The sequence below is a fragment of the Calonectris borealis genome, chromosome 15 (genome assembly GCF_964195595.1).
Source record: "Calonectris borealis chromosome 15, bCalBor7.hap1.2, whole genome shotgun sequence".
In the NCBI taxonomy this organism is placed as follows: Eukaryota; Metazoa; Chordata; class Aves; order Procellariiformes; family Procellariidae; genus Calonectris; species Calonectris borealis.
This window is the reverse complement of record NC_134326.1, coordinates 17,281,922-17,338,879: the sequence shown is the minus strand read 5'-3', so window position 1 is coordinate 17,338,879 and position 56,958 is coordinate 17,281,922. Positions and strand designations below refer to the sequence as shown.

Below are 56,958 nucleotides of genomic sequence, written 5' to 3'. Positions count from 1 at the left end.
CACGCAGCCCTCCACCCCGACAGCAGCAAGCAATGACTCAAGTTACCTTCCCATAACGGCCCATCATTAGAGATCCCCACCTAATCTTTTGCTAACAGTCAATTATGAAACAGATACCTTACTGGCGTGTGCTTCGTTACTCTGTTAGGGTAGGGATTTGTTCTCTGTGCCCATCCCCAGCTGTGCACTTTGGGCTTGTCTTTCCTTTTGAAGGAAAAAATGAAGAGTATGTTTAGTACAAAATGCATCAACAGAGTAACTGCTGTCTGGGTTTTAAACATCTCCTGATACCTACTTGTATCAAGTACACACAACAGGAGTTAAAATCTCTCTTCTTTCAGGTTCCAAGATTTCAGTAAATTTCCAGTATTAAATGCATTTTCATTGAGTGGGACTTAAACTAAGCTTTCTGCCTACATCCTGCCAAGGCTCTCTCTTTTAATTCAGAACCAGAGCTTTCAACGCTTAATATTCTCAATAGATTGGTTTATTATGTTTATTAAAAGTTTGCACATGAAATACCAGGACGACAGTTTAGAAGGCTGTATACTAATAATACACAATATAGACCGTCCAACCAACCGAACAGTCTTCATGTGCTGAAAGCGGTTTCTGTCGTGACAGATGTTGCTTTGCAGGTTCCTTGGGCTGCTTGGAATACACGTAGAAGATGTGTATTCCGCCAAGAGAACATGCATGAACATGCCTGGATAAACATACAGATACACCCTTTTCATTTCCAAAACACTATTATAATGTTCATGGCCGTCTCCCATCCTATCTCAAACAGGAGGATCTCACATTATATGAAAACCTTGATTTGCATGAATCAAACTCGGCTCTTACTGTATTTACTTGAGAAGCTTGATCCACCCCTTTCTCTTGTAAGTCCTGTGTGAATCAGGCCTCAGTATTACTGCTTTTTCAAAGCTCCACCAGCGGTCTTAATTTGACACAAATCGTACTTTGTAAGATACCGTAATTGGAGTTCATTTTCTTTTGATTAAGGGAACAATCAAACAGGAAACAAAGTTCAAAGCAGCAATGAGACAACACAGCGCGAGCACCACTGCCACGATCTGCACTTGTGAGACGAGCAAAGCGACCTCCCGTCCTTACAGTTACTTACAGGTGCTGTCAAAACACAACAAATCTACCCTGGCCCTGTAATTTTCACGTTAGAACAATCCCATCCTCTGCAGTACTATCAGCTGGATTTGCTGTTTATGCGAACAGCTCGTGGCTGCCAGCACAGGGGCTGCAGTCAGGGTGAAATTCAGCCTTTTGCAGAGGCGCAAAGTCCTACAGCCGCACGTTCCGCGTGTGAACCCAAGGTCGGCAGACACAGGCTGCTATTCAGGCTTGCTGAGGGATTCCTCACTCAGAAATGTATGCACTTGTTTTTATGTCCCTGTACAGATAAATCTTGCAAAGAAAAGATTTCTGAACAGCCTTTCTGCATTTCTTAGCTGTTCTGAACAACAGGCCAACCTTTCCACGTTAAATATCCCAAAAGGGACTTTCCAGGCGGTGTTTTATGAGGCTGTCCCCAAAGCCGTACCTGCTCCCTCCAGCCGAGGAGCGTTACGGCATGCTGGGGGCAGGCGGCACGGCTGCAAGGGAGAGCTGGGGAGCGGCGGGTGAAGGATGGAGGGGCTGTAAGGAACGTGATGCCTCCTGCTACAGCCCTGCCAGCACAGCAGCATTCACGCTGCTCTCATGTGTCAGCATGGGTTTGTTTCCCATAGCTAGCACAAGTCTTGCTAAAAATACAACAATAATCATTTTGCATACAACAGTGAAATCATTAAGTTTCATGATCTAGATCATCACTGCACTACGTTTTACTTCAGACTCTTTTCCACTGGATTTTAATGACATCTGTCTTTCAAGCATGGGGCCTCTCTTCACCCTCCTCCCCATGTCAGGAAATATGAAGTAATTGCTGGAAGTGTGCTGGAGGCTTTGGAGAACAAAGAGAGACAGTCCTTGCCCTAAGGAGCATAACATGTTGGTTTAGATCTATTGCAACAAAGTAGGGTATGTACAAAGTAGGACAGAAAGAAAAGCTGTAGTGAACTGGACTGTAACGCTTTGAAGGCAAGTTTCCGCCTGCAAGTTTTGCTGGAAAATGTTTTGTTGTGTTTTGCTTCCTTAGAGCAAGCACTACAATCCTCCTTCTCACGAAAGCAATGAATCGGGATGGGGAAGAGCATTATGGGTTCAGCTGCAGCGATGCCCAAACGCTTCAGTCCTGCCCCACTGCTCACATTATTCTGAGCACACAAAGTCAGATCTGTGGGTGACTACTGGAGAAGAGACAAAAAAAGGGGCCTGAGCCAGCATTGGGGGCCACAAAGAAGGGCTAGAGGTCATGGATAAGAGGGCAGGTCAGATATGAAGGAAGCAAAGGAGCAAGGGAGAAGTTTGAAAGCAAGGACACAAGCATTAAACTTGCTTCAGTGTGGGAGTAGCAAGCAGAAAGGTTCAGATCAGCAGGTCAAGAAGATAATTTTAGCTGATAATTTAAAGGAGTTGGAGCGGTCTCTGTGTGTGCCGAAGAAGCCAGCACGTAAAAGCAGGAGAGAAAAGATTCTGCATGGAGTCGCAAACGGAGCTGCTAACCTAAGGAAAAGGTTACATTTTGGATATGTGCTAGGAAAAGCTCACCAGCATTTAGACACCTCTTAGATGCATGAAGAGAAAGAAGGGAAAGAATTAGTTACTAGTTGCAAGACTTAATGGCGGGGAAGATAGTGGCTTTACCATGGTAAATGTGGTGGCGCATATGAGGAACTATCAGACATGCCACATTAACCATAACTGACTGTTAGCAAAAGAATGAAACTTTCCTCTTTTTGCTGCTGTTCTGGGTTTCCCTGCAGCAGGGGACAACCTGTCCCTTGCGAGAGAGGAGCGCAGTCGGAGCACCCCCCAGCACAGGCAGGGCGTGCACCAGCCGTCTCTCCTGGGGTGAGTTACTGAACCCCCAAAGGACCGGAGCCTGCACCACACCGGGCTCCCGGCTCACCGGGGCCGGCGTGCTGCCACTGCCACAATACTGCATCACCCCTTCCATAAGCTAATTTGGCAGTCGGGAACATCCAGATGTTTTGGCGCTTGCTGCTTTATCTGAAAGACCGTTAACAGATGCTAGTTCATTGCATGATTAGAAATATTCTAGTTTCCAGCCTAAATCTATTCGCAGGCAATTGGTACTCATTTGTACTTGCACCAATACTGTCATTTAGTTTAATACCTCTTCTCTCTTGATATTTTTTACCTCCTGGTGTACTTAGAGAGAGCAATCTCAGTCTTCAGCCTGCTGGATTTAGCAAGCCCGTTAGCTAATGGCTCAGGCATTGACACAAGTCACTGTGAAAGCAGAAAAACAAACGTAAGGAGTGTCAGAGTCAGAGCCCCAGCACAGGAACAGGGGGTTTGTCCAAGCCAGAGCCGGTTTTTGACTCTTTGGAAGTTATTCACGTGTTTGCTCTTCAGTCCGATTTTCAGGCTCCCTTCCACCACTTCCCATTTTCCTCCGAGCTGCAGAATCGCCATCAGGAGGTTTCAGATGTGTTTCTGTGCCCTGGGAACTGGTCAGCCCTCCTCTGCGGGGCAGTCAGTGCCGTCCCTGCCTCGCAGGGACCCGCTCCTCTCCCGCCGCCCCGGCCCCGCCGGAGGCGCAGCAGTGGTGCTGGATGTGCTGCTCGCCACAGCCACGCTGCCCACGGGGAGCCCGGGCAGGCTCGTGCCGCTGCCGGCGGGAGGGTTGTTCACAGCACGGTGCCAGCAAACCGGGGACGTTTCCCCATGTGCTACGTGACAATCAAAGAGAGCAGAGCCTGGGATTCCCAAAAGGCAGCACCGCTCCACCTGGCCTGACAGCCTGTGCTTGGATTTCATCATTCATTACAAAATGAGGGTTTTCCATATATTGTTGAACAGACTGAGTGCAGCCTCCTGATAATAGCATCTGCTCTATAGGACTCACTCCCTTTAACCTGCCAGAGAAGTTGCCACCCAACAGGCAGAATGGCCACAATAGCTCCTTGTCATGCAACCAGACTTGCCAGAAGCCGATCTTGACCTCCTTTTGTCCCAGGGAGGAGGGGGGATGTCAAAAAAATCTTTATATTTCTGATCTCATAAAATAAAGAAGAGGAAAAAGTAACTTCCCTTTTAAGCAGGCTTGCTGCCAGCACAAACTGATGTTCATACACCAGCCGCACTCCCTCGCTGGTGGGGCCAGCCTGCGGAGGACCAGATGTGACAGGATGGGTGACCAGGCTGACAGCAGCTGGACCAGACACAGGGAGAGGTGACCTGATCTGGACATGGGACAAGACATTTTACCCACTGATGTAAGACTGCCTAGGGAGTTATGCTGGTTATAGGAATCTTGTACCATATATAGTGCCACAGCAGATGCTTGATGAAGGGAATGATTGAGACCAGGCTACTTCACCCACCAGCCTGAGGAAGGCATGGATGAGGCTGTTGCCTGAATGCAGCACTTGTTTCTTTATCTGCAGAGAAGCCCCCCAGTACAGTGTGTGGGATTAGACTGGGACCTGGAACAAGCACATACTGCATTCGTCTGGTGCATGGTCTCAAAGCTCTCAAGCTAGGGGCCTTCACTGTTGCTGGCTCCCCTTATTTCACTTGAGTTTGTCAAACCTTTTGTATTTTTAGCTGAAGAAGTAGTGAAACACGAGCCTGCTCCAGCAAGGCTTCCATTCCAGTAAATGGGACCATGCCATTTTAAAGAATCATATTTCATCACTCCTCTTTCCGATAAGTACTCCTATGACACATGTATTTGTATTGAAGAAAGTTACAGTAATAACAAAGTACAGCAATGCTGAGGAAAGGCAGTAAAAAGGACAGGACCAGACCAGTCCTTTTATATGTGGCAGAAAAAAGAATTCTCCCTTTTGGCATACCTTAGATGTGTTTCAGAAATAAAGTCCTATGTTCCCATGTAACAGAAATAACGCAATGCTCTGCCTGTTGAGGAGATCTTTTCAAGTGCTAAACTTCTTTCCAGTGCTCGGGCTGGATTGCCACCTTGATCAGACAAGGTCTGCACTTGAAACAGTTGCCCAAAGCATTCCTTAGAGCCAGGTTTTTGCCTCCAGCTGATAGAAGACTCACCATCACTGCAAACAGCAGCACAGCGCACCAGGCTGCATCGCTTCATCCTCACGTGGTCCCCAGGCAGCAGAGTGTGGCGGTTCAGTGCGGCCACCTCTGTACTGGGGAAATGACAGTGACATGGTGCAAATACTGCAGAAGAATGCAGGTAAGATGTGGGCCATGGACATGAGGTCTGCAAGACCCCATAGCCTTATGCCTCTGCTTACCCACAGTATCAGAAGATACTGGTATCTGCAGCTAGAAGTATACCTTAGTAAACAAAAGTATTCTGCAAATTACTGCTCTGTATTTTCCTATTCTGCAGCATCAAGGAAGTCTTAGCTGAGATTGTTTTATACTGGGAGCCTTACAAACCAGTCTACATAAGAAGAGACAGGCAAAGGTCTGCTTCTAGCTGTCTCCCATTTATCTCTGCAAGCAGCTCATAACATTTGTAATCTTTTATCTGACATTAAACATCACATCATTTTTTAAAATGAACAATTTTAAAAGTCTGAAGAATTTTCTAAATATGAGTTGCCCCAGCCAGATCTGGCTGAACATGCAGATCGCATGGTGCTCAGTGCTAGCTATAAAATGTTCATTATTTGATTTAAGAACACCACATAATCCAGGGTGGAAGTGACCTCAAGAGGTATCTAATCCAAGCTCCTGCTCAAAGCAATCTCTTCAATATTCTTTGTTCCTACAGATATTCATAGCAGTGCATTTGTTTAATACCATTAGCAGAAAACAGGCACAAAAGAGCAACACACATGAACTGAATTGGGTGGTACCAGTGCAAGCAGCCCTGAAACTAATTACCTTAACAGCACAATTTCAAAATCATGGAAAACACTGCAAGATTTGCTCAGCTTTGGATGTAAGTATAAGCTCTAATGTTCAGATCAGGAGGCACTAAGCTTTGTCTCCATTTGGTGATGGTAAGCCATCTGACCTGCACCGAGCATTGCTGAAGTCCATGGCCATCTTCATCCTCTGCCAGAGATTTACATAAAAATCCTTGAAGCATTGGGCAGGCAACTTGTTCCTGCTGTGAAATACAGAGGCAAGCACGGATCCTGCTGAAATTCAAAGGAGCTGAATCAGGCATTCCCCTCCCAGCCAGAGCACAGCCCCAGCTCCCGCAGCCAAGAGACCCATGCTGCTCCTGCGCAGGGTTGGTGGGTGCAGCCCCAGCACTCCCGCTCTCCTCTGGGCTGAGGTTGCTCAGTGCTAGCTGCCAAGGAGAGCTAGTCTGCTCCCCCCAAGGTGTCCATTCACTCGCTAACGAGCATGTGCATCAATTGGCAATCAGATGCTGATCATTCACCACCAGCCCTTGGTGAGCACCCCCCACCATGGGGTTTCTTCAGCATCTCATCCTGCATCCAAACTTCTTGTTACAAAGAGGGCTGAAATCTGTTGTCAATGCATCCCATATAGGCTAAGGGACTGGGACACAGCAGAAATTAAGTCATTGGTATCATGATAAAAACTAGTCGGTTTATGCATATAACAGCTAAAGAAAGCCTGATTTCATGTGGATTTAGCTCATGGTTGGATTCTCTGATGTCTGTTACGATGCAAATATCCTCACTTGTCTGGAGCACATTTAACATCTCTCTCCTGTGGGGAGTCATGAGCATCTAATTAGATTTGAAATAAGGTGTGAAGTCATGTTGCATTGTCTCCCTTCATGAAGGGGCTAACAGGGTTTCCCTCTTTTGTGCTCAGCCACCTGTTTTCACAAAAGCCACAGGATATTTAAAATTCTGGATTCTTTTACTCTCCACTGAACTGGATTCACAAGTTATGAAGGTGCACAGACAGACACAGAGCTACACATACACACCCTCACATACACTGTGAGTTCATCAAACTCCATTTTTCTAGGAAACCAAACTAAGATATCTCCTTTTGCCGTCTCGCCTCACACGCAAGGCAGGGCCCGCCATGCATTCCTGGAGGCTGAAGTCAGTGGGAGTGGAGGACGCCCAGCACCTCCAGGAGCGGTGTGCAGGCTCCCTGATGAAAGCCAGCTTACTTAGCACCCACCTTAGCCCTAGAGACTCTTACATGGGCAGGTAAGAGTCCTAAGTAAGCATAAAAATCTTGAAGTCACAAAGAAACAAAAACCAGGAAAAAGCGCTTCAAAGAGGGAAATTCCCAAGGGTTGAGTTTTACCTACGGAGGCAAACCTCCCTCGGCTCCTCCTGAGAGCAGCAGCGCAGCCTGAAACTGGAGTTCCGAAGAACATGCGTGCACTGGGTAGAGAACCGAACAGCAACAGCAGCCACAGCACAGAGGTGGCACTGCCCAGCCAGAGCCTCCAGAAACACACGGTGGCTGCAGCTGGGGAGAGGAGCCGTGGAAGGGAAAGGGACAGTTCTTGGATAAACACCACCTCGCATCAGAGGCGAGCGCATAAGGAACACTGGTCTATACCATGGCTGAGATACAGCTCCCACATGCCGGCAGCGGTGGAAACTAGTCTGCCAGCATGGAGTGACTCCACCATGACGACTCCCACCCCACTGTGCCTTTCCACTACGCTCTTCTTCGCTGGGCTCATGAGCAGCCTGGATTCCACGCTCCAGACCTCCTTCCACAAGGAGCACTGCTCTGCAAGCAGGAGCTGCCAGAAAAGCAACTCAAACTGCCAGCCCCCAAACCACTACATGATCAAACAAAGTAGCAGCAAATAGCTGAACCAATTGCTCCTTAATGCCATAAAGCAGAGGTACATTTGCAGCAGCCTGTTAAAGACTTACCCCCTCCATGCTCCCCCTCCTGTACCACAACTGTCCCCTCCACACCTGCAGCTAGAGCTCTCAAAGCAGCAGTTTTTATAACCTTGGTTTGCTTCTCCAGCTGAGCTACGGGCCCTGCTCCGGGCTGCGGCACTCGTTGTTGACCAGAAGCACCTGGGAACACTAAAAGGTGATGTATCGTTGCAAGCAGTGTTGTTATTTGCATCTGTGTTTAATTAGGTAACTGAAGCCTGACATTTTCTGTGGTTAGACCTGTGTGAAGAACAGCTGAGAAGCGCTCAAAGCAACTTTCAAAGGCCTGTTAGGCTGGTGCTCAGGTCTATTGCTACTTGGACACCCTTATTTCTTCTTGTCTTAAAAAATGAAAATTGCATCCCTGCAGATTCAGCCCTTATCGGGCAAATCCCAGTAAAGCGGGATTTAGTGCTTGGTGTTCTGTGGTTCTTCACTGCACTGTAGGGAAAAAAGGTTGAATGTACCAGAAAGCAGAGAGAGACAAAGCCATGGCAGGAGCGTGGAGCAGAGGCTGGCAGCAGCGACCTCTTCAGCCCAGCCCGGCTTTGGTGCCGGGGCACCCGGGGCACTGTCTGCTGGGGGGGCCACGCTCCCACAGGCACCTTAACGTCCCAACTGCGGTTTCTTGAGCAGGAGCTGCCCACTGCCCTTCCCTCCCCAGGAGGAAACTCCAACACCAGGCCATGCAGCAACCTGCCGAATGGCTCTTGTCTCCTCCTGTTGAAGCCCCATCACCCATGCAGACGGCGTTCAGGGCATCTGTCCTCGGGAGGGGTGGCAGTGTCACCCCGTCGCCTGCCAGCTGCACCCACACGGGACCCGGCGCCCGAGCTCAGACCTCGCAGCTGCTAACTTGGCGGTGCCAAAGCCTGTTCTGGGTCTGGCCCAAAATCTCACAAGCCTGGTGTCAGCTTTAATCACCTCCATTCGCCTCTTGGGCTGCCACCGCAGCCCTTGGTGCAGAGACCAGGCGGCAGCAGGAGGAGGAGGAGGAGGAGGAGGTCCGGGTGACCTCCCCGGGCGCAGGGAGGGTGGTACCTGTCTGCTCGCTGCTGCTCAGTCCGGCTCCCCCACCGGCTACTTCTAATGACACATCAACAAACACATAACAATCTGTCTTAAGGAAAATCAGTGAATAAATTTCATTTAAAAATACTTCTCTATTTCTGGATAGGCACCACTCTGCTCCAGCTACTTCAGAATCGGCTGAAGCCTTCACGTTACCCAACAGCAAGACAGTACAAGGCTGTTATGGGCAAAATACAGCATTTGACTCTCCGTAAGATTAATAAACAGCTCTCTAAACCACTCTTCTTACATAAGTGTAGACGGCGTCTCAGTGTTTGGCTTTTATCCGCCAGCTGATGCATACCTGACAAAAGGGAAAAAGGTGAAAGCAAGCCTTAATATCCAGGTGCCGGTGGGTTTGTCCCTGCTGTGTGCCCCTCCGGAGGGTGAGGAGCGGGGTGGTGGGAGCAGGGAGCAGCAGCCGCTGCCTGCCTGCCTGACCGGGACATAGCGGAGGGGACCATCGGTTGGTTTCAGAGATGGAAAATTTTAGGGAGGCTTTTGCTCTGCTGGCTGCAGGTCCCCGTGCTGTGCACATCTCTGCAGATTCACGCTGGCCTAATTATGTCTTCAAGCAAACGCAATATATTTACAAAATGTGCAGGCTTCTCTAAATTAGCATTAGACCATGTGTACAAAACCCACCGCTGCAGCTGTGCACGGCCGATGGCGTGCTGTCCGCAGGGGAGCTGAGCGGCAGAGGAGGTGACCCCGAGCTGTGGGGGGGCACCGCTCCCCCTCCTGGCCCTTGGGGTCCGGAGGCACAGGCAGGACCTGCCGTTTGCCCTCCTTCAGCGGCAACACCGGGCGCTGTGTTTGTGGGTGGGTAGGAGGACAAGCTGTTAGCTTCAGATCTATAATTTGTAGCAGCTTGTAAGTGGCACCCCCTCTCCCTGCCCTCCAGGAGCTAAAAACAGCCTGACAGGTCCCTCTTCCCCAGAGGAGGAGGCGTGTGGCATCCACTCGCAAGATGCAGAGTAGCAGAGGCGTTTTATAGCCCCCCAGGAAGCGCTGCCGTGCCCGTGCCCTCTCCTAGCACACACACTGTCCATGACAGTGCTGTAGGATTCGTTTAACCACAGCCCGGGGCCCCTGCAGCGCTGGCGGGGGGCACGGGGTCCCTGATGTCCACAGGGTCGGCTGCCTGGGCACTGGGTTGCGTGGTGGGATGAAGGACGGGGCGAGGAGGATGTCTCCAGAGCACACAAGGCGAGGGGTAATGGAGAGAAGCTCCTCTCGCTTGCTCACGCTATTCCCTGTTGTTATTTCAAGTGGAGAACCCAGAGGGACCCAGAAACAAGAACCACCCCACCACCGCTGCCAAAAGGCACTTCTCAGGAGCCCATCGCCAGACCCGCGCGGGATGTCGGTCCTGCTGGAGAGCCATCTCGCACAGCCTGCGCGAGGGCAGCCAGCCTGCAGGACACGGCGTCCTGGAGGTGCAATAGTCCCACCGGAGTGACTCCCTAGAAAAAGTGGAGACACAGGTGCTCTAACGTCTCCATAGTTTCAGCCGGGAGACTGAAGGTTGCAGAGCTCCGTGAGAGTCATCCTTCTGGTGGGCCAAAGAAAACTTGTTTGGTTTGACAGAGCAGACGCTTAAAAATTACTTTGGCTGTGTGGACCGAGTGTTTGTTTGCTTTGCAACAGCAGGGTTTTCATGAGCAGTTTGCCCATGTTTCATTGCCCTTCAATATAGAAACTGTATGATATGTGTGAAATGAGTTTTCCATTTCTTGTAACAATGCCCTATCTTCTGGTAACTCTGCTCAGGCAGCCATAGGAAGAGCGAGGAAATTAGTTTTCGTATTGTAAGGGTGCATCCCAGTATGTCAGGCCATGAGTGAGGCGGAGCTGATCGCAGAGATTATTTGATGTAGGCTCCCTTCCCCACTCTGCCACTGATTGCTTTTATAACCTTGAAGAGTCACCCCACCTCTGTTTTTCCCCCTCTTTAAATGGGAGTAATTATATCCAACTTCATGGAGTTCTTTCTGATCTAAATGTATTAAATGCAAAGCTTGTTTATATGTTAGTGTCTCACACCAGAACTGGCAATAGCCAACAATGTTAAAATACGTGAAATTCAAAGCTAGTAAAAGGCAATACTTTTTTCACCAGTGTCTTTATGTGTTGGAAACTCACAGCCATGAGCTGGTGGTCAAAGCGGGAGGAAGAGCTGCACACACTCAGGTAAACACAGAAATTTGTCCAATTTTCTCCCAGAGACACCAAGCAGAGAAAGGTTTGGAGCGAGGTGGTGGGAGAGACTGAGGCTGTCACAAGGCACTTGCCATGACAGCCTGGAGAAAACAAACCTCACGCTTCTCACCATGGCACATCTTGCCAAGCCTCGAGAGCTGGCAGCAAGAAACCCTCCGTGCTCTCAGGAGTGACAGGGTTCGTTTCCAATCATCATTGTGTGCCGATAACAGCAAGCCTTCTCCTTGGAGGAGCGTGTGGACGAGTTCCTGGGCGTTCCTGGACGTGCAAGGCTGGGCACGCTCAGCCTGTCCCTGACATTGATGTTTTCCGGGTGCACAGAAGCACTCGCTGGACAGCACAGCTCCTGCGGGATGACGGGGACAAAGTGTATTTGCTGTTTGGTTTGGGATCTATTTGAGCTCTTTTCTGCGTCGACTTTGGAGGGGGGGAAGCCAAAGGACGCAGCTCCCCAGGGAGACACGTGTGCGCAGCCGCTCGGCACTGAAGCGAGGACGGGCACACCGGAGCAGAACAACTATTTCTGCTCTCAATATTGTTTCCCAATTTCCAGCTTCATGATAGAAGACTGTGATTAAAAGACTCTAGCAATACATATTTCAGTGGTTCCATCCCTTCGGTACAAGGCATCCTTCCACTGGTAAGCCAAACAGGGCTCCTGCAGACAAGCGGGACTGGGACGGCAGCAGGCGAGGCACGGCTGTGCCTGGGCAGGAGCCTTCTGCAGCGATGCTGCCTGCTGCCGAGGAGCAGCATCCTCCAGACCAGGCACCCCGCTGCATCCAGCCTGGAGTTAATTACAACATCGGCATCAAACAGAGACTTTTTAAATGAAAGGGAAGGACTAGCAACTTTCTAGCTCTGTCTTTATTTTTTAACCCCAATTACGAGACGCATTGCAAGGGAGAGGCAGTAGCAGATAATAAAGTTCTGAGTGGGATGGTCTGAGTGTTAAGTGGAGAACCAGGAAAACCTCACATCCTGATCCCAAATTGGACATTGATATGCTGTGTGGCCTCGTCTCCTGGTTTTCTCCATGTAAAGTGGGGGTGATGCATAGCCTGAGGGGCGTTCCACAGATGAATTAGCATTTGGAAAGTGCTTTGAAGATTTAAAGTGTTATATAAATGCTAAGTGTTAGCATCATCAGCTTTTATATTGCAGCAGAACCCAGAGACTGCAATCAAGATCAGAGCCTCGCTTTGCCGTACCAGGCAATTTAGAAACTCCTGGTTGGAAAAAGCCCCTGTCCCTGCCTCGGCAATCCGCAGCCTGCGTGCCCCGGGCAGGCAGGAGAGGGGCTGGAATCGCTTCAGGGGGAAAGGTTGCCCAGAGCTTTAGCACCTGGTGGCATTCTCAGGGGATGAACAGCACAGCATGCTTCCCACAGCCACGTTTCACTGAAGGAAGGATAAGACCCAGCCTCTCAGGGAGCCCAGAGAGTAACTGCTGCCTTGGACCAGCCACCTTACAAGCGCAGTGCTCTCCGGACTGCCCTGGATCCCCCCGGATCCCCCGAGTGCGCTCAGCACCACTTGATCCCCCAGCCTGGGCCCTCCCGAGGTGCCCCACAAGGCGGCCGGGCGCTCCGGCAGCAGCTGCTGATTTCCCTTGGGAATTTGCCGGGAACTGTGCGCTGCAAAACGCACGCACTTCTCCCCGGCAGAGTTTCAGTCCCGCCCGTTGTTTTGATAGTACAACTAAAGCAGACTGGCCTTAAAGTGTAGGAAAAATTGAAGAAGTACTCACAAAACAGATTTGATTGGAGATTACATTAACTGGCGTGCACAAAACCAGCCGGTTAACTTCATTTCCACCACTTGCCCACTGCAAGATATTTATTAATTCTGTTTCCTTTCTAATCAGATGAAAATACGACATGAGTGTTAATCACAGAGCACAAATAAGGAAGAATATGTAAAAAAGGAAAACAACCTTCAAAACCTTTGTTTTCAATATAGTTTATATGTCATGCATTGCATTTAAAAACACCAGTAGATGAGATGATGTTATTTGCAACATCATTCATTAAGAAGTGTGCACTCAGTCAGCCAAGCACAAATCAACATATGACAGACTACAAAGAAATACCAAAGTAAAAGGAAACTTGAGATGAAACAGAGTGAGGTCATTGGTTTCTTGCATTATCCTGAAGATGTTTGTCAACATTTTAATTTAGCCAAATAGCCACCATTTAAAAAAAAAAAGAAAGAAAAAGAAAAAACTTTGTTTTGACAAAATCATGATCTGGGGGTAAGGACTTTTGAATAAACACGTTAACCATTTCCACTCCGTACTTCTGAACTAGTCCTCTGAGAAAAGGAAAGGGGCTTATGTGGAGTCTGATGGCATTATCTGCGAGAGGACCAAGTAGAAATCATTCCTTCAGATTTACAGTCTTCTCTAGTCTTTGTACTACTTGTAGGTTGTAAACACACGACTGAGATATGGCAGGGGTTGTAAGGAAAAAATCTTGGATCTTTGCTACATCTACTGCTCTTGTTAGGCAACACATCAGTATGTGTGAGCAAGGCAGACCTCGAGATAGGAATTCAGCTGATAAAGTGAATGCAAATTACAGACACCATGAAATGCCCCCTGGCCTTCCAGTGCCACGTCCAGTGCCTCACTGGGGTGAGAAGGTGCCTGTGTCAAACCACACACTGCTGTTGTTGGGCGTGGGTTGCGCTGCAGCACATGGGCACGCTTCCCATGGGGAGCAGGGGTGGGAGCTGGATGCGCTCGGCACCCAGTTGTGGCCGTCTCACCCCAGCACAGAACCCACTGCCGCACCAGTCCTGCTAACAAACACACGCTTTTCAGTTTTTCCCTCTTGTCCCACGGAGCGGTTGCTGTTGAGTTGAGCATCTGTAGGAATGAGCGGCTGGAGCAGTCGCTCCCCGTTTTGAGCGCCGGGTGCAGAAAGCCGAGGCCGGGTCGGGTCTGGCACACACTGCCCGACCCAGCAGCCGCCGCACCATCTCCCCGCGCGAAGGCTCGCCTTCGGCCCCTCCGGCACGCGGCGAGCGCAGGGCGTCCCGTCTGCGCTGCGGGGCCGCGCGGCTGCCGCAAGTCCGGACTTGAATCCCGACGTGGTGTGCGCTTCAGTCTCAACCAGCGTGCAGCGCCGGGGGAGCTGAACAGGTTGAGTGACTTCAGGCTGTGGGAGGAATAATCATCTTGGGTTGCTTCAGAGAGCTGAGGCAGCCAAACCGGGCGAGGATGGCACTGTGAAGCGCCTCGCGTCTCTGCCAGGTACCTCCGGAGAGTGTTTGTGTTTGAAGCACTTTTTATAGAACTGCTGTCAAAACGGGTAGAGAGCGAGCTTAATTGAGACCGATCTGAAAAACGAGGCGGCGTGTAGGTGTGCGAGGGATGTGTGCAGCGAGCGGCTGCTTTCAGCCGGAGCCGAACATAAACAGGTCCAGTCTGATGTTTATCAGGGACTCTTATCTCCTGAGCTGGTAAATTTTTTACTGTTGTGTCAGTTATGATCCGCAGACGGGGGAGCATTAAAGACAACTTTGCGTACAGCGTGAGTAAGGCTGCGCACGCCTGTCCTGCTGCAGCCAGCGCTGCCCCGGCCGGCAGCGGGGAGTCAGCTTGTCCCGTTCGAGCTACGGGATCTGTCTGCCCAGCGAGCAGGACCTGGGGCTCCTGCCTCTGGCGTCAGCCGGAACGCCGTCCCCTTGCTCGTACTGAGTCACAAGTGACTCACTTCAAACTTGGATGTGAGCGCAAAGTATACATTTGCAAATTGGCTGGTGAGGCACTGCTTTGCAATGTAGGTGGGATGTATTACATACTCCAGCAGTCAAGTTCTGCTCTTTTTCCCTCCTCCCTCTCCCTCCGTGCAGGATAGCTGTCTGAGCCCAGGATTTTGGTGCGGTTCTCGCGGGCGCAGGAAGGCGTCTCAGCCCGCTCCGGTGGATGCGGCATGTGGATGGCTCCAGCTCTGCTTGTGACGGACCTTTGCACTGAAGATGGATGATTTAGCTCTCCTTGACCTGTTGGAGTGTCCTGTGTGCTTTGAAAAGCTCGACGCCACAGCGAAGGTGCTACCTTGCCAGCACACTTTCTGCAAGCCTTGTCTGCAGAGGATCCTGAAATCCCAGAAGGAGCTCAGGTGCCCCGAGTGCAGGACCCTCGTCCTCTGCAGCATCGAGCAGCTGCCCTCCAACCTGCTCCTCATTCGCCTCCTCGATGGAGTCAAGTGTGGACCCAACGTTACCAGGTTTGGCTCGATCCAGAGGTCAGGGGTCTTGTCCTCCCCTGCCTCCATCAGGAGAGTCCCCAGGGGGTTGCAACTTCATCAGCACCGGCTGGCGACAAATCCCAGGATCCACATGGAAGGGGTAAGCAGGGTCCACGTTCTTTACTCTGTCTGTCAGCATAGAAAGCTTTATTCTTGTGTGCCAAGAGCTATGAAACTTTCCTGTTAGCAGTATTGCAGAAACGTCTGAAGTAAGAGAGATTGTTTTGTTTGCAAATCTGGCTGCTATTTCCTTGTGATATTTGACTATTTTGAGTTCATCACAACAGTAACTGCATTGACTCTCAGGCTGAGACAAAACCAGCTTGCCCTTCTCCTTACAAAAACTTCACAGCAGCTGTTTTCCCCAGGAGTTTTCAGGTGCTTCCTGACTTTTTGGGGGGGCATTTCAGGCACTTCAACTTTTGGGCAATATACTGATTTTTGACTGATAGCAATTAAAACAGTAATTGCAAAGCTGTAAGTGTTAGAGGTGGAGAGAGGTATTTCCCATCGCTGCACCTCAGTTTCCCCAGCCATTGAAAAGGAGGGAGTGTGCGTAATGATGTTTGTGTCCCTGGCAAAATACTTTGAGGTTAACTAATGAAAAATATTAAACTCGACTTACTTACTAACTTTATCTAGGGATGATTTACTAGGCTAATTTTAAAATTCTAAGTTGTTTCTTTAACAGTACAAAAGCTTTTCTTAAATAATAAGGACATGATATTAGACCTGTTAAAGGAGCTTGGCTCAGACTGAATTTGGGGTAGAGACTGACGTGTGGCTTCACTTTTCCTCCATTATATTCCTGGATTTCCATTTCTCCCATCTGAACAATTCTTCTTTAACAATGTCTCTACAAACCTTTTCACAACATTCAAAAGCTTGACTCAAATGGCTGTTAAATCTCAGAGCATTTTTCAGAATTGCAGAGCTATAAACTTCCGGGCGGACATAGGACAGGTTTTCTCGCCTGCGTGCTATAGAGGTACATATGTGCCGGTATTGCTGTGGAGCTGTAGAGGACCCCCTATGTTCTGTGGGTACAAGCTTGTGTGCATATCCCAGGGAATCTCTGTGGCGTCGATAAGTCATCTTGGATGGATCACACATAAAACCAGATCTCTCTCGGGAGCTCCTCACTCAGGTTTTCCCACTGGAAAGTGTGGCAGTGTGGCCCTGGGAGTGAGCCCCTTTCCTGGGAGCCCTGCCTGGCCCACAGCTTATCAGGCAGGCAGTGCCTGGGCCAGGTGGGCGATGCGAGAACCATCCACTTCTGCGTGCATCTCTGCAGCCAGAAATTATGCTTTAGCTTAGATGAAACGTAGCTCAGTCCCCAAAGGCGCTGAGCGATGCTGTACCAGGGTGCTGGGAGGGTGGGCGATGCAGGACAGTCCGGGAGCGGTCTCCCATCTGCAGCACCCATTAGGTGAGCGGTGGCCAGGTGGGACAGCAGAGTGGGGCAGGCGCGAGCGCGGTGACCCTGCTCCGCAGCAGGGCTGCCAGCTCCTGCGAGCAGCAGAGCCGCGGCCAGCGAGGCCCCTCGCTGTGAACCAGCTCTCCAGGGGAGCTGCGGGGAGTCGCTGATGCTGTTCATGCGAGGTACGAACCATCAGACAGCGACAGTTTTCAGCCACTGTCACTATGGGCGGCATTTCAGCTGAAAATGAGAAGGTTTGTAGTTTCTCCAACTGGCCTCCCTCAGCCCCAGATAAAAGAACATAAATACGCTCGTCTGTTTTTCTTCTCTCTCACCCGTTCCACATTTCTTTTACTACTTCTCAGGACAGGTGGGAACTTGTTGATATTATATAATGGCAACATCCATCAGTTTGCAGCTCCCAAAAGCGTTTTAAGAGCGAACTCCTGGGAATCGGCAGAAGTAGTGAGCGAGAGGGCTGTGGCTGCGGACCGGCTCCCCGCAGCACTGGGGCGCAGCACTGAGATAGCCCTCTGACTTCCTATGCCTCTCTGGTGAAGGGATATAAAACATGTTACACTGAAATGCTCTTAGACTTAATTAGTTAATTAATTATAAAACACTTTGGAATCCTCGGCTGCAAGGTGAAGAATGCAACGTATTAGTCACGTTTTGGTTTTGGTGGTTTTAAATACATGCAGACGGGACCACACGTTACTTTAGCTGCTCTAGTGGGATATTAATGTATATGGACCCTCCCGTGAACTGGCACCCAGCAACAGCAGCTCTTCACTTGGCAGTAGCAAGGACTCTTTCGGAAGTGCCTGTGCGGTGCAGAGAAACAAGGCAGCAATAAGGATGACTTGTTTTCTCCCTATACCATGGAGTGCTTGAGTTTCAGGGTATTCATCTGAAGTAATCTGGGTGAACAGAGGCCTCCAAATGATTTGAACCAAATGATTGAGCGGATGCTTTTTGTCAAGAATCACAATGAGAACAGCTATCGTGCAATCCTGCTCCACCACAGTTAATCCCACCGCAGTCGCCTTCCTGAGTACTTTTAAATGCAGTATTCATTTGCAATTGCAGTGGAAGGTCGTGTGCTTTCCAAAGAAAGACTGCCCCAGTCTGCACAGACTGCTAATTACCGCTAATACTCTACACCTCTTCATGCTACAAAGCAAGTAAAATTAACATGCACGATGCTGCACTGCAGCCAGATATGCCATCAAAAGCAGGGTACAGGACGTGGTTTGTTTTTATCAAAAAAGCTGTTCTATAAATAAACTTCCTTTACTCCATGGAGCTGAGAAAATCACAAGTTTGATCAAAGTTTCTCTTCTAGCAGAGATGTTTCCTTGCCAGCTTTTTGCTCTTCATCCTCATGAGCATCCATGAAGCCAAAAAAGTAAAATAAATCCCCTCATCAGCAAGCAAGCCAAGAACTCCTCTCATTCCGAGAGGGAAGTGCAAGCAGGCCCCAGCAGAGCTGCTGAATTAGCAGTAATACAATACTCAGTTTGCAGTCAGGCATTTCACAGAGCCAGTCCTTAAAAAACAGGGAATATTCTAGTTACAGCCCATCCCAAACTATTTCTTATTTGCTAGCATTTAAATCACTTTTGAATCCACTTCCTACGTGTTAACATGGGGTGGGTGCATTCTGGGTTTGTGCACATGGGCACGTACGTGTGCATCCGTACCCAGGCTGTGCCTGTGCAGGGACCAGACGGGCCCTGAGCAGCCGCCGTGGGAGCAGCCGCTCGGGCAGCGCTGCACGGAGGCCACTGGCACTGCCCGGTAGCTGCAACCGGGACGTCTGGCCAGGTTTTAAGATCTTTAACATCTATGCAGAGAGAACAAGACTTTGGATTTTCAGGATCTCCACATAATAAACTGTCTGGAATTTAAGAATAAAAGGATTTGCTAGGAGGTGAATGCGTAAATAATCTACGCTGAAGCCTTTGAACTCTTAGGAACCGCCCCTGGCATGTGCCAGATGTGGTTACGTCTTACGCTGAAGCATCCTTCTTATCTGGCTTCAGCCCCAAGTAAGCTAAACATGGCTTTGCCGCTGGTGAGAGAACAGAAAGATCGTGTGTGCTGAGGTATACACAAAACTCCCGTACTTCTCTGATGAGTAGCAGACCTAAACTGTACCCTACACACAGCAAAAATCCAACCAGACCACTAAACAGCTACTTGGATGATGAACTTTGTCATGCAACAAATACAGGGCAGTGAGCCAGAGGAGAAAAATTCCGAGTATGACAGCTTGCCTTTGGAAAACACAGACCACACAAATTTAACTGTGACTTTGGCTATTTTCTCTTTGCGTGAACTGAGTGCTGTAACACCCCCCTCCACCATTTCATGGGAGATAGACAGATAACACCTCTATTGGGATAAAAATACACTGCACTCCAACGTCGCCACCTGCACAGGGACGTCTACATATAGTGCCTGTGGCTTGGTATTTTCTTCTCCTCCAGAAACATCTCCAACTCCTTTCTGAATTTGACAGACAGGACTTGGATTGCTGGATCTTTTTGAAACCTTATTCAAAGCAACCTTCATGTTTACACGCAGCGGAGACAAACGTGTTTTCTGACCCACTCACTGTGCAAACCACTCTCCCCGTCCCCCCCAAAAAACCCCAACAGTTCCTGTGCAGTCACAGTAATGACCTCATAACGCGAGTCATATCAGCCTTGGGCTGGACTAGCGCTGAACAGACGTTACAAACCCGAGGGACTCTGCACAGGCACATTGGCTCTGCCTTAGAAGGTGGGACCGGCTCCTTTTCCACCGGAGAGGGGGAGCATCCTCTTGCCCAACAGCTGCCTTGGGTAGTGGCCACTTGTGCTCCAGGGTCCCTCAGATGGAAATGGAGCTGCTTTATTTGGCTAAAAATTCTGTGTGGCCTCATGACCTTCTGGGAGAAAGGGCTTGCCCCAATTCTCCTCCACAGCCACATCCCATCAGGGTTTGTCTCATTCTAAAAAACCACTGAGTGTGACCCAAGGAACTGGTTCTGCAGTGCTGGCTTGCACCTTGTACAGGATACCGTCATATGCCTTTTTTCTCCTTTGCATGTAGTTTTAGCACTTTTATCTACTGCAAAGAGAGAGTGAAGTCACCTCAATACAGATTGCCTGACAATACACACCCCAAAAGCTGTGTGTGCAATCACAACAGATTCAAGAGCACAGAAGTAGGAAGCTTTGCAGTAGCTGTAAGCATTTCTGCAGCCATGGGGAAGAGTTGGTGTTACACACACCAGGAGACTGAGCCATTCATTCATTTCTGCTGGAGAGGGGTGTAAGGCCGAACCACAGCCTCGGAGTCAGGGGATGAGGGTTATGTCAGGTTCCCTACGGAAAGCTTAAAATGAAAATACCATTTTGATGGGATGAAAGATGAAACAGCCAGTTGCACTGTAAATGCGAGGCGGCACTGTCGTACTCAAGCCAGGGCAGGATGGCGTGACGGGCAGCTTTGCAGAGAGCTGGAGTGGGTGCGTCATTGTCTTAGGACTGTTCAAGTCCGTTTCAATTACCAGCGAACTCCCCTCTGCGCTTTCGAAGGATGAGCAGGGCAAACGGCAACAGGCATGGCAATTCCCGACACTTACCGTTCTTTTGCCGCAGAGGGGCTCCCAGCTGTCTCCCTGCGGGTCGCACCAATGCTGGCTCCTATCGCCAGCGACTCCCCCAGCCACGCGCCGCTGCCCCATGCAAACCACGCTGCCGAGCGCGGGCAGCTCTGCCACAGCTTGAGACAGGGCACGGGGCCGCTCCTGGGCGATACTGCAGGGCAGGGAAAGCCAAAGGACCTCCATGGCCAACATCAGGAGCCAGTTTCCCTGGTTTTACAAAATAAGGTACCAAGCTGCAAACACATAAAAGTGTTTTAATTTGTTACCAAGGCAATGAGTCAGGCTCAGATGGCAAGTCAGGAATAGAACAGCAGCGTTTCTCAGTGTGCGTGTTCACCTGCTAAGTATCGTGGTCAGCGAGGAGGCTGAAAGTCTGAAAGTCCTCCTTTTCTTGCAGAGTTTCCCCGCTGGTGGCTGGCCACCGTCCCCGGGTCCACAAAGTTGGTCATTGGCATGAGTTTGTAATTTTCCCCTCCGGAGGGAAGGGAGAGGAGGAGGCACGTTCATGTGCAGCTCTGCCAGTGCACCAGGGCTGGAGCTAAAAAGCATCCTGAGAGAGGTGAGGCTGGATCTTGGCAGGGAGAAGACCCATTTACTGCTGCCGTCTAAACCTTGCCTTGCTGTCCTTTGCTTCTCTGCCCTTCTCACAAGGAAAACTGTGGTGCTTGCTCTTAAATGCTGGACTTTGTTCTGCTGTATTAATTTTCAGGTGTTCAAACTCCATTTAGCATCAGGACTCTACTATGCAAGGCACTGTGCAAATGAATAAAGAACCATCACCTTTTTTTTTAAGAAAAACTTTTCCTTATGAGTTTGTAAGTGGATATTTGAGTTTATCCTGATGTGGGGAACCTCCATTTTTTGCCAGGGCAGGAGACACAATTTAGGAGGCAGTTTTTAAGAGACAAACGTGTCCTTTGGCAATCTGACCCCTTTAAGAAGGTTTCCTTTGGGCCCTGAACAACTGATGGGCCCAGAATTTCTCACTGGCTTTGCAGGGAGGAAAGAGCAAGCCTCGCCTGTTGGGAAACTGCATCAGCCTGCATCTTGTGTAACTGGGCCGAAGAGTCCGTCGATCTCCCCCAGGAAATGGAAATACAGAAAGGGGAGAGCGGCTCCTTTCTCCAGCCCCAGGAGTGGGCAAGATGAGGACGCCCAAGGCCAACACAGCGGCCTTCCCCGGCCTTGGCCTACAGCTGAGGCATGGCCCAGCTGGTGGCCATCACTTCAAGACAGTCATTAATTTACCATCAAAATGGCTGCTAAGCGGAGGTGGCAAGACGTACCGTTGCTAATTAAGCACTTCCCCGAAATAATGTGGAAACTAAACCCTGGGTTGTTGGGCAATCAGAAGGCGCAGGGCCCTGGCAGCTTTGAACGGTGGCAGGGGCACAGCACAGGCACCCGCCTTCTGCAGGCCTGCAGGGGTGGCCAGCGTCGTCCCCCGCCTCCCTCCTGCCGCCAGCGCCGTCCCGGCTTGCAGAGCAGCCGGCCCCCCGTGCCTACAGGCAGCGGCGGCTGTGCTGCCCAGGCCGGGCAGCGCTGGGTGACGGGCGGCATCAGCGCGCTCCCTTTCCCAGCACGGGGAGGGCACTCAATCAGCAGGGAGAGGGCTCGGGAGCAGCAGGAGGAGGGAGCGGGACGCAGGTTTCCTCCCTGCACAGTAAACAGCCACTTCTGAGAACTGCGGTGCTGAGGCAGAGCATCATGACCGGGCACGCCGAGGGCTGACACAGATTGTTTTCCGTGCGGCTTAAAACCATGACACACAACTTAACCACTGCCCGAGATTGCTGACTGCAGCAGAGACAAAAACATCTGATAGCAGGAACCATGAGTGGAAGAGGCGTGAAAAGGTTTCGTGCAGACACCGCAGCTCGCACACGCTGGTCCCTGGTCCCCAGCATCACCCTGCTGTGCCCCGCACCAGCCGCTGCCAGCCTCCATCACCCTGCTGTGCCCCGCACCAGCCGCTGCCAGCCTCCATCACCCTGCTGTGCCCCGCACCAGCCGCTGCCAGCCTCCATCACCCTGCTGTGCCCCGCACCAGCCGCTGCCAGCCTCCATCACCCTGCTGTGCCCCGCACCAGCCGCTGCCACCTTCCCCTCTTTCCTCTCACAGAATGGCTTTTCAGGCTTGTCGCTGCTCTGCCTGCACCCATGCAACTCTGCCTGCACCACCTCTACGAAGCAAGGCCATGCTCAGGTCCAACTCGTGCCTTGCATGTGCCTTGGCTTTCCTCCTGCCCACCTAAATCTCTCTTGTGGTTTCACATAGGCAAAGTCAAGTCTGATCCGGCACTGTCCTCCTCCGGAGCTGCGGGGACGTTACAGACACGCAGCGGGCACTCCCCTCGGGGCTGGGTGCCTGCAGCGGTCCAGCCTGCCTCTCCGTGATAAAAGCTGCTCTGTATTTTCTTTAATCATTTTCCCATTTTCCATTTCATCTCTGCATTACAATGCCAGAGTGACAATAGGCAAAGTTCAGAAGTGACGTAAGGCTCGATGCGGTGGCATATCAAAGGGGTGTTAGCAGATGTGTAAGTGCTCCCGTTCACCGCTGCATCGCCCCGCCAGCAGCCACGGATGCGCAGACGTAGCAGCATAGAAACCATCCCCAGCAGTCTCAGCGACAGGCTCTAACACCTGCTTCTGCAGACTCCTTCGGTTGCTTTTCATCTCTTCGGTCTGTAAATCACACCCACTTACACCTGTAACTTAAGACGATGTTTTCCATACCAGCTAAATCCATACAATTAACATCTCCAGCTTCCCCCGTGAAGGCCTGCTGGCACGCGGTGCAGGGCGGCCGCCAGCTTTAGCCACAACCAGTGCTGGCCTTGCGTCCCAGCAAACCCAAGAGGGAATTGCGCAGATCTGGTGAGCTCCAGCACCAACATGAGCAGGAGGGAACTGACTTTGTTCTCCCTGGTGCACACAGTCTGCTTGTGCTTGGAAGATGGGAGCAATCCTCCTCAGGGGAGAAATAATGCAGAAACCACCCAACTGTCTGAATCCTCAGAATATAATTATACGAAGAGATTGAAATGACAAGTTCACTTTTGATGGTTTTGTTCTCGGTGACAAGGATGAAGTTATCTCCGCTGCTGAAAAGCAGAAAAACAGAATTGTAATGGCAATTAATTTACATTCAAATAGCTCTTTTCATCCAACTGGATCCTACAGAGCCCTGAAACTGCGCTAGCTGAGCACACAAAGGAGACAATGTGGGGCTCATTCATCCCATCGAAATGCGGGCAGTCGGTGGCAGGATGCTGAAGGCACCTTGCAGAAAGTTAGTAATCAAAATGGACGGCAGTAGTTATTGATTATCTCTATGAAAAGCCAGCATGTCCTTTGGTGTCAGTATGTAGATAACAACCAGCTCTCCATTCACAGTGCGTAAATCACTGCTCATCAGGAGCGTGGCCTGGGTTGTGCTCTCAGATCTGTCCCAGAGTCACTGTCTGCCTCTGGGCGAGTCATTCACACTTTCCATGGTACTGTCCCCACAGGTAAAGCAGGGATAGTATTTCCAGCATCACCTCGCCCTTCATCTGCACGGTCTCTTTAGATCGCCCGCTCTCCAGGGCAGGTATCACTGCTGCCTGGCACAGCAGCAGCCTCTGGTAACACGTACCATCCCTGAGAGCGGGGACCATCTCACCCTTGCCACCCTCCCCGCCTGCCCGGTGGGGTCAGGACGCAAGCTTTCCATTTCCTACAGACATCAGATAGTCTCGATATTTCCAAGTGTGCTGTGGAACAGCCTGTCCCTGCGCTGTGGGGGTCCCTGCAGGCATCTCTGAGCAGAGATGGACGGGTCACCCTGGGCCACAGTCAAGAGCAAAGATACTCTAACATTTCTTCAGCCACTCTGGTACTCCTCTAGTTCTCACGTGTGGCTCTTGGGCAATGAAATGTGCCTTCACCATTGCATACCACCTCTTCACACCATGCGGTTCTTTAAAGAAAAGGAGATAGGGTTGGTAGGAAGAGCTTCCTCCATCCTTTGGTATTGACCCTTCCTTGCTCCGCAGTGGCAGCTTTCTGGGTGGGAGGTTCTTTCAAGCACCTCAGTATAGTTTAATATTTAGGCTATACTTGGACTCCTGCTACCCAGGTGTAGAGCTGGCCCAATGGAGTTAGAGGCTTGCAGGATCCTATCTGACACGTTTCCCTGAAGAGCAAGTCCTGGCGAATCCTGGCTCTGGCACCCCCGATGCCACCCCGTGCAGCACACCCGTGTGCCAGTCCCCACCGACTGACACCAGTCCTGCTCCAAACGGCTCCAAAATAAAAAATAATCAAAAAACAATTGCAAACTGAACCCACAGTACCTAGTGGGAGAAAAATCAAACTGGAAGGCATCCAGGACTGGATTTCTCTTCTTCCTGGCACTATCCTAGAAATAAATTGTTCCTCTCAAGGAGGCTGGTATGTGTTACAGAAATCGTGTATCTACAGGAATATCGCTGCCTCTGCACAGCATGGATATTTAGCTCTTCTGCACAAATAATGCATTGCTAGGGGGTGGGAGAGAAAGGCAGAGCTTGTGCGGAGCAGGGGGCTGCGCTGCCTCCCACGTGGGCCCTGCACCCCACCGGACCATGCACCACGTCTCCCCTCAGCACCATCTCTGTCCCCTCTGACTTTCCAGGTGACACAGCTGGGGCTGGCCTGGCTTGTCACAGCTCATTTGCAGTGTCCTGGGTCTCTTTCTGGTCAGCCGGCTTCTTCCAGGGTGGGACAGCCCTGGCACTGCCACTGCCACTCCAGCTCGGGGGGCCGGGGCTCCCCAGACATCCCACGCCTGAGCCGGTTCTCCTGCACAAGGTCCTGGGGAGTAACTGCCTCCCTGCACGTGGGGCGACACCCATGAAACCCAGATCAGGATCAGGCCCTTGGTATTTACTGCAAAGACATTCAGCCGGCACGGGAGGAGACCGCATGCTTGGGGTGGCTGTCTGCCTTCGAGGGACGAGGCGCAGCGAAGAGCAACTCCAGGGCATTCCCTGTGCAGAGTTATGAAAATCAGAGCTGGGAAACCACCCAGGTGCAGGTCCAAACCCGTCTGAGGCCATCCCGATCCATCCTCAGCCCCACAGCTCTGCCTCCGCCATTGGAGTCAGCAGGGCCCGTTGAGGTTTCGGGGGGCCGGGTCCAATGCTGCTGTCGGGCAGCGGTGCAGGGACAGGGATGTCCGCACCAGGCAGCACTCCTGTGGCTCGCTCCTGCCGAAACAGCTCCTGCTGTCCTCCCTTTGGCATGCAGTAAATCAGAAGGAAGCACTCCTGGACATCAACAGCAATAAGCTATTCCAAGGATTGATTTGTCACTCATCCCATGTGTTCATCTATGCAGTCCTGGACGTTGGTGAAGTCAGAGCATCTGGGAAACAGGAGGACCCCATCTGACATCGTTCGCTGTGTCTCGCTGAAGTCGTTTGCAGTGAGCCTTGCTTGGAAATGGGTGAAGGAGTAAATGAGTCCCAAGTGCAGAGACATTTACGGCCTCATCCTCACGCTCAGCCCGCGGTATCGCAGGCAGCGGTTCGGTCTGCCCCTGCAGAGACGGTGACACCGTGGGACCCTGCTGCTCCTCAGGGTGGTTTTAAGTGGAGTCGCCTGGGACAAGGTTTACAGGTGTTCACAGCCTCCATCAGAAACCTCTCCTCTTCGCTGCGCTCCCTGGCTTGGCTTTCCTTTCTTGACAATTTTTAATGTCTCCCCCTGGTGACCCCCCACCCCAGCCAGCCTCAGACACTTTTTCTTTTTCTTGTCTTTTTTTTTTTTAAATACCAGTGCTATGAGTGTGTGGTCTTACATTAATCCACTGCCAATAACGAGGAAGTTATAACTAGCTCATTTAAGATAATTATAGTGCGCATTTCTCCCAGCTATGAAGAGATGCTTTGAATTGCTTCCTCACACACACATGTACATATTTTTAATTTGCTTCTTTGTTTTGTACGGAGGGAGACTCAGATGTATTGGATGGCTGCCCTAGCACAGCTGATGCCAAATGCCAAAAATAGTTTAAAAAAAAAAAAAAAATTCTTTTCTCCGCTATTGGCCTCATATCCACTAAGAATGGGGACAAGGTGTTGAGGGGCATCTGCCACGACCATCTCTGCTGGCAGAGTGGCCAAGGAAAGAAAAATATCTTGCCTAGAGACCATGCAGTATATTGCACTGATGCAAGAGGGAGTTTCTGTTCCCACACCCCGCAGTTTACCCGCTGCGTTCTCTCACCTGGGCTCTCCCAACAGCTCTGCAGGGCACACGCCAGCCCCGCGGCAAGGGGGGGAGACCTTGGGTCTCGAGCCGCTCCGAGAGCCTGAAATACCTCCAGGAGGACACGGTGATAGGAGCGTCATGTCTCACTCAGGCATGACGGAGAAAAAAACAGAGGCGAGAAAAAAATCAGAAAAAATGAGGCAGCGTTGAAAAAAGTTACAACCACCCAGAAGACAGAGAAGGAAAGGCTTCTCTGGGAGAGGCAGCACACTCTGCAGCAGTCTGAGGCACTGCAGGCAGAAAAAAAAGCATTTGCTCAGCACCGAAACCCACACGGGTTTGGGTTCATGAGCTCTGACTGCACTTGGCCCAAAGGTCTTGGCAAAACATCCCATTTGTCTCTGTCTGCTTGATAGCGTGAAAAGTGTCAGCGGGCAATTCAACATACTACGGCATTCCCTTCTTCTACTCAGCTTCCCACTAACTTCAGAGGCTTTCACACAGGAGAACATGAAAGACTCACCTCTCTCTCTTTTATTTATTTAATTTAGCACTACTTTAGCTGCAGTATTGCACGGCATCGCAGGAAAAAAGCCTTTTCCATTCACCAGTGTTTCTTCTTTGTAGTTGCTGCCTCTCTGCTGCTGGGCAGCAAATATTCTACACCAATTTACAACAACCTTTAGTTGAGTTTTTCACAGAGCTTCTCAGTGTTTTTCCAACTTAATTTAAAGACAGACACTGAACCCTGCTGCATGCCGATATTTGCAATATTTGGCTGAATATTTTGCTGCCACTACCACCCCACTAAAATAAAATGCTTCCTTGGATTAACAAAAAGCAACTGGACATGCTAACGGGAGAAAAATCCATCAAAACAAACCAGATCCCTCCTCACCCCACGCCTGGGATCGCGTCTTCGCCCGGGAAAGCCTCTCCCTCTGCCCTCAGCGAGCTACCTCCAGGCACACCTTGTCTTTATCTCCAGGTTTAATTAGCACCCCAGTTTCTGCCATTGCAATTAACCTACTTTAAATAAAGCCAAACAGATGCCTTGCAGAGGATCTTATACATCCAAGAGTGGACAGAAACCAGCCAAAGCCTGAGAAAGAAATCAGATTTGAGATACACCCGCAGCTGCCTGTGTTTTAGCACCAGGAGGAACGATAAGCAATGAGATCAGCTGCCCATAGAGGGTTTCTGCTGGCTTCCCCCAGCCTCAGCAGGGTGGTTTGCTGCAGGGTGCTTTAGTTGCTTTTCTTTGTCTTTCCTACGTCTTACGAACACGTTAAAAAATGGTGATGCTGATGTACATCTTTCTGAAAACTTCAGCTTGAAGATTTATTTTGTGAAAGGCCTGCAAAGCAGGAAAGCGCCCTGTACAGTAAAAACCACATTGGTTGCTCCGTGTGGGTAGATAAAGGCTTGGTTTATGTCCTAAATAAAGTTGGGAAATCAATGGGATATTTTTGTCTCAGTATCTGAACAGACAAAGAAAATTTTTTAAAAAAGCAACAAAGACAGACTTTGGAAAAAACTGACTTGGGCCTTAAAAAATTACTTGGGTTGAATTATTTTTTTGATGAAGTGAAGATCTTGAAAAACTTAATTTCAAGTTCATTTCAGTTCGTTCCAAAACAAAATGCTTTGGCTATTGCTATGGCTTTTTTTAATCCTTTTCCTCTTTGTTTAAATTACATCAATTTTTGCTGTTAACAGAGTATTAAAATATTAGAAAAAAAATATTTTGGCAGTTACAAAGAACATACGATTTTTGAAAACATCAGTCATCAAGTGCTGAAACAGTCCAGCATGATTACAGTTTTTTCCTGGTTATACAGCCAGAAACACGCATCCAGTCCAACATCTCTTTGTAACACCACCCTTCCCTTTGAAGCACTTAATTCTGAGGTGGTTTATAATTGAGGCTTGTGGAAAACAAGGACCGCTCTCCTTGCCCTCGTCCCTTCCCGGGGCAGGCGGGAGGCATGGGGGTCCTGTGCCCCGTGCTGACCCCGAGCCTGCACCCAGGCTGGAGGCTCCCGGCTTCCCCCATTCCCCACCCCAAGTACAGAGAGCCACAGAGCCCTTCCCTGGAGTACAGGGAGCTTTAGGGGGTGCAGATCAAAAGACCACCAACATTATAATAATTCCTTGACAAAACATCCGTGAAGGAATACACCACTGTTACCTTGTGAGTGTTCAAAATTACTAGCAAGCCCCAAAAGACCAAAATTCTGAATATTTTTTGGATGCTAAAGAAGCATGTAAGCGTTAATATTAACTGTTATTCACTTAGATCCACAAAAGTTTTGCAACAAATTTCAACGAGTGAATACAAGTGCTGTGCTCTATAAAGTGAGGGGTGAGATTATGTCAATGGTCACTGCAAGCTCCAGGAAATAGCAATGGGAAAGAAAACCAGGCTTAGAGGGAAACTTGAAAACAGAATGGGCTGTAAGATTGGAGAGGGCATGGAAGTGGGAGGAAAGGGTTAAAGAAGCGGTGAAGAAATGAAGGTTATGACCATAGTTAGAGGAAGAAACAGCCAATCCATCCAAACGCAGAGGGGTGAGTTTCAGCCAGCCCTCATGTCACAAACACACTTATCCTACCTAGTTTTCAGTTATTTATTCCGGCCTGCCTTCCTGTCTCATCCTTTTTCTTGCTGAGGAAAGAATATTCCAGACTCTCAGCACCCCATTGCTTGTTCACTATTCCCAGTTAGTAACAGGCATGCATTTCATTTCAAAGTTTCTCTTATTTTTAATATATTTCCATAACCCGTTCTTGATGCCTTTTATGTTTTGCTTTATTTTGCTGTGCAACCATTCTCTCATCATCCCCATAGTTTATGCTCCTCCTTTACAAGCCCTGGTTTCGCAGTTCGCATGAGTCCTGTTTGTTTTCTGGTCGCTCCTGAGGCAACCAAAGGTCTCTTTTCTCTGCTCCTTGTCCTTGTTTAACACCAGAGAGTCTCTCAGTGAGTCTTTCTGAAGAACTGGCCCTCCCGTAATTCTCTGTTCCCACAGTCTGTTTTTCTGCAGGAGAAAGCACGTACATCCAGGCATGCATTTGCAGTGAGAGTTTCTGTGGTCCTGGCACTGACACGGTCCCTATTTCCCGTACGAGCTCGGGGGACTGATGGAGAGCAGAGCTGGCCTGAGCCTCACTTTTGTCATTTTCTTTTTTTCCAGCAATGTACTTTCAGTGTCACTAAGCCAAGTGCATGTGTTTACTATTAGCACAAATTAACAGACAAAAATGAGTTAATTAGAACTAAACATTAAACTAATTGCTTCCTGTTTCAAATGCTTTGAAGGAAACGCAGTACATCATAAAATTTTTCTCTTCTCTTGGTTCCTTTTTCCTACCAAGCATCAGTGTTTGGGAGTGCTGGAGGATGTTCTTTTCCCAAAACCTAAATCGTTTTCCATCATTTCCAAAACTTTGATCTTTTCCACACTTCAGGAAACTAATGTCGAGTTTCTCTCTTCCACCTTCCTGACCTCCCAAAAGCGGCTGCTGGGGGGTGAACTCTGCAGAAATCCTACCTGAGCCCTAGGCACTGACACGAGTGGATCTGGGGAAATGGGTTTATCTCCTTCCACAGAAAAAGGCAGGAAAAGCCTGAATGGGTCACTGGTACAAAAGTGCCATCTCCCACGAGGTTGGCAGGAGTTTGGTGACTATGGCTTGGAAAAACTGCAGTGCAGGGTCCTACTCACAAAGCCACAGCATTTGGCAGCCGACAGACAAAAATACATTTTTTGTCCACGGGAGACGCAGAGCCAGCAGCCCTAAATCCCATTGCCCCATCAGCACGCTTCCCTTTGCACCTGCACAGCTGAGCTCTCAGGGGATGGGACCCTGCTCCCCGTGGTGGTCTACGCATCTTGACTGGTGGACCAGAGCTGAAGACATGCTGGGTTTGAAGCACTTGGTCTTGGATGGAGCTCCTCTGCCTGCCGTGGGTGGAGTTCCTCTGCCAGCCGCAAAGGTTTTTCCTGCAGTTCCCACATCTGACATTACAAATCCTAAAAAGTGGAGAAGGACAACCTAGATCTGCAGAGACTGGCACAGAAGCAGCTGAAAAGCCTCTTGTTCCTGGCTGTCCCGGGCACCAGCACCTCTGCTTAAAACTGATCAAGATTCTAGAGCTGCGGACAATCTTGGCTTCTCCTTTTCTCAGCCTGTATCTCATGCAGCTGTGCTACCAGCTAGGAGGCTAGAAATGGAGCTCAGCATTTGGTTTTTTCCCCTTAAAATTTAGGGCTGCATGGTGTCTGGGAGACATCCCTACGGTGAGGACAGGCAGCCCCACGGCAGAACACAGACTCCCACGCTGCAGAGATGTGGCTGCCATCATTGGAGGTGCCCAGGAGTCACTCATTGGGGTTTTTATCTCATCTACCAGCACAGGAGGGGCAGGCAGGACCCTTTAACTACTTTCTCATCCCAAATTCAAAGATTACCCTCTTGGTCCAAGGAATCCTTTCAAGGAGACACTGCCATGTCTTGGAAAGCAGACAGAAACCAGAAAATGGATCTGTTCCTTATTTCCAGATTCCTACTGATTGCAGTGAAGCTCCCACAGCCAGAAACAGCAGAACAGTTAATCAAAAGGGATTAAAGAAAATGAACCACAATGCAAGATATTATTGAAGCCGAGAATCTGGTACGATTCAAGGAAAGAGCAATATCTGCAGCTCTAACAGTTCAGATAATAATTTGGAATATATACGGCTGACTTACTTCACGCCAAAAACAATCGCTGTTTGCCTCAAGCAAAGAAGAAATCTCTCCCAGGGGCACCCTGTTGCAGCAGAGCCGAGCACTTTGTGTTGGTTGCTGTTTCCAGTTGGATGTGAGACTGGATGGACCACTCACCTGGTACGGGATGGAAATGCTGTGTATTGATAAAAGCCTGGGCTAGAACGGCATCATTAAGTGATCAAAGCTTCACAAACACACATGAGGATATTTGTTCTTACGAATAGAATAGAATAGAATAGAATAGAATAGAATATTTCAGTTGGAAGGGACCTACAATGATCATCTGGTTCAATTGCCTGACCATTTCAGGGCTGACCAGAAGTTAAAGAAGCAGCATTCATTTCCAGCCAAAGGGCCAGCAGAAGGACAGAGCTTAACACTCAGTGTTTTGCATTTCATGTACAACTGTGATGTTGCAAATGGCAATAAACATAAACAAACACAGGTTGCTTATTCGTTCTAGGATGCACTTGTACAGGACACAGTACTCTAGTCCAACAAATGTGCTGAAGGTATCTCCATCTTGTCTTTACCACAAGTATGTAAAGATCAAGCCTTGATTTCCAATGTATGGGACTTCCCAAATGCATATCTAGAACAGCTACATAGAGTGGAGAAAACTTCGGTGTATCTGCACTTCTTCCAAGAAAAACACCCCTCAGGCTGCCCTCAAGTTGTACCGCGTGGGTTCACAGCACCGAGGCCGAGGACGGCTCTGGGTTTATTCAGCTGTCTAAATGATCTGTTGCATCGTGTATTAAATTGAGTTTTCTACTATAGATAAGGGTCAGTAAAGCAGTTATTTTAAATGAACTTTGTAGTTTCATTTTGATGAGAGTCAAGATGGTAAAGTTCTCTCATCTTTTCTGGTTTTGGAATATCTCTACTTTCTCATATTATACTGCAACAACAATAACATCAAGAAGCCTCTCTTCCTGTAACCCAGATTAAGGACTGAAATAAAATCACAGTCATATGGTGTTAAAGCAGGGAGATCACCACAGGAGAGCAGTAACCTGCACTCACCGTGCTCTTGTTGCCTTCTCCTAGACATGCACAGTTGGCCACTGCAGGTGACAGCCACCGGGTCAGCTGGATGACAGCTGCGACCTCCGGTCATTCTGAAATAGAAATACCTGGATTCATTAAAATAGACGTTGTATTAGAGGAGACCTTATAGCAGGCAGTAAGATCCCATGGGAAGACTAGTTTAAGGCATTAATTGTTTCTTAATATTCTTAAACAAGTTCAGCCTGCTTTTCATCTTGGTACAAATTTAGCATAAGTATTTTGGAGCTTGTCTTCATTAGAAAAAGACATCAAGAAAGGATGTGGGTAGTTAATCCAGTAAATGCATGCTTAAGCCTTAGACCTCTAAATTTTTCCCAGTAATTACGAATGCTTTTGGGGAATTCTGTCTATGTTAAGCATCGCTGTCACAGACAAACTGCAAGGGCTGTTTCTCATCCCACAGGTCCCACGAGCCAAGGCCCTGTACACCTACCGAGGGCACAACCCTGGGGAGCTGAGGTTCAATAAGGGGGACATCATCGTGCTCCTGCGACAGCTGGATGAGAACTGGTATTTGGGGGAGGTCAACGGGATCAGCGGCGTTTTCCCAGCCAGCTCCGTGCAAGTCATCAAGCAGCTGCCCCTGCCACCGCCCCTCGGCAGAGCCCTCTACAGCTTTGACCTGAGGAGCAGGGATAAGACCGAAAACAAGGACTGCCTGACGTTTCACAAGGTAACACCACCCCGCACGGGCTGGGCTGTTTTCTTCTTTAGACTGTATGGTGTTCTGCTACTCCCCAAATCCATAGGAGCTCCCTTTTGGAAATCAGTAAGGTTCCCAAGCCCCTCAGACACTGTCGCCAGCGGTTAAACCCCCACGACTGCCCTGCGGGCACGCAGGGGTACGTGCAGGACGAGGGGCATCCAGAGAGGGATGCAAGTGGCTGCCCCGAGCAGCAATTGCAGTCCCTCGGCTCAGCTTCTCGCTCATGCTGCTGTCACTGGTGAGGAGTGGCCATGGTAATCTGTGCTCAGGACCAAAACGCTCCAAGGAGATCTCTAAAAGACTCCTACTGACATAGTAAAGAAAATTGCTTCCAGGTCTGGGGGTACATCATTTGTGCAGGTTGAACATACCCAGCCTACTGGAGGCAGGCATTTGCTGCGCAATACCTGAACTTTTACTGTGTTTTCCTTTATTCCCCAAAGGCTACAGAGCTTGTGTTTACTCTGTTAGAGGACACGCTCTTCTGAGTAACTGCACCTCCCAGCAAAGTCAACTGTCCCTGTAGTGTCAAAATGAGGTGCGGCACGGCAGAGCAGAACAGCAAGCGCTGCCCAGAGGTATCAGTGTCCTCGCAGAGAAGTCACCTCTTTCTTCGTCCAGCTGGCAGCACAGATGCGGTGCTCTCTTCACTCTCGCGGGTGGGAAGAGGAGGCAGGAGGAGGCAGCTGTGGTCCAGGCCAGGTGTCCCCAAGGAGTCAGAGCTGGATGTGGGGTGGCTAGCAGGGGACAAGAGAAATCAAACATCCAAGAGCCAGCTGTGGTTTCTGACTAAGGGGAGAAACTAAAAGAGAAAAATCAGTTCAGAGCAGCATCACACATCACCAGCAGCTCTATAAAATGTGGACTTTCAGCTTGCTAGTGCAGATGCAGAGAGGCTGGGCAGCCAGCAATCCTCCCTTTGTCATTAGGTTCCACTTATTAGCAGGAGGCGCCTTCCTCGGCTTTCTGCCGTCTGCGTTTGTTTTTTCTCTTTCACTCTATTTGCCTTTGTTTCACAGCTTACTCATTCTGTTTATTTGCGTTAGGAGGCTGCGCTCATGTCCACTCCCACAGCAAAGTTCACACATGGGGAGTTAGCGCACATCTAAAACAAACAGATGCTTCTGCAAAGAGGTGAGAGCATCCTCCTGTCCCCCAGCCTTGTGACAGCAGTCGGTTGTTACCGTACGAAATGACAAAGATTGGAGCAGTCACTTCAGTAACTCCCTTCTGCAGTGACCTCGAGGCAGTGCCGGTGCCAGTGCCCTGTCCTCCTCCAGCTGGGCATGGCACGGGGCGACTGGCCAGCCGAGGCGGGTAACTGGAGAGTGCCATTTCTCTGCAAACCACTGCAAAGAGATGATTTATTCCTCCAGGAGCCCTTGCAGGCAGCGGAATCTCAACACAGGGATGCTGGAGCCTCGGGAGGATGACACAGGAGTTGCATTTGTCCAGCACAGCCTAGCTTTAGACCAAAGCTCTGCTGCAGGCAGCTTGATCTAGTTTTTTCAAAAATATGAGCTGACTGTAAAAAAAAAACCCAACAAAACAGACAAACGAAAAACCCCACAGCTGCCCACTCTCGCAGGAAGCTGCATGCTGCAGCTGGCTTCACAAGCAGCTTCTCTCCCTCACCAGCTCTCACATCTGGAGGGGATACCCCGACCTTTCTGCTTTGCATTCGGCTTCGCCCCACTTCCACATACCCCTGCCCTCCCTCGGGAGAAGGTGACGGTAATTTGGCAACAAGCCCACCTGGAAATCTGTGCAGAGATTCAAGTGCAATACCACATAGGAATCTCTTTTTATTCTTCAAGGCAGTAGCTGGCAGATAATGTTCAGACACACAAATGAAAGCTAAAAGTCACTTACTGCAAGATTGATACAAAATTTCCACCAATTCAGATGGAAACTTTATGCATGTATCTGCACGGTGTAAATGTTTTGGCCCCTTCAACCTTGGAGTCATTAAAATTTTAGCCCTAAACTTTGTGCATTAGTTCAGAAGAGAGAAAAACGTAAATTTGTTTCTGTAAAATTCTCCTTACTTTTCCCCACACACGTGGCAGATACCCTTACAAAGATGAAATCAAAACATCATAAAAGTTAACAAGATTTAATTCTTCCGGGTTGCTCAGAAATGTAGGTCTTTCCAAAGAGATGTAACGATCAGTCAATACAAACTAGCTTTTTTCCTCCAGAGTACTTCAAATACCTGCACTCCAGCAATGTCAGGTTATTTCAGCTCCTGCAATAGCAATCTGGGCTTCTCAGCAGCGTGACACCAATTACCTCTACACTTACATAGGGGGTTTTCACTCGGTTCGTAGCTAAAATGCCATTTTCATTATTAGTTGCGTGCGTGGCCATTACAGAGGCATTTCCACGCGATGGAAACCATCCAGAAAGTCAAAGGCTTTTCATGTCTTTGCCGTCAGACTCATGTCCACGGTCCCGATTCAACCACGCTCGCACCTTTAAATTAAAAACGAGTTTGAGCGTTGTGCTGAGTAAGGCCAGACAAGCTGGCGTTTCAGAATACATACATACCAGAAGCTGTCCCAGAGGACTCGACGGGGCTGCACCACCGAAGCTGTTTAACGAGGCTGCTCTCTGAAACGGCAGGGCGAGCCCATCCTCACCCCTGCGACCCACCTCTCCCGCAAGAGGTGACACCGTGCTCCTGCCCTTCAGGGTGACAGCATCACCGTCCTCGGCCGAGCTGATGAGAACAGAGGGCAAGTTAGGTGACAAAGCGGGGACCTTCCCCACGTGGCGTGTGGAGTGGGGTACAACCCGTTCTCCGCCGTGCCCACCCAACGCCACGCCGGGCAGCGGCACGTGCCAGCACCCGGGGGCAGAGCCCTCCTCCCGGTCCGGCACCGGCTCACCGCTGCCTCAGCCCTGCAGACAGCGAGCAAACAGCTTTCCCTCTCCCTTGCTCGAATGAAGCCTCCGCAACAAGGAAAAAAACTGGGGGCAAAAATGCAAAATTCAAGCAAAATATCAAAATTGCATTTTTAACGGATTCTGTTGTAATTGGCTCTTGTGTAGCTCTGTTTGCTGGGGGATCTGCCCCGTGAGCCCCCCAGCTGCTTTCCTGGGGCTGCAGGGGGGCTGGCTGGTCATGGTGGCCCCCAGCCGCCCCCAGCCTCTGCCAGCGCCAGCTCAGCGCGTCGCAGGCAGCGTTCCCGGCGCTCCGGCTCCGGAGACCTTTAAGCCGCCCGCTCCCTGACAGTATTTTGTTAGCACTGGTCTAGACATTAATTGTATTCCTGCAGTTTAGCTTGAGATGCAGGGTGTAAATGGCACCAACAAGAATTCCTAGAAATAAAATTAATACTTGTAATCATCATAATTACAGCAAGCACCTCTTTGTGGCTATTTTATAAAAGGACACTAGTAAAACATCTTATTTGAAGGTCTAGTATATTTTGTAAAATGTCTTTTCATTTAATGAAATCATTTTAGCTTCAGTAATTACTTATTTAAGTCTGGCGTTAACAGAAATAAGTTAGTTAGGGCCACATAAAGCCACCAAGGAATTAGAAATTAATTATGGAGAAGGCAAAGGAAGGTCTGCTTTGGGAGACGCAAGGCTTTTCTTGGCTTTGACGCTTAGGTTTGTGCCCCATTTTATCGCATCCCCCAGTGTTTAGAGAAGGCAGAAAAATGTTTCCTGTTTAGGCTAAAGTTTAATTACATAGAGAAATGACAATATTGCCATCTTATATGTGCACATATGCACACACTATGGTTTTTAAACCTTGCTTTAAGGAGCGAGGAGGAGGGAAATGTGAAAACAATCCCTGCTTTAAAATGATAATGCTTGAGAGACACCTGTACCTCTCCTGCGTTAGAGTCATCCTCGTTCATCCCAGGAGCCAGGCACATTGCCTCACATGAGTGGGTGAGAATCTCAAAGTTTTGCAATTCATTAATGTCAGCAGTAAATCATGATTAATTCCTCTGGCAGTCATCGTGGTAAAAAACATTGTCACCACATGCCCTTTGCTATTAATACTGTGTGATCAGCAGTTTCCAAGAAATACTGTTTGAACATTCCCCGTATGCAAACTCAGGGCCTGGCTCTTCCCTCATTAAACCCAATGGTTAAAAAGCCGGGCTTTTTTCAATGGAAGCAGGATCAAGCCATGAATGTTTTGGCCTACAGAGAGGTAACTGGGTGGATCTAATTCTGCTTGGAAAGCCACCGTCAGTGAGGGCTTCTCTGAGCTCATGCCTTAAAGTCGGCTGCAGGGATTTGATGTCCTGCTGCCCAAACATCCTTTCTAATTTAAAGTTAAATTTATTATAACGCTGCTAGAGAGCCAGCCAGCTCTCCTTACACCTCTGCAAGCCAAAGGCCTTAACAAGAAACAAAACTTTCTGTAAAGTATTGGGGAGGAGCACTCAGCTTCAGACGTGTTGTCTAAGCAACAAGTTTGTCAAACCAATTTTAATTTTGCTGTCAGCTTTGCAGCAGTCATTTTGCATCCAGGATTTGTCACTGAAAACATATCAGGGAAGTGACTGAGCCACAAGTTTTTAAAGATCGCCTGTAACATCATCTGAAATCTGCCTGCAGCTCTGCTGCCAGATAGGAAAAGAGAGGAAAAAGAGAAAACTAAGCAGCCGCTGGGCTGTGCCAGGCATAACTTCTGAAACGTGCCATCGCGTCTCCCTTTGTCTGTTCCAGCCAAACACCACTGCAAGGCAACTCCTGCAGACCAGCAAAAGCCACTGGTCCCCTCAGTTTAAGTGCGCGTCCCTACGAACGGCACCCAAAGCAAAGGGCGCGGATTCGCAGGCTTTCCCCAAGGTGCCCGACTCCAGGCGGAAGAGCCTGCGGCAGTTCTCCATCACCACCGCCCTGAACACCCTCAACCGGATGGTCCACGCGCCCGCCGAGCGGCAGGCGCTGGAGATCAGCTCCCCCGTGCTCATCAGCTCCAGCAACCCCACCGTGGCCACCCAGAGCAGCGAGAAAGCGGAGTTTCCCTATGGCACCCCTCTCCAGGTAAGGAAGCGGCGGTGTGGATGCTGGAGGAGCAGTATGGGTCCAAAATGCAAATCCTGGATAGAAACACTTGATGTTCAGGCAGCAATTCGAAACGCTAAAGCACAAACATGCAAAGACGAAGCACCCATGCTAATAGCGTCAGTAAGATATGTCATCCGCATCAGGCTGCCTGGGATTTTTTCCCCTCCTTTTGAACTGGAAAGGCCTGTCTTCAGAGTTCAGGGGCCCAAGGGAATTCATAAAAAGAGAAATTCGCAGAGTAACTAAACGTGGATAAAGCACATTCCCATCCTGATTTCTGCCCTACTGCAGTGAGCTCCAGGTGTAGAACAGAAAACAGAGAGCTTAACTTGCAAAATAAAATATTTTTCATTTTAGAAAGTAGTATGGAACATGAATTCCCAAGGGAGCTAACTGAGCCTCAGCTCATTCACAGACATGTACGTGTGTTTGTGCCTGAATTCACACTGCAAGCAAACATCTGGTTTGCCATACAGCGATGTAGATCAAAAGCAGGCAGTTCTCAACATTTGCAAAATTAAAGCTAAAACCAGCCATTGGCCACTCTCACCTGCGTTACTTTGACGATGAGGTTTTCTAAGCTCCCCTCACAGAATTAAGTTGCATGGGCACAGCAGGACCTTGCAGAATCAGGCCCTGAATTATGAGCAAATAAAAGCCCAGTGAGAGGAGTGCAGAAGCTGCATTGTGCTGAGCAGGTCTGTACTGCCAGTGATTGCTTTCACGGCTTTTTCTTCTAACCCCCATGCTTAAGAGGAAAGTAGAAACCTGCTCTTTTTATTAATTGGTATCGCAATTTTTCTGGTAAGTCTCAAGCATACAAGGAGTCCCCAGCATCCCCAATGCTTATCCATTGGGCTTAACCGAAAAAACTTGATTAAGCCCAAAATCTCAGGAGATCACATGTTTGGGTATCTCTGAACACAACCTTTACTCTGACCGCCGGCGCACACACAGGCATTGCGGAAGCACGGAGCTCCATTCCCGTACCCTAATCCACAAAGTTTTCTCCAAAGGCAAACTGCCTACAGGACAGGCTTCCTCACAAAACGCCAATTCAGCAGTGTTATAACATCTACAGAAATAATGAAGAAGCCTTCTGCTTCTTCTAAGCAGGGCTGTCAGCCCTTCTGAAAAGCAATCGGGGTCTTTGCCCTACCGTAAATCAGTCCTCTGCCCGCATCTATCCACGTCCAGATGAATGGTTTCTGCCGGGGGAGGGCAATTACCAGGAGTCCTTGTTGGTCTGCAATCTAAACCTGGGACTATGCTGAGAGAAGCTGAATTTGGGGCTGAGATAATAAATGCAGACTGACCTTTTGAACTACATCCTCTCTTTATTTTAGGAGGCAAAAGAGTCTCATTCCTTCTTCACACTCTGACTAAAGATCTCAATACAGAACCTTCACAGATCATCTGAAATGGGAGAAAAAAGGTTTTGTTTAGATTTATATGACATCTTTCATATTCAAGGTTGCTCTAACATTTTATAAAGCAATAAGCCAGCCCCTGGTAGTTCGGTGTCTGTGCAATAAAACCCAGCAGGCATTTTGTACTTAGCAATAGCCTGCAAGGAGCCTTGGATGTTAGATCCTGTTTTATGTGAGAGGAAATGAAGCCTTACAATAGAACTATAATTCAATTGAAATGGTATCATGTCTCGCGAACCCAATATAATTTTACCAAAAATGTCTCAGTGTGAACTATTGTCAACAGCAGAAGCAACTGAGTGAACGTGTTAACATTTTACCTTAGAAGGGTTGGAATTTCCTCTCTTCTAAACAACAGTTTAACTCCCGGAGGTTTGCAGGAGGATCTGTGTTCTTGGGGCCACACGGGTTCCAGCTTTTCCTTTTTCCATCTCTGGGTTTGGGTTGCAATGACTGACCTGCAAAGCTGAGATTCTTTTGCAAGCCCAGATGCGCACTGCCAGGCTGGACCACGTTGGCCATATCCCACTGAGGTCGCTCATCCTTTTTCCTAGTATTAATCAGATGGAAAAGCTGCGGGGGTGAATTTGTTGATAAGGCAGCCCTCATGATCAGAACAAAGTTGCAGGATTGAGGAGTAATGGGAGAGGTGAGAGCTGATGCTGATCCCAAGGGTTGGTCTACCCTGCTCAGCAGCTTCTGGTGGAAGTTCAGCTTCGATAGTAAGTGCTGTGATTTTGGAAAAACAGCAGCGCATCTCCAAAAGTGTGGTTGTTCCGTGGCAATTAAGTTTATATACACAACATTACCTGGAAGGAAAAGATCTGTCTTTCTTGGGTTTAAACTACTCCAGATAAAATGGAAGTTCAGAAGTAATGAACAGTTGCGTGCCTATTGCCAGCCCTGAAAACTCAGCCCCGGAGTACAAGTATCAAGCTGGGGTCTTCCGTTATTAGCAATATAGTAAAGAAAAGAGTGGGTTGAATCACATCCTTAATTGCTTCCGTGCCTTTTTGTGCTCCCTAGTAAGTCTGCAGAGGTTGAGTAGCCCAGATCTTTGTGGGTGGTCACAAATATGGTGCAGCAGATGGAGCTGAGTCTACAGCTCAGCTCAGCCTTCCCGACTCCGGGCTGAAATCCTCACCAGGGTTCACCCAGGTGCCGAGCCTGCGCTCACCCACGGCCGTGCTGCGTAAGGAGCAGCGATGGCAGCTCTCAAACCGCCCGGGAGCCAGCCCCAAACAGCACAGCCTCTCAGGAGGGGTTTCTGAGACCTGGTGGGCAAGACTGAACAATTTTTGAGAATGAAGTAGGTGAGGATTTAACTGGTTGTTAAGTGGGAATTGTCCCAGGAGGCAAAGCCCAGGGCTGGATAACCTTAGCTGGCAGGCAGGGGTGAGGTATATGGGGTAGACTGGGCAAGGGGAAGGGGGGCGGAACGTGCCCCCTTGCCCAGCCCCTGGCCACCAGCGCTGATGCCCTCCTCCGCCGAGCAGAGGGATGGCACGGGAAGGGTGCAGGCATCTGCCTAAGATGGCGAGCGGCAGGCGAAGCCGTGGAGGCTGCGCGGGGTTAGCGGGTGAATCACTGGCAGGAGGAATGCACGCCGCAGCATCCACCCTCCCTGGGAGCCAGGGAAAGTCCGCCTCCCCATCCGGGGCTCCGATCGGAGCCCAGAGAAGTCTGAGATCAGCCACGGCCCCCGGGCTCCACACCCAAACACCGGAGCTTTTCTCCCTCCGTTGAAAGGAACTGCCCCAGCAGCAGCTCCCCAGCCCTTCGCTCGCCTCCGTGCACTGGGCAGGCGCTGGCTTTTGTCTTTTCAGTGACCCAGTTTCATTCCCTGCCTGAGATAAGGATGTAAGGCCCCGTGAGACCAGCTGGAAGGAAAGGAGCTGTGCTGCAGCTGGCTTTGACACTGGAAGGGTTAGGATCACAGGAGGGGGGGTCCTAGCACCAGCCATCACTTGGGGATGGGCAGCAGAGCGACCTTAGTGATCAAACTGGAAACCTAGAGACCCTGTTAGTATCCAAGCCTTTAAATCCCCCTCCTCTGCAAGGACAGGCTTCCAGACAGATATTGAATATACATTTGGATCTAGCAATTTTTTTAAAAACCCACATATTTTGAACAGATGTGTTCATTGCTTTCCTTGGGGCGGGGGTCAAAAAAAGTGGGAATTTTCCAGTAGCTTGTAGTTACATGACACTTGCCCCAAGCTATGAGACTACATACGTTTGAGGGAGACAAAGGAGATCATTAGTTTCCACCTGAAGCACCCTGTGCGTGACATGTGCCCTGGCGGAGTCACGTCTCCAGCGATGCCGGCGCTCGGCAGGGGGAGAGGGAGCAGGAGGGGCTGCACCATGGGTACAGGCAGCAACAAAGCATGGCTTGAGAAGCAAAGCTGAAGAGGCTGTGGCTGGGTGTTTGTAGGGCTTTCCAAGACATGATGTTCCTGCCTGCCTGGCATTTCCACCAACAAGGATCAGGTCGGACTCATTTCGGCCCATAAAAGGGAATAACCGGCAGCAGCCGGCACTGCCGCCAGCCCTCCTCCTGCTCTTCCTTCCCCTTCGTGCTGCCAAGCCGGGCTCAGGCAGGAGCCAGAACCAGTTTGCAGGGCTTGTGGTGCACCGTGTCTGTGCCTGTGCCTGTTGTGCAAGCGGGCCGGCTGCGGGGCGAGGGGAGCGCGGCGGCGCTGAACTGCGCCCGCCCTCTCCGCCTCCGGCAGAAAGCACCAGCAGCTGCAGGGATCTCTTCCCAGTCACAACTGAGCTTATTCCCCTGGGCCTGGCGGTACTTGGGTCAGGAAACATCTGGCTAAGAGCTGCTGCTACTCTTTGCCGCTCGTTAAAGTGAGCTGATCAGCCTGACATCTGCCATCTAGTAAGTTTGGCTTTTCTATGTAATAAATTATCTGAAACTTGCAGGACCCAACTTTCAGTAGCACCAAGAGCACCAATTGCCCCGCGATGGAACAGGGAAAATCTCCCTCTCCACAAGGTATCTCATGAGCACTCTCGACAGGGAATTGCCTGTGTCAGCAGGGCACTGTAGAGAGGAGCCGAGCTAGAAATCATGCTGGCGACAAGCTAGATAAGGAGATGGAGTAAGAGAGGGATTTAAGGAGAGGCGGAAAATGAAACTCTTTGTACTTATAAGGGCTTGCAAGGTACTCGCAGGAGATCAGCAAAAGTGAATGCTGAAATCACTTATACCTGGCTGGAAAATATTTCATTCAATCTTTTTTCCTCTCTGTTGAAAATAGAAAACCAGCCTTGATGCAGGCTCTGGAAGGATCACTGCTTCCATGCAGAGTGAGAACAGAGAGAGAGATGAAAAATGTTAAGCTTTCCATACAGAAGTGGACATTTCAACACAGTTCCATCGGGAAAATGAGCAAAAGGTTGTCATTTTGCTCCAATGCTGGAAAAAACACCTCCAAATCCTCAAATTTTAAAGGTTTTGATTATCAAAATTAAATCAGAATTATAATTTCCAATCAACTTCATTTATATGAGTGGCTGGTCTGACCCTACCTGGACTAGAAAATGAGGAACGCAAAGATGGTTTGAAGCTTACCTGCCACTCCAGGTCCAGAGACAGAAGCTATAGTTGCTGGGGTTTTTTAATTAACTTAATTTACTGGAGAGCAACAGAACTGGTGAGTCACTTTTTTTTTTCCCTAGGTCCTTACTAAGCCAGTGCCCCAGCACCATGTTACAGACATGACCACTAGAAATTAGATTTTAAATAATACGGGATTAAAGCCCTGACAACTTGCATCATTAAAGATCCTGTGGTCTTTGCTGGAGAGCATGACTGCCAGCCACATCCCAGCCCGGTGACTTTCCGCTGGCCTGAGATTCCCCAGGGACGCTGCTGCAGCCGCCCTGCCTTGCTGGGAACTGTGTTTTCACCTCCCGACAGCAGCCGCGCTCCTGCAGCGGCACAACACGGCTAACGCCTTTCAGCGTGCGCAGCGCTGAATTTCAAATGGGGATGAACTGCTTGCTCACAGCAGTTCACCCCGGGATACATTTTTGTGCTTTGGAAGGGATAGATCAGCAGAAGAGAGCATCCTGAGGACGCCAGGTTGAACCTTTCCTCCAAACCCGCGGGCCTGGGCTCTGCAGACGGGCCAGGACGCTGCTGAGCGCGCTCCCTCAGCTCCTGCCGGCCCCGAGGTCTGCTTGCAGGACCCAACTTTCAGTAGCACCAAGAGCACCCATTGCCCCGCGATGGAACAGGGAAAATCTCCCTCCCCGCAAGGTATCTCACGAGCACTCTCGACAGGGAATTGCCTGTGTCAGCAGGGCAGAAAAGCAAAGTTCACGGCTAGAAACCAAACGGACGAGGACGAGCGCGCACGGTTGGTGCAGACCAGCGGGTTCGGTAACTGGCACCTTCCTGGGCCGGGCTCAGCAGCACCGCTTGTTCTCACCATTTTCAGAAACAACTGTTGCCGGTGAAAGGTGGCAGAGGGATACCCCCGAGGACACCGACCCAGCCCCTGGAGCCGTGCGGTGCCAGGTGCGGCAGCGCTGCTCCCTCCATCCCTGTGAGAGGCCTGGGAAGCAGAGATAACCAATGCTCCTTGCCTCCGCGGGGCTGGAGAGACCTCGCTAATCTCCTAATGCTTGCAAAGCCCTTGGAGAGCCTCCAAAGCAAGGCAATACAGAGGCGCAGGGTATTATTGCCATGGCTCCAGCCCCCCGCCGGGAGGGACCACCTCGGGAGGAGAGAGATGATGGTGTCCTTGTTCCTGCTAATCCTCTGCCTCGCTGCTGGGCATGTAAACAAGGCGGCCAGCTAGGACTGGTAAAAAAGTTCAGCTTAAATTGGTTTGCTTTTGCCATTTGAAAGATAACTGGGCTTTCAGGTCAAAGGGAAGGGTCTACCTTCCCTAGAAAATTCTCAGTTTTCATTGAAAGTCCTCGCACCCTGATTGCTACACAAATTGGCAACCAGCAAGGGAAATATTTCCTTTAAAGCATGCTGTCATGCAGCTCCCAGCAGGATCTAGCCCAGCGCCTTCCTTTTCTGGTATGGCAGGAATTCCCTGATCAGATAACCTCCCACATTGCAAGTGTCCTGACCAAGGGGGAAGATGCCAATATGTGGTCCAGGAGACGTGACCCCAACAGAGGGGGAAAGAGTGGAGGAGACACTTAGACTGCGCCTCCGCCAAGCTCTTCAGTAGCATTTCTTAGTGGAAGTACTTCATATAGTTGGCCAATATACTTTAGGGGGTTTTATCTGCATGTTCTTCAGATGTTTTTGGAAAAGGATTAACATTTCCCATATCTAATAGCTGTAGTATCGATTTTTTACCACTCATTCAATCAGCCAGCTATGAAACGCTAACCCACGTTGCACCGGCAACCAAGTGAAACATCACCACGTCTTGTTCCTGGCATCTGGAAGCTCCCTCCAGCCTGCAGAGCACGCTGGAGATGGAAGTGCAGAGTTTATCAGCCTCAGAGAGGTCATCCTATTCTCCATCTGCAGGGCACGCGAGCATTTTATTTGAGAAGCTGGCATTTGTAGAAATTTCTTCTATTCTTTCTACTGGATGGCCTTTACCCTTTGAACAAAAGCCCCATCACCTCACAGTCCCCTCGTGGAAGTGAGACCAGTGCCATGTGAGGGGGGGACAGCCGCCCATGGTGGGACCACACCGGAATGCAGCGAGCACAAAGGACACGTAGCGGTAGCAAAACTCAGAAGAAGAACAGAAACACCCCGCAGGCAGGTTCTGGGGTCGGGGGGTAACAGCCAGATGCTCAGCGGGACACGAGGCAGAAGCCCCCTAAGCGGGTGGATGTCACTCAACCTGCGAGACACAGAGGGACAGGGGAACTGGAACAGCCCAGCATGCTGCCCGTGTCCTCACCGGGATGACAGGGAGGTCCAAGGAGTCATCTTCTCGCCTTCGGCACGTGGCAGCAGGGACAGGCACTCACCCACTGCAGCAGCAGGACCGGCACGGCGTGTTCAAGGCACACAGTTACCTCGACTGCAGAAATGGGGCTGAGGTTCCTCCCTGGAATGTGAAAGACCCCTACGAGAGGACAGAGAGGGCATTATGGTGGCTGGTACCTCTCCATAGATGCAAAATGATGGTGGGGAAAGGGCCACCCCAAACCAAACGCAAACCCGAGCGAGGCACCTCTGCCCGTGCTCTCGCGCTGCGGCAGACAACTACTCCCCTCACCCGGCATGGTCTGCACTGAGTGTACTCACGGGTCTGTGGAGCTCCTCGGGACGCCACAGAGATGGTAAATAGCTTTAATAATAGTTATTAAAAGATCACTGGGGCAAGGACTGTATTATTTAGGGTTTAGACAATGCCAATACTCCCAGCTGGAGCTAAATAAATAACAAGTGAAACAGCAATGATTACACCAGTCGTCACCTGGCAGACACGACGGTCTCCTCCTGGTTAGCAAAGTCTGGGCTTGAAATGTTGTTTTCCCAAACTCCTTTTCCTTCCTGAAGCAGGCACCAGAGACAGTGAATGAATCAAAGGTACTCACCTTGTTCAGAGCCAAGCAAAAAGGGATGAGAAAACACTGAGCGCAAGGAGAGAGGCCAAGGAGTGTTTCCCCACTTGAGTGGATCCCACATATATGAGATTAGCAACAATTATAGGTTTAGGGCTCAAAAGTAACACTTGGAAGTCGTGGCTGTTAGTTTACATTTATCCTGTTTCATCATTGTTCTGACAGCCTCCTCGCGCACCAGGTTAGCTGTCCCAACAAGTTCCTCATTTACAGGACAGGGTGAGCACCATCAGTCCAACCAAGCCGTACCCTGGAGAGCGTCCCAGTGTTGAAGTGGAAGGACCATGAGGTTTCCTCTTAATGCCTGGTCGTCTCTTTTTTGTCAAATGCTCCAAACTCTTCTTTCTCCTGAAACGTCTTTGGGTTTTATTTGAAGGGTGGGTGAAGCCTGTCAAATCCTTTTAGCTGCCCTTCCAGTAGCTAAAATAAGTCTATATTCAGGTTAATTTATTGTTTTCTTTCTCCCTGTAGGTCAGTGCATCTTACTATCCTGCGCCGGGATCATTGGGGCACTCAGCAGCCATTGTCACTCTTCCCCATCTGCAGCACCACATATCAGCTTATATGTAAGTAAGGAAACTGAAATACGTTGCGGGGTCCTGTGATTTTCTGTACCCTCACCTGAGGCTTCCCCAGCCAACGGTTCTTGCGAGCCGGGAGGTAAAGGCAGACCAGAGCACAGCTCCCATATGTTCGGATCCAAATGCAGATCCTCGTAGGAATGTACTTGGCTGGTCTAAGCAAGGGGTCACAGAGACTTATCACAGTTGAACTCAAAGATTAACTTTAGGAAAATCAAGGGATATAGAAGAATGTGGGTACACCACTGGAAACATTTGAGAGAGATTCTGATCATTCTCTCGTCCAAATTACTGCGCTCCTCTTTTTTAATTAGATTCCCAGCAGGTGAACCATCCTTGCACCTTACTACCTCACTTAACTACTTATAGATATATAGTTCTGCCCATTTGTCAACAGTACATTTTAAATTTTTAAACATAAAGAAACTAATTACTCCTTAAGTGCCTCTAGTTATTTATTTTGAGTAACACAGTGTCGGTCGCTGGTGTTTTGAATGATCCAATCTTTTAAAACTTTCCCAGAGTTAAAATTCACAGATAATATATTGTGATGATTTGTTTTCCTCTAGATAAGATTCATCAGCCTGGCACTGCAGTAAGCTATCCAATAACAACAAAATAGCAACAAGCTGTCTACATGGTAATTAGCACCTCCACAGTATCGAGCCAGACCTGTGGAAACATTAGTACACATGAGCAATATCTATAAAGCTGTACTACGCTCATGATGTTTGCTACTTTCATGCATTAGCAGAGGTGATCCAAGACTATTGCACACACTTAATCCTAAGCACAAGAAAACTCTTAAGACCTTAAAATAATTTGCAGAATGAGGATTGTATTAAAGTGTTCAATCAGCTGCCTATTTTGCACAGCTCCGTTTTCAACCCTACAATATCAAACCAGTATCTGCATGTCCTGCCCTTCAAGATGAATCCTGTGTAAAGTGATAAACCACTGCAGAATTAGAACTCCCTTACACTGAACCTCACCTTGTCTGTGCAAGTAACAGAAGGAGAAGTCACTTTATAAAGACAGGCGTTTCAAGTCAAACTTTCAAGTGATTGTTCTGAACAACAAGGAGAGAGAAACCTTTTTAAAAGTTATGGGATAGTCCTTGACTATCTAGACAACTAGTCTGGTTTCTGTTTTTTAAATAATAACTGATAATTGCTGTATTGGTCTGTAACTCATTAATATTTGGGAGCAGATCACATTCCACTTGGGAAAAAACAACAACAACACAATTAAATGTGTTACACTGGAGACAAATTAAAGTTCTTTAAAGAACAAATAGGGGAAAGTTTTGGAAAATATGCCGTTTTCTTTTGCTCCTGTTTTGCTGTGTGGTCACACGTGATTCACTGTGGAGAACAAAGCTTCATCGCCTAGTCGTAGTCCCAGAATCATGACAGAGATGTCTAGAGGGGATCTCAAATTAACTTCTGGCCGGGTTTCCTCGCTATGCCAGAGCAGAGCCATGTACCTCCTCCTTTGTCTGCTTTATTTTCAAAGGCCCCCAGTGGCAGTGACTGAAGTCCCAGTACAGTCTCTGCAAGGGTCTGGTCACAGGAGAAGGAGGAAAGGAAGACGGGGTTAACATTGCTGTCTGAGCAGTCCTCCTCCCCACGCCTCCGAACACCTCCAGGTGATGCTCAAGGCAAGCAGATGCAATGCCTCTGGCTCACCACGTACTTCAAAGGCAGACTGTATTCTTGATGCTATCGCTCGGACAGAGCATTGTACCTGCATTCTTTCATGCTGCTTTGCCTTAGGACAGGTACACATTAGCCCTTAATCAGTTATTTCAATGGAGCACTCACTGTGTGAGGTGGAGAACAGCAGCTTTCTCCTCCCTAACGCTTGTCGCCCTTGGCTGGCACTTCTGGGACAGAACCCATTGACGGGATCTGCTTTGTTCTCCATTCCTCTTGGCTCTTCTTTTATTCATATCCCCTTTGGCCTGAAGTTACGGGCACTTTCTTCCCTGCGACTTGTCTCCACAATAACGGCAGCACCCAAATACTTGATGCGAGTGCTGGTTGAAAAGGCTTCAGGCAAACAGCCGCCCCTCACCCAAAGCCAGCAGCATCAGTTCTTCAGTCCGGTTAAACCCAGGAGCTTCAGGATGCGCCTCAGCTGCCTTCCCGCCCCCCCATCCCCGCTGTCTCCCCAGGTGCGTGGCTCTCCATTCCTACGTGGCTCACGGACCGGACGAGCTGGAGCTGCAGAAGGGAGAAGGGGTCCGCGTCTTTGGGAAAGACCATGACGGCTGGCTGCGGGGCATGTCGCTCGTCACGGGGAGAGTGGGGATCTTCCCCAGCAACTACGTCGCTCCCCTCTTCAGGTCTGTTTTTTCTTACATGAAACAAAAACTTGCGCAGAGGGGAGCGGGTAACACGTAGGATTTGGGGTCTTCTCGTTCCCGCAGAGAAATCACTGCAAGGGCTTCCTGCAGTACTAACGAGGCCAGGAATTCCTCACCTGGGCGGGATGACACCTGGCAGCTCTCACTCCTTTTATTTCTCCGTGTACTGACTCGGCTGCACGCACCACGTGGGATCGCATCTCCCTCCAACAGCCGGGTGCCACGGCAGGGAGAAGTCAGGGAGCGGAGGGGGCTGGCAGCGTTCCCTTCGGAGGGGGAACTCAGTCCGGATGAGCAAACAACGCAACATCAGCCTTCGTCCACTTGTTTTAAGCCTGGGATGTCGACAGAGACATCAGCAGCTTCTCCCATGACTGTTTAATTCAGTCCGGGAGCTTTGGCAGAGACCTGTAGGTGACACAACCGGCACATTTTGATGAGTTAGTCTGGGAGCCAGGATGAACGGCAGCGTGTCTGTGCTCAGACTCGCCTTTGTTCCTTTCGGATTACTCCGGTCTTTTTTTTTTTTTCCTGCCAGGGAAACCACAAGCTGAAGGCTCTTTTAGAGTCAAAACACTGTCTTTAGAGCAGGCATTTAAGCACTGGACGCCACTGATCTAACTAAACAAACATGTATTAGAAAGAGCAATAATTGAAATATACAATTCAGGAGAGAAAAAAATTGCCTGTGCCCTTAATTCCCCTGGGATACGCTCAGGTTAGGCAGAGAAACAAATAACAGCTTAGAAATGTAGTGCTCTGCTTCTGCAAATAGGAAGTGGGGATAAGTCAGGACACCTCTCCCAGGACTGTGATTTCATTATCTGGAGCAGGGTTTCCATGGCTGGAAACTCACTGCGATGGTCCAGCCCCATCTACGGGAGCGGGGACGGGGATGGATGGGCGCAGGGAGCTCTGCTCGAGGGGCAGCTGCAGCTGGCAGGGATCACCTCCCCGCACACCCTCCTGCCCGTGCCTCCGCGCAGGGTTAAAGGACTGCACCGAGGGAAGATCAGGGGCATCTCAGCCTCTGCCTCCCCGAAAGCCTCCTAGCGACACATCATTTGGTTTCTCCATGCCTCGTTTCTCTTTCCCTGCTGCTATTTTATCCTGCCAAATCGCTGGGTTCAGACCGGAGGTCCCAGTGCTGGTTTAATCCCAGCATTGCCCCCCCTGCACCCTCCCCGGCATTCCAGAGCGCTGGTGATTCATCTTCGTCTCTCCAGCTCATTTCTTCACCATATAGCCTCCGATAACACCGCAGCCCCACCTCACCGATAAACAGAGCAAACAAATAATCAGGAGCACAGCCCAGTCACCCTAAATAGCTTCATAAAGCGCTTCAACCATAAGCGCTGGTTTTGGAGCTGCTATTCTATCCTCCTTTGGAAATTTCTTCATAATAAATTGATGGCTGAGTTGTTTGATGAATCACTGCTCAGTTATTACACCATAAATCATTCCTCCACCCCCCCAAAAAAGTAAAGAAGAATCAGAGGAGTGGTTTTGCCTTCCTTTAAGGAGATAGCAAAAGGACTTCATCGTGGCCCATTCTCTCAAGGAATTTGGAGCGATATTTGGCCAGTTTGATGGTGGGGAAGGTTGACAGGGTTTTGGCAATTTAGTGGCTTCAGATGAAAACATGAGGATGACCTCTCTGGGGAAGGCAGGGGAGGAGGATAATCCAAAGTAGCTGCTGCGCACCAGAAAGCTGTCCAAACAGCAGAGGAGAAGATAGAGCCAGAGGACAGGAGCACAAATACTGCCTCTGCCCGGTCCTTACGGACCTGCCCTGCCCCTGCACCCAGAGGTACCTCTTACAGCTCCAGCTGAAGGTGCCATCCAGCACGCTCCCGTGCAGGGAGGGGTAGGAGGGAGCGTGTTTGGGCAAATTACGGAGGGAGGGCTGGTGTCTGGAGGTCCCTTTTGAAATACCATGGGGTTACTGTAACGAATCCTAACCCTATTTGGGAATAATTTCCTATAAATCGGGTGCAGAAAGATGAAAGCCCTCATTATACTGGAATCAGAAACCTGAACTTTGTCGTACATAGCGTTTCCCACCAAAGCCCTGACTTGGGGGCAGCGCAGGTGCATTAAAACCATTGACTCCCTGTTGGGCAAACTCCTGCTTTCCTTACAAAACCTCAAGCCAAGTCTGAACTTATTTTCTCTTCCTTTTCAAACAGGAAATCTAATCTCTCTGACTCAAAGATGCCTTCCCTGTATGCCTCGTGGACGCTATCGACCTCCTCGCTCTCCTCTCAAGGGAGCATCTCAGAAAACGGCCCAAGACAAAGCAGACCTTTGAAACCGGCGCTGCTGCCCGTGCCCGTCACCTCACCCGGGAGGAGCGCGGCCGCGGCGGCCTCGGGACAGGCATCGCTGCGGCGCGGACGCGGCAGCATGAGGAAGAGTAAGTGCTTAGGGGGGGTCTCTGGGAGGGAGAGACCAGACGCATCCCCTCCAAACCATACTGGCTGCCTGCAATTAGCACTGGACCCACCAAAAAAAAAAAAAAAAAGAAATGCACGTTGCACAGCTCTCCCGAGTGGTCCCCGCCAAGCTGGGCTCCTGCGTCAGGCTGAGCCGGGGCACTCACAGCATCTCCTCTTACCCACGGGCAAGCTGGGGACGGGCAGGCGTTCCCGGCTGACATGCCGGGTTTGGAGACACAGAGTGGCCGCGCTGACACCCAGCTGCATCCCCCTTGTGAAACGGGATCTTGAGAAGGGTCTTTCCAAGGGGTCTCGTTGCAGCCGGGCTGCAGTGCCGAGGACAAGCAGAGTTACCCTGCCGCTGGGCAAGGGGCTGCACAGGAAAAAAAATGTGATTTACTAGGCTGAGCGTAGCAAAGCCTGCACCGATCTCTGTGGATTAACCCTCCAGGCTGGCAGGGGAGGGGAGTGAAATGCCCAGGGGGCTTAATCCTCTGCAAAGGTGGAAACGCAGGGCCGGGGGCAATGCCAGCTGGCTCGCCCGTACCGACCGGCGCCACGCCAGAGCGCGGCACGGCTCACTTCTGGGGGAGCAGCTGATGACCGCGTCCTCAACAGACATGGGAACGTGCCTAAAAATGCATTGGTTAACCAAAAACATTTAGACAACAGAGTAAGGGAGGCCATTAGATGTAAAAGTATCCTTCTGTGGCAAAGAAAGAAAATGAAATACAAACTCCAGCAAGGTAAACGTGAACCGTACCAAGACAATATTATCAGTCTCTACAATGGACTTCTGCAGTGATCTTGGAAAACATAAGTCAGCAAATCCAACCTTTGAAATCCACAACACTCAGCAACAGGGCACTAAAATGGTAGCCAAAATGTCAATACACAGATATGGGGAGAAATAATCCCTAATTATACACACACAATCTTGGGCCCTAAATTAGCTTTTGTCACTCTGGAGAGAAGTTTCGGAATTGTCAAGATGGCTCTGAGAGCTCCAACTCCATGCTCAGAAGAATTTTTTAAAAAAGGTTAATTTAGAGTATTATTTGGAATTATTAAGAAAGGAAGTTAGAACAAGAGAGTAAAACTCAGCTGTGCCATTGGGGGAGTTCTGGTGAACTCATATCCTGAACACTTCATGTATTTCTGGTAACTCAAAAAGAATATAGTAAAATTAGGAAAAGTATGCAGGAGGACCATCAAGAGAATAGAATAAATTCCTTTTTAGGAGAAAAAAAAATTTCAGCTTGGAAACATCCAAGATGCATAAAATCATGAAAAGCCTGAAGGTGAGAAAGGATACTTCACAAAAAAAAAAAAAAAAGACCAGTGAAATTGTGAAGTCAAAAGCCTTGATGTAGCAGAGCGTTAGAGGGAAAAAACTTCCATATCGGCTCTATTTTTCTTCTTCTCTGCAAAGATCCAATACGCACTTCTTGCTTGCACATGCCCGGGGCTGTAGGAGATGCCCCTCCCAAGGACGGAGGGCAGGGAGAGGGAGCCTTAGTGAACACCTCCCGCGAGGCTGGAGCGGAGCCCGGGGTCCCACACCACTGGCTTTCCCCAGCTGTGATTATTTTGGTAATTTTAGAGTTTTTTGACTCAGCATAGAATAACTCTTTGCAAAGGCTTATGCAGAGCTCTGTTGGTTTTATTCTTTCCGACGAGGCTGGCAAGGTTTATCTTCAGCCCATACGTGCTGCTTTTGAATACATTTCTAAGTGTATTTGGGCAACTAAGTGGTGTATTCTCCCGTGCTTGCAGGTGGAGCTGCTGCTGGCGGCAGGCAGTGCCGCTGGCAGGGGGGAGGCACATTTGCAAGGGCCATTGTCAGTGTTTTTAGACTCGAAATTGGATTTATCTTAAGAGTTGTTTTACTGTAAAGGACTCATTCCCCTGTGGTGGCTCTGTTAAAAAAAAAAAAAAAAAAATCAATCTTGTGAACAGCAAGAAACTGCAGAAGAAATAAAGTGTGTGACTTCCCGCGCTGCAGATGGGAAAGCAGTTATGGGATGGAGCAGCCAAATAGGAACAACAAACAGCACGGGACGCGAGGGCTGGCAGGGGGGTCCGGAGCAGGGCTCCTGCTGGCAGCTCCTACATTTGGCAAAGAAACCGTGGGGAGGGGGCAGGGAACAGCCCAGGCTCCATGAAGGCCCCGCCATGGGAGGTGTTCCCCAGGGGCTCCCAGGGGAGGTTTCTGCTCAGGGGGGTGATTTCTGCTCCCCAGCAGCCTGTGCTGGACACCCAACATGGTCACCCCCCTCGCCCCTACCCGGTGGGGCTGCGTCTGGTCCTACCCACTCATGGCGGTGCTTCCCCCACACAGCCCACGGAGCAGCGCTGCCGCGACTCCTCGCCTCGGAAGCTGGGCAGGAAAATCCAACCATGTCGTGCTGAGGCTGTGCAACCTGGTGTTCGGGGTTAATGCACCAAGCGTTTGCACCAAGAATATTTGCAGTACAGGAGAAGGCAGGGCAAGCCCTCAAAAACCAGATCGATCCTATCCAAGAAAGAAAAATTTCTGTGGCATGAGTTGTTGTGCAAATACAGGGGCATTGAGGGTTTCGGTTTGTTGGCCTTTCCAGTGTCCAACAGAGCAGCTGCCTGCCAAGGCGAGGCTTTGGAGGCAGACGGTGTTTCTGCGGTCCCGGTGCATGGAGGTAGGTGCGTGGCCATCCCTGGGAGCTACGACCCACAGCGTCCCTGCGAACGGGGCTGTTAGTGCAGGGCCGTAACCACTGCTCACTTCTTCGCTGTGTACCATTGTGAATTCCTGCTGACTTACCTCCTTCCAACGGTTCTTGCTCCCCAGACGGATCCCTGCAGAGGCCGGGGCAAGCGGGGACCCCCGTGCAGGTTGCCGGCTCCCTCAGGCGTCCTCCCACGGCTGCGGTGCGACCTCAGCAGTTTCAGCTTTATCAGCACGTCAGCCCCCAGCCGCACAGCATCCCTCCCGGAGCTGGCATGGCCGAGGCAGGAACAAGGCCAAACTTCTCCCACGATGCTTCACCGGCGCTTGTGGTCAGAGGAGTGGAGAGCAGAACTCCCTCTGTGTGCAGCTCGGTGATCCTGGATGCCAAAGACCCTCCAGCAAAGAGCGAGGCAGCTCCAAAGCCACCCGCGTCAGCTCCGCCATCCATCCTGGTCAAACCAGACACCTCCCGCAACAGCGCCGAAAAGGTACGGCCAGGGTTACCTGCTGCTTCAGAGGGTCCCCCCAGTCCTCTTGGGACTGGCCTTCAGCGTCAGCCCAATGTTGACCCGGGCCAAACGCCTTGAGGGCTTCACTCCGTTCGCGCCAGGTTTTCTTCTGATAGAAATCACTGGGATTAGTACCTGCATTAAGAAATCAGATATTTGTGTTGCTGACTCTGCTGTTCAGCTTAAGCCCTTTAGAAAGGCAAGGTGCTGCAGGAACCCTTTTAGTGTAAACCAATGTTCAGTCGTGATCAAATCTTGAGACTTTTCTGAAGTCTTAAATCAGGCAAGAATCCCACCGAGGTCCCCCAGAGTTTGGGAGTGAATGAGCAAACGCCACAGACCATAGAACGTATGTTGGGTTGATCTCTACAGATCTTCCACCATCTCCCCCTCAATGCTTTGGCTGAGCCGTTTGGAAAGGAAATTTCTTTCCCCTCTGGCAGCCAGAGGGAATTTTCATAAAGATAAAATCATTCTGCAAATTATCCTAGTGACGACTTTCCCTTCCCATGGCACCCAAAGAGTAAATCGCTCCATGAGTCCCTGAAAGCCCAGCTGACCTTGGAGCTCCCAGGAGGAACATCATCAGCTGGAGAGAAACCACGGGCTCTCCATGAGGGGCACGGCAGGACAGGCCACCCGCCCCCCTCGTGTCGTGCTGCCACCTGCTCTTCCCCTCCGCGCTCTCCCTCTGACTCGGGTGACGGGCCGACTCTCCTAGGTCTCTGTGACAGCTGATGGCACCGCCGCACCACGCTGTGCCATTCCCTGGTGCTCTCTTCCACCTTCTATCAGCTGCACATCACACTGGGCTTCTCCACAGGCATCCTCAGCCCCCGGGAAGGAGCCAGCCGCCCCCTCAGCTCACGCTTCTGGTTCTCCAGGGCAGATCCCAGCACGGAGGGCGGGTGGCTGCTTTTCCCACCGTCACTCTGGTCTCCTTCTCCTTGCAGCAAGTGAAGACGGTGAGGTTCCAGAACCACAGCCCCCCACCACCCAAGCGGCACAGCCTGCAGCCCTCCCCGAGCCTGCCGCGCGGCAGGACGGAGCCAGCGGCCGCGGCGGAGGCTCTCCTGCCAGAAACCAACCTGCCGGGCCCCGAGCTGGCAGTGCTCTACTCGCCCAGGACCAGCTCCAGCCCCCTGCACCAGCGACGGGCGCTGCACCCGAAGGCGCTGTCGCTGGACCTCTCCGGGCAGCTGACCTTCCCTGTCAAGAAGAACTACAGCAGCATTTCTGCAAACTGACAGGGTAACTCCTCCGCTTGCTTTCCTTCACGCGCCTGCTCCTCTCCTCCCTCCTGCGAGGGGCGAGCACCCCGGACCCCGCACCAGCCTGCCGCTTCCACCGCTCCCCCTCCTGTGGCGAGGGGAGGTATTCCCCATGTCCCCACACCTCCACGCCACCAGCACCCTCGGGACCTGCAAGTCTGAGGCTTGCAGGGTACTGGGGGAGATCCCAAGGGAGTGGGACGGGACAGGACAGCATCTATCCCTGCACGGGAGGGTCCTGTCCTGGCCCCTGCTGTGCCGAGCGCGGCTGGAGGAGCCCCACTGCCCCGGGGCTGCTGCGAGAGACGGGAACGGTGTTTGTGGCATCCACAAAACTGATGTTCTTTGGTGTCGTGTAAGGCTGCCTGGAAGGTACCGGAGAAGGAGCGGGAGGGGAAAGAAAGCGTGCAGGTATCAGAAATAGTTAAGCTTGTTTTGATCTCCTCACCGCTGCAGGAAAGCCCACAGAGATCAAAACACTGGTTCATTACCTTCCTGTTTCTGCAGGATAAAGAAACCATAAATCAAAATCAGTCAGTTCCTAGCTGACGGTTCGTGTTGCCTTTTGAGGGGGGTTCACTCAGATTTTTTGTTAGGTTGGTTGCTTGCTTGCTTTTCTGTTTGGTTTTAGTCCAGGAGTTTTAACACAGAATACAGTTTAAAAGGTGATTTGGAGAGGAAAGAGACAATGGAAAG

The 56,958-nt window shown here is 50.0% G+C and overlaps 1 protein-coding gene and 1 long non-coding RNA gene across 2 annotated transcripts; one reads left to right on the top strand and one right to left on the bottom strand.

The window, feature by feature from the left end:
• The first annotated feature begins 15,202 nt into the window (after positions 1–15,202).
• Positions 15,203–56,238, top strand: SH3RF2 (SH3 domain containing ring finger 2). The gene is made up of 8 exons (XM_075164447.1): positions 15,203–15,574; positions 33,042–33,311; positions 38,044–38,364; positions 46,860–46,954; positions 49,146–49,316; positions 51,527–51,753; positions 54,603–54,970; positions 55,945–56,238. Exons 1-8 carry the CDS (start codon positions 15,203–15,205, stop codon positions 56,236–56,238), a joined length of 2,118 nt encoding a protein of 705 aa, XP_075020548.1.
• On the bottom strand, positions 35,763–39,772 carry LOC142088770 (uncharacterized). The gene is made up of 3 exons (XR_012675969.1): positions 39,705–39,772; positions 35,895–36,066; positions 35,763–35,819 (listed from the first exon to the last, which is right to left on the bottom strand). It is a non-coding gene; the product is annotated as an uncharacterized LOC142088770 (long non-coding RNA).
• Positions 56,239–56,958: the final 720 nt, after the last annotated feature.

Bases quoted from the DNA above. Each gene is read 5' to 3' on its own strand.
- SH3RF2 (XM_075164447.1), top strand. From the start codon at position 15,203: ATGGATGATTTAGCTCTCCTTGACCTGTTGGAGTGTCCTGTGTGCTTT. The intron at 49,317-51,526 runs GTCTGTTTTTTC...CTTTTCAAACAG, and splicing joins TACGTCGCTCCCCTCTTCAG to GAAATCTAATCTCTCTGACT. The intron at 51,754-54,602 runs GTAAGTGCTTAG...CTTGCTCCCCAG, and splicing joins ACGCGGCAGCATGAGGAAGA to ACGGATCCCTGCAGAGGCCG.